The 72,089-nt window shown below is 41.6% G+C and overlaps 2 protein-coding genes across 2 annotated transcripts; both read left to right on the top strand.

Moving 5' to 3' along the window:
- The first annotated feature begins 21,870 nt into the window (after positions 1 to 21,870).
- On the top strand, positions 21,871 to 25,293 carry LOC115730717. Its single transcript, XM_030661319.2, has 4 exons — positions 21,871 to 22,253; positions 24,116 to 24,268; positions 24,382 to 24,490; positions 24,844 to 25,293. Exons 1-4 carry the CDS (start codon positions 21,915 to 21,917, stop codon positions 25,044 to 25,046), a joined length of 804 nt encoding a protein of 267 aa, XP_030517179.1. The 5' UTR covers positions 21,871 to 21,914; the 3' UTR covers positions 25,047 to 25,293.
- Positions 25,294 to 47,005: 21,712 nt separating this feature from the next.
- Positions 47,006 to 52,063, top strand: LOC115757092 (probable mitochondrial import inner membrane translocase subunit TIM21). Its single transcript, XM_030697187.2, has 8 exons — positions 47,006 to 47,386; positions 48,323 to 48,379; positions 48,458 to 48,476; positions 48,958 to 49,118; positions 50,048 to 50,226; positions 50,329 to 50,377; positions 51,093 to 51,212; positions 51,457 to 52,063. Exons 1-8 carry the CDS (start codon positions 47,207 to 47,209, stop codon positions 51,613 to 51,615), a joined length of 924 nt encoding a protein of 307 aa, XP_030553047.1. The 5' UTR covers positions 47,006 to 47,206; the 3' UTR covers positions 51,616 to 52,063.
- The last annotated feature ends 20,026 nt before the right edge of the window (positions 52,064 to 72,089 follow it).

Raw genomic sequence — 72,089 nt, 5'->3', positions numbered from 1 at the left:
ATTTGCGTACACGATCAAGGTGGCGGAGCGCCACGAGTGGGCATTAAGAGAAAAGAAGATACCTGAGGCGCCTTTCAAACGCCAATACCCTTTGAGAAGGGATAATAGGGAGCAAATTGGAGAAGTAGCTTTTGTCCCTAACCCGCCAAAGCCCAGAAATTTCTCGCCTTCAATCCCTAACCAAGGAACGTCCTCCTGGACCGCTTCCAAACCACCGGAATTCAGAAAAAAGAACCAAATTGTTTTCACCCCACTACCCCGACCCTTATCCAAATTGTTACCCATGCTGTTGGAGAATCGCTTAGTTGCAAAAGAGCCACCTAGAGCTCACTCGCCAAGATTTCCCGGGTATGATGAGACCCCGGACGTGCGTATACCATATGGGAGAAAGGGGGCATAACGCGGACAACTGTCTCGCTTTGAAGTTCAAGGTGCAAGCATTGATCGACGGAAAAGTTCTAGAGTTTGATAAAACCGAACCGAATGTGCAGCGAAACCCGCTACCCGAGCATCGCAAGGTGAACGCGATTTTTGGAGGTGAAGAGGAAGAGGTTCTGGAGTTCATAGTGGATACGGGTAAAATGCGGGATGTCTTGACATTGGCCTCGCAATACCCGGAAGGAGAAAGTATTTCCCGGGAGCAAAAGGAGGCTTGCTTAGAAAGGCTGATTAACTTGGGCGTCATAGGAAAAATGGAAGGTGTCGCTTTCAAGGGGACCTACGTGGCGGTGGACATGCTGTCCGAAGAATTTGCGATGAAACCTACGAGGGGAGCTGTTTTGAAAATACCCTCGGGATATTTGATGAGTATCAAAGATGGCCAAGAAATTGAAGAGATAGACGAATATGAGATTCGTCTGGATAAAGCACGCCGAGGCGATAAAAGATTTATGCGGAAAGCCCTAGAGAGGGGCGAAATAGTTGACAACCTAGGGGAAGATAGTGGCGGTTACAACTTTAAAGTGCTATATTCAGCGCCCCCGAGTTTCTTTGTTGATTCTGGAGATGTAGTCCCCGATGGGTGGGGTGGAATGGATGACCCCGCAAGTGATGAATTTGTAGGAATGGTCGATGAAGTTAAAGACCAAGCGGCTCCTCAGAATGAGTAGGTGAATCGGGAGTCCAACGTGCGACTTTCTAATTTGGAGACCTATATGCGTCATTTGACAAACATGGTAGCGGAATTATCCCAACCGATGGCTAAGAATGATGCCATGAGAGTAGAAGAGAACGTGCAGATTCTGGAGATGCGGCGGGCTATAGAGACATAAAATTGAAAGATCGCCCTACTGCAAGAGCAAGGGGATGATGTGTCAAGGAAAATAGATGAGTTGAAAGAGCTGATTACACCACTCACCCAAGCAAGAAATATTCCGCCTCAAGGCGCGAACCCGAGAGTGATCTTCCGCACGAAGTATAATGGCGCTGGATGTCCTACGGCGCATATCTCATACTATCTTCGCCAAATGGCTGGCCATCATGAGGATGATGAAACAACGATCCGGAATTTCGGATGTAGTCTGGCGGGCCCCGCATCGGTATGGTTCCAATCGATCGATCCGGATTGGGTCCCAAGTCGGGAGGAATTATCAGAACACTTCATACGACACTTTGAAGCTGGAATCAGAGGTTATTTCACTAAAACTAATCTGTTGAATATCGGGAAAGGTGAAGACGAGAGTTTTGAACTCTTCGCTAGGAGGTGGAAAAAACACGCTGTGATGGTGCAACCGCCGCTATCGGAGAGATAAATGCTGGAGTTCGTATCGAAGTCACTTCTGGCGAAATACTTTGACCGCATGTATGCATACACTTACTCGTCGTTCCAACATATGGTGGAGATTGGTATGAGAATTGAGGGGATTATTCTAAGAGTCGAAGGGAAAGGCGAGAGGGATCCGGATGAAGAAAATGCCACGTTGATGAGGCCGGGTCCAGAACATAACCCCGAAGATGTTCATGAGGATGAAATGATCGGGATGGTAGATACCCCGATTCGTTTCGTGATTGATTTGAACAAAGTAGATAGCTGGGAGTTGGAAGCTTCTAGTTCGGAACAGCCGTCATCACCGAAAAGATCATACCGGTGAGGATTAAGTTACCACCTGTGGAAGAGTACAACTCGAAGGCGGTGCATTGGGACTATGGAACGGGCGAGATCGACGCCATAATGAGATCGGGAAGATGTTATCCACCAAGAGAGGTGGATTCTCAAAAGAAAAACCCGACTGCGGAAGAAGTTGAGAAGTTGCAATCGGTCGTGAGGACCGGTGAATATGAGGTCGTTGACCAACGGCGGAAGATGCCCGCACATATTTCCTTACTGGATCTCTTCAAAAATTCTAAAAAGCACAAGGATGCCCTTTTGAAAGTGTTGGATGAGGTGCATGTTCCGGAAACAATTAACGAAGTTCAATTAGGGGACTTCGTAGGTACTATCCTTTTGAAAGACCAGATATCTTTCTTAGATGAGGACTTCCCAAAAGAAGGGCGTGTGCATAATAAGGCCCTTTACATCGCCGTGAGGTGTCATGGAAATGAGGTTCCTCATGTTCTGATTGATAATGGCTCTGCTTTTAACCTATGTCCTCTGAGCACTTTGAGAAGCTTGGGGATAAATGAAGATTTCGTGAAGACATTCAAGGCCACCATCCGGTCATTTGATGGAGTCTCTAAGAATGTGGTGGGAGAGATCGAATTGGACATTGACATTGGACCGGTAATTTTCTCTATACCGTTCCAAGTCTTGGACATCCCAAGCGCCTTCACCCCCGCTTCGGGAAGACCGTGGATCCATGTGTCCGGAGCGGTACCTTCCTTCCTACATCAAAAGTTAAAATTCGTGGTCAAGGGTCGGTTGATCACCGTCCATGGCGAGACGGGACATCGAGCCGCTTTAAAAGGGATGGTTCCATACGTCGAGCCTTCAAAGGAGGAGGAGCTGAGTTATCATACCTTCGACATTGTATCTGTCATGCATGTGTCACCGGATGCAAAGGTAGCTACACCAGAGCTTTCGAGGCCTGCGACTATGGCGGGAAAAGTGCTACTCTCGAATGGATTTATTCCAGTGCTTGGATTAGGGAAGTACGGTCAGGGAATCCTTAACCCTCTGAACTTGAGCTCAAATGACCACAAGGTTGGTCCGGGTTATAATGGAATAGTGAAGAATAACACGGGTCGAGGCCGAGGTCGAAACAATCGTTATGGAGACCAAGGAGGCCGTGGACACCAAGGTGGCCGTTTTATAGGCACTCACACATGGAAAGCTAGAGGAAAAATTTTCCTAAACCCCTTATTCAAGGTATTCTCTAAAGGAGGCAAATGGCTGGAAGATGAGGACATCTCTAAGGATGCAGAGCCGGACTTATTCAACCCGTTCCTGGATAATCGGGTGAACGTGATAATTGAGTGGGTGGACGATGATTTCCCCACCCCCGAGTAAAAGGCTCTTTCTGAACTTTATCTTTTAATGCATTTTGATTACTGCATTTGTTTTGAAGCTTTTCGCTTTTTTAGCACCCTTTGAGTCGCATGCTGTGATCCAAGAAGTGCGGTCTTGTATTACTCTTAGTTGCATTTATTAATGGAAATCATCACAAATTTGATTACGGACATGTGGAGCAACGGATTGGTCCGATGATGACAATTGATTCTACCATGAGACTTGAGGCCCGATCCGCCATATGATCTTGGGTTTTAAATAACTTTTGAGAACCGGGATGTCTGGAAGATCGTGGACTAGTTCTCCTTTCTTTGTCTAAAAATTGGAATTTGAAAAATGTTTTCATGATAAAAATCATGCATCCTTCAATTTTATCATCTTTGAATACTAACCTTTCATGGTGCGTTTCAGGCATGTCATCCCACCCATACATAATAGGTTAATATGTGACTCGGATCAGCTCGATGATTATGCATGCGAAGTTGATATAGACGAGGTTGATGTGAGCGATATCAAGAAAGAGTGGGATTGTTTTGAAGAATCTGAACCCCCTATCTCTGAAGAACCCATTACTATTAATTTGGGAGATTACGATTGCGTCAAGGAAGTGAAAATAGGAGGACACCCGTCGGCAGCAGATGTTTTAAGAATGACAACATTGCTCAAAGAATATCAAGATATCTTCGCCTGGTCATATGCTTGACATGCCGTCTAGATCGTGGAATTGTGGAGCATGTTTTGCCCACAAATCCTGCTTGCACACCAAGAAATCAATCACCCGGAAGAATGAATCCCGACTCAGGGATAAGATCAAGGAACAGGTGATGAAGCTCCTTAAGGTTGGATTTATCAAGGCTGTCCCATATGCTGATTGGGTCGCCAACATCGTACCAGTTAAGAAGAAGGACGGGAGAATTAGAATATGCGTGGATTATCGGGACTTGAACAAAGCTAGTCCCAAAGACGATTTTCCTCTACCGCACATTGATGTACTTGTCGACGATCATTGCGGGCTTCGAATTATTCTCCTTTATGGATGGATTCTCAAGATATAATCAGATCATGCTAAGGGAAGAAGATAAGATCAAGACCTCATTTACTACACAATGGGGAACCTTTTGTTATAAGGTAATGCCCTTTGGATTGAAAAATGCGGGAGCAACATATCAGAGGGCTATGGTGACCCTTTTTCATGACATGATACATAAGGAGATTGAGGTCTATGTAGACGATATGATTTGCCAAGTCCAAGCCTGGAGAAGACCATGTTAAGGTGTTGAAGAAATTATTTGATCGATTGAGAAAATACAAGCTCAAGCTGAATCCTGCGAAATGCGTATTCGGCGCAAGATCTGGAAAGCCGCTAGGATTTGTGGTGAGCAATCGTGGTATTGAAATTGACCCTTCCAAGATTAAAGCCATATGGGGGAAATAGGAACTCCCGCCACTATCAAAGAAGTAAGGGGCCTACTTGGAAGATTGAATTATATATTCCGATTCATATCCCAACTATCAGAAACCGCAAAACCATTCTTCAAGCTGTTAAAGAAAGGTGCAAAGGTGAAGTGGGACGCGGAATGCCAACAAGCATTTGAGAAGATCAAGGAATATCTAGTACAACCTCCAGTGTTGGTACCTCCTATTCCTAACGTTCCTTTAACTCTATATCGACGAGTTAACGATGAATCCTTGGGAGCTTTATTAGCCCAAACTAGCCCCAAGGATCGTAAAGAGCGGGCCATATATTATTTGAGCAAAAAGTTCACAACATCCGAAGCCAAGTACCCGGCGGTGGAAAGGACTTGCGTAGCATTGGTCCGGGTCCTCCACGCATTGAGGCGATATCTGTTGCATTATCACATAGAGCTGGTCACCGAAAATGACCCCATCAAATACCTTTTAGAGAAACCAACATTGCTAGGAAAGATGGCTAAATGGCAAATACTGCTTTCAGAGTTTGATATCAAAACCTCTCCCCAAAAGTCCGTCAAGGGAAGAGCAATTGCCGACATGTTGGTCGAGAATCCTCCTAAAGACGTTTTGGAGCAAAACAAGGGAGGTCAAATTCGAACATATCGAAGATAAATGGACGATGTATTTTGACGGCGCAGTGAACCTCATTGGATCGAGTGCAAGGCGCTTCGATATCCCCCGAAGATCAACATTATCCAGTTTCAGCTAAATTGGTGTTTCCATGCACCAATAACATTTCGAATATGAAGCCCGTATCTTTGGGATTACAATTGGCCATATCATTAAAGGTGAAAAAGCTACTGGTATATGGAGATTCCATGCTAATCATTTTACAAACTCAAGGGGAGTGGAAGACAAAGGATCCCAAGCTTATTCCTTATCATAAGTACCTCGAGGAGCCGATCCAACATTTTGAGGAGATCACTTTTGAATATCCGCCAAGAACTCGGAACCATTTCGTCGATGCTTTGGCCACATTATCGGCCATGTTACAAGTGCAAAATGGCCTTGAGATAGAGCCATTAAGGATTGACACTTTGGAGCAACCCGCATACTGCATGGTCATTGAAGAAGAACCCGATGAAGAACCGTGGTATCATGACATTAAGAATTATCTGTTTGAAGGGCGAATTCCCGCAGACGATCAACGAGAAGATAAAAAGTATATTAGCAAGATAGCACCTAATTTTTTCCTCAGCGGACGGAACCTATACAAGAGATCCTTTGACTCAGTCCTATTAAGGTGCGTGAACTCGAAAGAAGCAAATCTCATTATGAAAGAGATTCATGAAGGGGAATGCGGACCGCATATGAATGGTCACCTCCTCGCCAAGAAGATTATGAGACTCGGATACTATTGGATGACTATTGAGTCGGATTGCAACCAGCATGTTAGATCCTGTCATCAATGCCAAGTGTACGGCGACAAGATAAATGCGCTGCTAATCGAGCTACATCAAATGTCAGAACCCTGGCCATTCCGCATGTAGGGAATTGATATGATTGGCCCTATCAACCCAAAGGCCTCAAACGGGCATCGTTTTATTTTAGTGGCTATTGATTACTTCACCAAATGGATTGAAGCCAGCTCATATGCCAATGTCACTGCGAACAACGTGGCTAAATTCATCAAGCGAGATATCATCTCAAGATATGGGGTTCCAAGAGCCATCATCACGCACAACGGATCCAATCCGAACAACAAGGTAGTCGATCACCTATTAGAACAATTTAAGGTACGACACCTTAATTCTTCACCTTACCGCCCACAAATGAATGGAGGCGTGGAAGCGGCAAATAAGAACATTAAGAAGATATTGGCCAAAACAACTGAGAAATATCGAGACCGGCATGAAAGATTGCCATATGCTCTCATGGCCTACCGAACCTCAATTCGTACTTCAACCGGGGCAACTCCCTATTCTTTGGTATACGGTATGGAAGCAGTCCTACCGGTAGAGGTGGAAATCCCCTCTTTAAGGATCTTGTCTCGGGTAGAACTCACGGAAGATGAGTGGGACCGGCAGAGACACGAACAATTGAATTTGATTGATGAAAAGCGATTGAAGGCTATCTGTCATGGTCAAAGCTACCGGAAGAAAGTAGCCAAGGCTTTTAACAAGAAGGTCAAGCCCAGAAATTTTGAAGCGGGGACGCTAGTTGTGAAGAAAATGCTCCCGAATGCTCAACATCCAGGAGGCAAATTCATGCCAAATTATGAAGGCCCCTACGTGATTCAGAAGGTCTTATCCGGGGGAGCTCTTATACTTGTAAACATGGATGGAGAAGAATTGGCAAGTCCAAGAAATGCAGACGCCGTGAAGAGATATTATCCTTGAAATAAAATTGAGCTTCGGAGCGATTGATGAGCAGATCTGAGTCACATAAGATTTTGCATTCGCATGACATTTGCATACATGCATTTGCATATGTTTGTATTTTGTAGGTGGACTGGGAATCATGAAGAACTTTGCAGAGCAACCGATCAAAACAGGGAAGTTATCTGGTATTTTGGATTACAAATTTTGAATATCTTTAACCGATCGTTTCCTTTTGTTTTTTTTGTTTTTTTTACAGGAAACGGGAATCAACATCCGAAGGAGATGAGAAGGAGTTGCTTCGGGATTTGAAAATTTGAATGTCTTTGAAGTAATTGATTCCTTTTGTTTTTACGGGAAACGGGAGTCGACATCCGAAGGAGATGAGAAGAAGTCACTTCAGAACTTAAAAATTTTGAATATCTTTTAATTGATTCCTTTTATTTTTACGGGAGACGGGAATCGACATCCGAAAGAGACAAGAAGAAATCACTTCGGAATTTGAAAATTTGAATATCTTTGAACCGATTGTTTCCTTTTTGTTTTTTACAAGAGACGGGAATCGACAACCGAAGGGGACAAGAAGAAATCACTTCGGGATTTAAAATTTTGAATATTTTGAACTAATTGTTTCCTTTTGTTTTTTACAGGGGACAGAAGCCAATATTTGAAGAAGACAGGTTTGAGGTTCTCTTCCTTTACAAAGAATTTTCATACACCGTCGTGCTTGAAATTGAAAAACTTGGATTCATAGAGCCACAAGGCCCTTTCAAAGAGACATTCATTACAAGTTTCAGAAACATCTTCTGAACATATTTTTTGATGAGAACATTTTGCAAACGATGAATTTTGATGAAAACACCCTGAGTTTCTATAAAAAGGGCATGTTTTGAAAGCTTTTCAAGAGAATGATCCTTCGGATGAAAAGAGGCAAACATTGTCCTTAAACACGTCCTTGATACACTCGAGTGATGAGTGAGAGTGATAGAGCGAAAGAGCTTAATCTCGGGACGTAGGGATCATTCGCGGTGATTACATGGATTGAAATGATGAAAGGCATTTCCATTTCAAAATTATCCATACACATTTATATCCCTTGATAACCAATCCGAGCCAAAAGGGAGAATTTTATGAATATAACCATCACAAGAACCACCCCACACCGGGGCATATTTGGAGATTCATTGGATGATTCCTTAGAGAAAAGATCGGGTAAGACTTTATTGTGCTAACCTGCATCAATCTTTTTGTGATAGCTTCGGGTGATTTCTAGCAGAGACTTGGAACACCTCAAAGTGAAGAAAAGCATTTCATTTCTATATCCCAAACACTTACCCTTTGAAAAGCCAATTTGAGCCTTTGAATATTCATTTCTAAACCCTTGTTGGTGATCACCTCCCCACACTGGGGCAAACAAAGGAATTACCAGCAATGAGTCAAAAAGCATGATCGGAAGAATTTTGATATTGGTCTCCAAAAGAGCTAGTCAATGCAGAAAATGACAAGAAACGAAAGGGTTAGAAAAAGCAAGGTGCCTGGTAAAAGCAAGGCCAAAGCCCATGAAAAGAACACCCCGAAAAGGGGCAAATCCTGAAGAAAAATCATCAAGATGAAAAGAGGGAAATCCTCAAAATCAATTGAAGAAAGAATGATCATGAATCTTCTGCAAAAGGCAAATGAATGCTGGAAAAATGTCAAGGTGATCACCAAAAGTTCACCCCTCTTTTGAAAATATGGCCATTCTTAAGGAGCCCACCTTAAGCCAAGATACAACTTGTCACCAAAAATTTTCGGATCTAAGAGGTGTTTCAGGTTGACGCAAGAAATCATACAGGAAGCTACCGCTTAAAGAGGTAAGTACAATCATGTCTTATCATGACTTCAGGGTTCTTGACTTGTAGACCCGAAGAAGCTATTGTTGATCAAAATTCATTTCTAAACCTTAAATTGAATATCCTTTGATAAGCCTTTGACCTGGCTCGAATTACGGTTCCTTTTAAAATGCCTTCTACGATTAGTCAGAATGTATGCATCTCGAATGATCCCGAAACCCCAAGGTTAGGTTTCCTGTGAGCGGATTTGAATATTGAGAAAAGCCTTCCCAAATGGTGAGAAGCCCTCTTGGATGAAGGAAAACTCTTTTGAAAAACTTTTAAAACAACCTTTTTGTAGAACACTCGGGATGTGTCATTCAAAATCCATCCTCGGTAGAAATTTGAGTCTCGTGATTGGATACATTTCCTTCGCAAATACACTTTGAAAATTTGTCTAAGAATTCTTAAGCTTCTTCCCAGGACTTAGAATTGTCATTCTAATGATGTTTGATTGAACTTTCTGCAGGTTCCTTGGTGATCCCAAATCCTCGGAAAAGTTACATTGTAAAGATTTGATTAACTTGGATTCTCTGCGGGTCTTTTGGCATCCCCGGGTCCTCGGATCCTCAACTTTGAAAATTTGAAATAGGGTTTGAGCTTCGTAGGTACACTAGTCAACCTAGGTCCTCGAGATGGCACCCTCTCGGACGGTGAGTAGCTGCATGTAGACGAAAGCCGATCTGCTTTTTAGAAAATTTGAAATAGGGTTTGAGCTCTGTAGGTACACTAGTCAACCTAGGTCCTCAGATGGCACCCTCTCAAATGGTGAGTAGCTGGATAGACGAAAGCCGATCTGCTTTTTAGAAAATTTGAAATAGGGTTTGAGCTCCGTAGGTACACTAGTCAACCTAGGTCCTCGGATGGCACCCTCTCGGACGGTGAGTAGGCTTGGATAGACGAAAGCCGATCCGCTTTTTAGAAAATTTGAAATAGGGTTTGAGCTTACGTAGGTACACTAGTCAACCTAGGTCCTCGAGTGGCACCCTCTCGGACGGTGAGTAGCTGGATAGACGAAAGCCGATCTGCCTTTTTAGAAAATTTGAAATAGGGTTTGAGCTCCGTAGGTACACTAGTCAACCTAGGTCCTCAGATGGCACCCTTCCCGGCGGTGAGTAGCTGCATAGACGAAAGCCGATCTGCGTTTTAGATGGTGAGTCCCCGCATGGAGGATAGCTAATCTTTTTTTTAAATAGGTGAAACCCCTTTGTTACAAGGGTGAACCTCCCTCTCCGACGGTGAGTAGCTGCATAGACGAAAGCCGATCTGCATTTTAGATGGTGAGTCCCCGCATGGAGGATAGCCAATCTTTTTTAAATAGGTGAAACCCCTTTGTTACAAGGGTGAACCTCCCCTTCCAGACGGTGAGTAGCTGCATAGGCGAAAGCCGATCTGCGTTTTAGATGGTGAGTCCCCGCATGGAGGATAGCCAATCTCTTTTAAAATAGGTGAAACCCCTTTGTTACAAGGGTGAACCTCCTTTCCAGACGGTGAGTAGCTTCCTAGATGAAAGCCGATCTGCCCCTTTTAAGTGATGAGTCCCCAGTGGATAGTCAAACTCATTTCCGAATAGGTGAAACCCCTTTGTTACAAGGGTGAACCTCCCTTCTAAGTCTTCAAACCACTGCTCGACGCCGCACGGACGCCGACCATTGCAAATCTCGTCACGCCATTCACGAGTAATTCCATATACAGAATCTTTCAACCTCGGATCGACAAATCTCAAACCATAGACAGGTGAGCTACGGGTAAGTATCTCTCTCTTCTCATCTCTCTTTCACATGAAACGAGCATGAACCGAAATAATTCCCCACGGAGTCGGAGCTCTAACGACAAAGGTAAAGCAATTGAATGTTAAGACTAGTTTCCTTTAGAATTTTTTTTTCCCCAAAGAGAGTCGATTAAAGATCCAGGTGTCACCTTGTCTTTGAAAGCAACCTCTAACCGAGATTACTTTCAAAGAGGGGCATCTGTTGACACTCGAATTTTTAGTCGGTTTTCCTTTAGTTTTATTTTCCAAAATTCACTAAAAAATTCACAAAAATAAAAAAAAAATTTAAAAAAATCAACATTGGAAGCCTTGGCCAAGCTTAAGGAACCAATTTGGAACAAAAAATAATTTTTCATATTTTTTACATTTTTTAATATTTTCGAAAAATAGGAAAATACTTGAAAATTCATAAAAAATAGTTATAGAGGTCGCAAAAATATAGAAAAATGTCCGATTTTTTTCTTTTAATTCCATTTTCATATTGACCTCAAGAAAAATTGAAAATTGAGTTCAATTTCAGGTGTTCCTTCACAACACCTAAGGTTAGATTTTCATAAAAAATATCAATTGAGTCTTTTTATTTGCAATTTTTGCACATTTCGAGTCTAGACATTCAATTGCAGCCCCTTTGAACTTCAATTTGATCAATTGCACCCTAAATTGTGCGAATTGCACGGATTGCACAAAATCCCCAAATTATTTGCAATTAAGTCCCTCAACTTGCCAATTTTTAAAATTACTTTTAATTGAGGGACTTTCACGGTAAAATTGGACCGTCCCCCTATGTTTTCATACATTTCAAATCAATTGGCATAGGTTTCATAGTCCAATTTGGTCGAATTGACAGTCAATTGAACATTTCCCCAATTTGGGCAAATAGAAAAATTTGGGGTTTTTTATGCAAATTGATAAAAAATTTTGGGCAAAAACACATTTCTAGATAATATACAAGCCCCTAAGTCCAATTTTGAAGTTTAATTGCAAAATTCCCAGCCAATTCTGTTTAATTTTGAAATTTGTGCTAAATTCATTATGCGAACCAGGTTCGGACCGGTCGACTCGCCGGTCGGACCGGTCGAACCCGTCTGCAACGATTACTCCATCTTCTTCAGAACGTCCGCACACATGAACATTGCTTGGGCGAATTTTAACGAGCAAATTGATGGGGCAATCGGCGATAATTAGATCAATTGACTCAGGCGTTTTATTCCTCGGGTAATTCCCCGTCGATCGAGCCCGGCCTCGGAGCCAATGGTCGCCGGAGGAGCTCCGGCGAGCCGATCAAAGTCACGGCTGCGTGGGAAAGTCAACATATGCAAGCCAGAACTCAATTCGCGCGTATTTTGGTTCGACGGAAGGTCGGACGGACGTGGACGGAGTTCTAACCAACTCCGTCACCGTCCGGTGACCAAAAGGCACGTGCTAGCGCACGTGAACAGGCCCGGCGAAGCTCGCCCACTCGCGCGAAATTTCAAAAAACATGGGTATAAAAGGAGGAGAACATTCTAGATCGGAGGGGGGTTCATTGTGCTCACAAGATCCAACAGAATAGAGAGAGAGTGAGATAGATAGAGAGAGAAGCTCTCGAGTGACTTCCATCGCCGGAGCTTCGAGCAAGTCCGCAAGTACTTCGTCCGGCCGATCCAGAGCAAACCAAAGCGCACGATCAAGTTCAGAAGCTCGCTCGAGCTTGAGAGAGTCAATCGCACCAGTTGGATTGTCAAGAAATCCTCCAAATCGGTGAGTTCACTTCTCGAGCTTCGTGCTGTGCGACGATGGCATCATACGGTCTCGAGCATTTTCCTTGAAATTGTTGTGTGCGTTTTACTCTTTGAACTCCACTAACCATGATCGCATCTTGTTTGTGCATTGATTTTGCGTGAAAACCCCGAGTCAAACCTCCATTGCAACTCGGTGCGGCCGAACACCGGCTAGACCTTCCTAACCATCGCGAGTCCAATCGGGACTCGAGGTAAGTGTCCCGAACTCATCTTGAGTGTGCCTGAAGCTTTGATTCGATAGTTATGATCTGTGTTGCTTGATTGAGATCTGTGATGCCGCGATCGTATATGCTTTGATTCTCGCAATTGGTTCGGTGAAATTGCTTGGTCTTCGAGTATGTTAATCCGGACGTTGAGTTGAGTATTTTGGCGTTGGTTTGGGGTCGATCGGCCGAGGTTTCACCGTTGGATCTCGCCGGGAAACCTCGGCCGTCCGTTACGTGTCGTCGCCGCGAAGAAGACGACCGACGTGGCATAGTCAACGTGTCAACTGGCCTAGGTGTCGTCGTGTGATAGGGCCGGCTAGGATACGAGTCGGCTCGGCCGTTAGCGCGAGCGGGCGGCTCGAGATCCGATCCAACGGCTGAGATTAATCGATGAATTTGATTCTCAGCCGTTGGATCGTTTTATATATATTCGTTTATTAAAAAATTCATAAACGGTGTCATTTAGCTCGAGGATATGCGGCGTCGTTTTGTCTTTAGATAGGTTTGACGGCCCGGATTAAGTCTAGGATTGATCGTGGCCGTCCGTGCATTTAACTCGTGCGGCGTCGTTTTGGTTTAGATGAGATGGACGGTTCAGATTAGATTTAGGGGAAATCGTGACCGTCCGTGTCCATTGGGGATACGATGTCGTTTTATAGTTGAGCGGATCGACGGCCGCGATGAAGTCTCAGGATCTAATCGTGGCCGTCCGCTTAATTCGAGTGATGCGGCGTCGTTTTGAGAGTGATTGAGGCGACGTCGTTTTGTTTGCTGGTGTTCGGACGGCTGAGATTAATTCATAGATCGATCCTAGCCGTCCATTTCTTTTTACATATTTTCGAATATTAGGAATTAGTTTTAAAAAAAAAATCAAAAAAAATATATAGAAATTAACAGAAAATAGAGCACGGCGTCGTTTAAGTACCGAATGGGCGAGTTCGAGGCAATCGGACCGGGTTGACCGGTTGACCCGATCCGGTTCATTAATAAAAAATAATAAAAAATAAAAAAGAAATTTCCAAAAATTCAAAAAAATTGTAAAAATACTTAGAAAATTCAGAAAAATTCCCAGATTTTCACAAAAAATTTCTAAAAATTTCTAGATCGATTCGGGACTCATAAAGTCTGGATCAAAAATTTTGAGACTTCGAGGGTCGATCTATGTCGATCCGGAAAATTCCCGACATTTTTGAAAAATAGATAAAAAAATTCAAAAAAAATTAGAAAAATTAGAAAAATTCCATAAAATCACAAAAAAAGAGAAATGGCCACATTCAACTGGCCCGACCCCAATTTTGTGATTTTCGGGTCCCGAACTCCCAAAAATGACCATTCTACCCTTTTGGGCCTTCCGCCCCAAATTTTCACAAAATCATCCCTAAACCCGAATTTGATTTTTGTGTGGGCCGATAGGGCCATTTTAGACATACCGAGCCTTGATTGATTGATTTGATTGATTGCGATTATATTGATTGCGCATTTAATTTTCATGATTGTGATTGTTAGGAATAGTAAAATCCCATCTGCATGAATACTTAGAATTGTTAGAGCTTACCTCATCCGATATCGCATCTGCATGAATTCTTAGGTTAGAAAAACACTCAACATCGGTAACCGAAAGGGCGTCAATTTGAAATTTGGCGTAACCAAGTCCCCGGACCCAAAAATCTCTGGTTTTCGCGGAACCGAACGGTTTCTCCCGACCGCTCGGTAAGGTTTTCCGATCGTACCTTCCAATAAATCGATCGGTGGCGACTCCAAATTGCATGTACACCCCCGCACATGCCACTCGACCACACAAGGTCAATTTCGATATTTGATAAATTTTACCCGACATCGCGATTCGAGTAATGGGTCTTGGGAGGGACCCGTGATCCCATAAAAAATTATATAAAAGGGGATCGGCTCGTTAACCCTACTTGCCCCGCCGGGATTTTATCGACCGAATTTCCGGCGGGAGGGTCGCGACACATCCCAAGGAGGCTATCGACCTACGAAATTTACGGCGCATGCGGAACGTGTAGCACTACCAAACAAACAAGATCAGCGGGGATAGTACAGTAGGAAAAACACTACGATCATTTCACAAAAGACAATTTCATCAATAAAGCCAAAGCAAACGAATTTTTAACCCTATAGAGCTATAGTAAACAAATACAATCCCATGCTTCGGGGTGGCTTAGTAGGACCTCAAAAGACACACGGTCGAGTAAAGTTAAACCCTCATCTACTCCCAAAAATCCTACAACGACCCTCATCTTAAATGCTCCCGGGCTTCATCACTTGAGACCCGAAATGGTTGAACGACGAGGTGAGAAATAAATCTCAATGAGTCAACACCTAAGCCCGGCTAGGGCGTTGATTCGTTCGAACGTCCTAACAATCAATCACATCACCACAGAGCAGATATTCAACCACATGTAAGCTTACCCTCTAGGCCACACATAATGCGATGCTGATAACTCTATTTTATATAGAGTTTATTTATTATTTTAGACTTAATATTTGCTTAGTTTCAATTGAATTTGATGTCTACTTTATTTATTTTTAATTGATTTTGTAGGTAATCCGATCTTCAGCCATGCAAATTTGAAATCAAGGAGAATCAAGCTTTTCTTGGGGAGAAATTCAAAATCCAAGCTAAATTCGGAGTTTTATTATTGAGAGAAGTCTATTTTTGGGAAGAATCTTTGATTGCAATCCTATTCTGGTGTGATCAAGATTTTTTTTTTCAAAACAAGAAGATGGCCATATGCATAAAAAAGAACGTGATTTTTTTTTTAAGAAGAGAGGTAGAGGAGACGTTTTTTATCATATGACATTTAGGGTTTTGCTTCTATTCTTCCTTTCAATGCCGGATGCCAAGTGAAGAAGAAGAAGGCGAATTCAAAGTCAATCCTTGATTATTCTTGGTGAACTTGTTCTAGGTTTTCATCATGTTTAATTTATTCATCGTTTTTAATTTAAGCTTCATTATGTTCTAGACTACTTCTTGTTAGAGCTACGATATAGCTTAACTATGATTGATTAATTTTCTAGACTCGTTTATGCAATTTTAGAATTCATATGTGGGAGTTATATATCATGTTCTTAATGCTTTTAAGTGTTTGATCACCACTTGAATGATTGTTGTCGCATGTTTGAGACCGAAAGGAGATTCCATGCGGGTGCTTTATGATATATAGCCACGAATTCATTATAGATAGAGATATCTTAAGTTTTTTGTGTGGTTTTGGTAGTATGTAAATCGAGAGTGGTTTATTGAATCCGGGAACATTCATAGATCTTAATGCGTTTGGATTTACTTAAATTCACATGGAACAAGTGTGAGTTGCTAAATCCAAGTAGGGTCGCTATAACGGACCAAGGATAGTGATTTAAATTAAGAAGTTCTACCATCACACTATGAATTCAATTTGATTGCATGACGAGATTGGTTAATTAATCTTGATTGGTTAAGTGAAATCGGATGCTCTAACGTTTTTTTCATCCTTAATAGAAATACGTTGTTCTTTGCTTCTTTATATTCGAAATTTCTACGTTTAGTTTGTGCATTCTGCCTTGGTTAATTTATTTTTCTTTAGAATTTTGATTCCTTCATTAAATTTTTAATTGGTTAGATAAATTTGCGAATTGTTCACCTTTCGTAAGTAATTTGATTGATTTGTCTACAATCTCTATGGGAACGATACTTTTATTCATCACTTTATTACTTGTTCGATACGTACACTTGCGTTGCTAATCAAGAGAACAGATGCGGACTCAACTCAACAATCGGACCAACTAAACCAATTCAATCTATTGGCAAAACATCACAACACTTGTATGCACAGGATACCATACGTAGTCCATTTATTATCATCAATGACCCGTAGGTCCAAGACACTAATCAGTTGGTGCTCTTCTGGCGGGACCGGGCATCGTCTCTTACTTCCGGCGACGGCTTCTGATAGTCCATATGAATTCGCTCGACCAACCGTAAAACAATGATTGCCAGGATCAACCAACCGGAAGATAGTGATTGTCGAAATTATCCACTTATGTGACCACTCAAGCACTTCGACAACCAACCGGTTCATTTCTTTGAATTTAGTCGAATATTCATACCTGCATGTTCAAATACTTGGCCCAAGGCCATTTTCGTGCAAAATCATGCAATTTGATCTCACACGTAGTCACATGAATGAGCAATTTTATCGATCGACAAATCAAGCAATCTTGGGCGATTAACCTCTAATCGAACCCCCATGGCAATCAACAGAAAATTCTGGCATTCACATCCAATAATTCAAGAACCAATTAATCAATTGCAGCCAATCAATTTTTAATCACAATTCCAATTCCAATTGACAATCAATCGGGCGCTCGTCTCTAACCTATTGCTCACTCACGATCAATTAAACACAATCAATCAATTCAATCAGTTCTAATCACCAATTAGCCACGAACGACCTAGCTAATCGACTAATCTTAACTAATTATGGTCATTTAGCCTAAACCACGTTTCTATCTAGCCCGACCGTAATTAATATACCTAAATGCCCTAATTAGCTAATTAATCTAATTCCGAACGAAATTAGTGTCCTAACCGAGAGTTAGGGGCTAACTCACAAAAACCAACGGTCGAAGACGAGTCAGATACTAGACTTTCGGATCGAGTCGGATACTGTTCACGGATCTATACCGTTCACCTGCACTATTCACGATGCAGTTCATCAGAACTATTCACGAGCAATGTTCACAATCAATGTTTACTCGCACTGTTCACCGAACGAAAATTTTGACGGCATGCTCTCATGATGGTGGTTGGCGGAGGTTCACGGACTCGAGTTGGTGCGGGCTTGATGGCGTGGCATCACGAAGGAGGGCGAGCGGCTCCGGCTAGCTAACGGCCGGCGGCGACCAACGGCTCCTCGGGGCATGGGGTGGAGGAAACCGGGGCTAGGGATTTCGGGTCGGGGGTCGTCGCAATGGGTTTCGCGGGTGGTCTCGGGCCTGGTTGAGCTCATGACGATGGACGGCGGAAAGGCGGCTGCTCGTCGAAGGAAGGGGGAGGAGCATGGCGGCAACAAGTCGCGTTGGTTCGCGACTGCGTCGGTTGCAAGGTTCGGGATCTCGGGTCGAGCTCGGCCGGCGTGGGTCTCGTTCGCGGCGGGGTTTCGAGTCCACAGATTTGGAGGTCGCAGGGTCTCGCGACCGAGCTAGGTTCGGCGACGGAACGCGGTGGAGACCGGAGGTGACGAGGCAGCAAGGTGTGGGCCTCGGGCACCGGGGCTAAGGGTGGTCAACCGGGTCTTCGCAACTCGCGGACGACTACCGACGAGGCGAAGGTGAGGGCGCAACGATGGAGTGGTAGTGGGTGGTTATCCGGTGGAGGGGGCCTGCTTAACCAAAACAAAGAAGAACAAGAAGAAGAAGGGAAGAAGATGATGAACAAGAGGTGTGGGGTGGGGGTTCGCATGGTAAGAGGAAAAAGGGGGAAGAAAAGAGAGAGAGAGGGGGGGAGGAGAGAGAGTGAGTGGGTGAGTGTGATGGTGATGGGACAAGTGGTGTCCCGTCACCATTAAGTCTTTTGACTTTTTGTGCATAAATACCCGAAGAAAAATTCGAATATCAAGTAATATAGGACTAGTTGGACATTTGGCTCAACCGACATAAAATAATTTTAATCTTTTCACAAATCGGGCTCGGTCGGAATTAGGCTTAGGCGTGAGAATGAAAAATCCGAAATTGCGGCGACCGAGATTTCGAGACCTAATCGAAACCGAACCACAAATCGGGAACCGTCCAAAATTCGTCTCTTAATTCCTTATGATCCAAAATTTTATACCAACTGGAATTCAATAATAATCCTTTTTATTGAACTCGGTCTCTTTACAGAGGGTCTAATTTTCGGGACGTCACACTATTATTCCCCTCTTGCGCCGGTTGTCCTAATCCGGGGCTAATGATTGCCCCTCCACTCACCACTTATTTAATATCTTTTCCTTGCCCTTTCATCTACCTACTTTGCATGATTTATATACACGGCAAGAGAGACCAACGTGAGGTCTAATACACGTGACATGCTCTTGATTTCTCAGTTTGATGCATCACCATTTTAATTGAGTTCTAGTGAGGTTCGGCCATCATGGTCATGCAATATATATATCCAGCTTTGACCAAGACTCCCATTTGATTCCTTAAGCCCTTACCGAATTCCCTTCTTGCGAGATTGGCCATGCTAGACCCGAGTTATTTCACTATAATGGCTCCCTTCACGTAGGTTTGATTCCTTGTTCCTTTCCCCACGTTTCCAATCAGATGTGATACGTCTATATAACTCAACCTCCACTTTAATTAGTAAATGAGTAACACAAGTCTCCTCACTAATATTGTCTCAACTAGAGGTTGGCTTGATGGAGAGACTCTATAAGTACAACTTGAAGGAATCGATACATGTGAAAATGAAAGAAAATATACAAACGTAGACCAAACTAGAGTTTGACTCAATGGGAGGGTTTGGTAAGCACGATTTTTCTCAGAAGATAACGAACCAACTCACTTGTAACCGTGCCGGAGTTTGACTCAATGGTAAAGCCTTGAATACGCTTTGCTAATACACTAGAATTTGACTCGATGGTGCAGTATCTGGGATAAAGATAGACGTCGAAATTTGACTTAACGACGAGAATTTGAAAAATGCAGTTAAGAAAAGTAAAGTGCAACGCGATAAGTAAAAATAAACTAAATTTGTTGATTTGTTTAGGGGGGAACTTCCGTGGTTCTCCAGTGGTATTTATAATGGTTGAGAAGGTAACTACTCTTCATCAGTTGTGATTTTAGCGCCAAAAGCTACCATGTTTGCCATCTTTTACGGACCCTTTTGACCAAGTCTTCAAGTAGTTATTTAGCTTCAAATAACTGTCCACACTCCAGTCTTAGCCTTAATCTCTTTACCCGGGCCAGTCGCGTCCACATTCTTCCACTTCTCGAGCTTTTGAGTCAAAATCCCAGTAATTGTCGATAGGTGCGTGGGCTAATCTTCTTTCGCTCATGCGACCTTATGTTCACGTCCTCCATACTTTAGGAACTCTTGGGCCGTATTTTCAGGAACTTACTCCATTTTTACCTACCTAAAATTGCTCTCCAGCCAAGAAATTCAAGGAGATATTTTCGTCCTCTTTGACGCTCTTCAAAAAGTTATTTGAATCATTGGTGGAATTTCCTTGCATTGGCACCCATGTTAATAGCTCAAATTGTTTGCCTGTCTTTGATATGCTTGTACAATATGGCATTATCCTTGCTACTTAGACAAGTGGATGTTTCTCCTTGATAGTATCAATAGCTTGCTTGGCGCCTCCCATCAATCGAAACTCGTCAACATTCTCATGCATTATGCATGTACCTTTTTCATACTCTGTCGAAATGCCTACCCGTGACGTGTTTATTACGTTCGTCAATTTCTCACGTTGCAAGCACCTGTACTTATTTCTCATGTGCATGGCACATGTCTCGACGGGTGGATTATTTGAGTACCAACAGAGTTTAATTCTATCTTTGAAGTCCGCAGGTCACACCGGGTGGGAAAAGCGCGCTCTCATCTTTGAAGCTGAAGATCTCTCACTCTGCTTTTGTGATCCAAGAATAACACATTGTCATAGAGAGCAAAACAAGAGTAGTGGACTGAGCCATGAAAGCTCAACAATTCTTTTCCATGATATTAGGGAAAATTTATCAAAAAAGTCGTGACATATTGTAATTGCGCCAATTCAATCTTAAATCTCTTTTTTGTGCCAATTCAGTCTTAAAATTTTTACATTTATATTAATTCAGTCCATCTAACCAATTTTGAATGTTAATGTGGATGCGGGTCATCCTACGTGAGACAACCAACGTTGACATGAACAAATTTTAATAATTCTTTAGATTTTTTTGCTCTTTTGTTTTTCTTTTCTTTGCTTTTTGCCTTTTTCCTTGGACTTAGGGCCATGGAGGCCGCTCAGCTCCTACCCAAATTTGGTTAGGCAAATGCTATTTTAATCATAAACTTTTTAATCTTGTCAATTTAATTTTAAATCTTTGCACGAAATTCCAATAAGATCTTTACGGTCAATTTAATGCACCCTCGATATTAGAGGTGAGCAAGATGGATCGATCGGACCAAAGAGTTTGTCCAGTTCTAGAGATTATCGGTTTAATCTCCGGTTTTTCAAGTTTGAACTGGTGTCCCGACAATCCGATTCCCAATTTTAGGGAAAATCGGATCGATGGACCGCCCACCTGGACCGATTTTTTTTTTAAATTTTCTTTTATTTTTTGTATACAATTAGCATGTGTAGAAATGAAATTCTAGGCAAAGAAAGGGATTTGCACATGAGGAAAAATTTCCGGTTAAATATTTTCTCGTTAAATACATTATTGCACTTAGAAATGAGATCCACATAACTACATACAATTGAGGAGAATATCGAACAAATCCCGTATTTTAATTACATTTTCCTTTTATTTTTATTTTGCCCATTCTATTGGATTGTCCGAGAATCGGACTAACCGATTCTAGAGACCTCCGGTCCAAACCCCAATTTTGTAAAATGAGAATCGGGATCATCGGTCCTATCCTCGATTCTTGAGGGAACCGAATCAACACCAACCATGCTCATCTCTACTCAACATTTGCGACAGACTCTAATTTCCATCTTCTGTATTAGAAATGGAAAATAAAAAAAATAGCAATAGCGTGGAGTATGCCACAACTACAAGGGCAAAAAATAAAATAAGTAGGGGTTCACCTCACAAAGGACGAAAAAAATACAAGAGACAATTCGGTTTTCCATATCTCGATTGCTCATCGAATCAAAAACTGTTCGCCCATCGACCCTCCCAAAAAATGCTCCTTTTCCATGTCATGTTTCTTACCCCTCCACCCACTATAACAAGAAACCACCTCTTCCTCTCTCATCGTCTCTCACCTCCCCCACCTCTCTCTCTACATCCGAACGCTGCCTCAAAGCTCCTCTTCCTCCTCCTCCTCTCGCCACCGCCCATCGCCACCGCCGCCGCCACTCCGATGGCGTCCTCCGATCCCCAGGCCGACCCGCAGCGCCGCCAGCACGTCGTCGTAATGCGCCACGGCGACCGCATCGACAACTTCGAGCCGCTCTGGGTGTCCACGGCGGCCCAACCCTGGGACCCGCCCCTCGTCGAGGCGGGCCGGGTCCGGGCGTTCTGCACAGGCCGCAAGCTCCGGGATCAGCTCGGCTTCCCGATCCACCGCGTCTTCGTGTCCCCTTTCCTCCGCTGCGTCCAGACAGCCTCCGAGGCCGTCTCCGCCCTCTGCGCCGTCGACGACGAGGACCTCACCGCCACGACCTCCGAGGCCCTCTCCATCGATCCGTCGAGGCTCAAGGTCAGTCCTCCACGAGTCTGTGACTGTTTGAGTGTGCACGCAATGTGATGTGCGTTCATTGGAATGCGATGGCGATAGTTTTGATTGGAGTAGATCGCCGATTGATCTTTAGAGGCTGAGAGAGTAATGGACTTTAAGGTCAACGAGTGCGGGCGTCGATTATGCGTAGCTGGAATTCAGTGACGTGCGTGTCAAGCTAAAGAGCGGTGTTGCATACATACGGTTCAGGCGAGCTCGATGATAGATTCGATCAGATAGCAAACAATTCTCTGAAGCAAATGATTCTTGATGACTGTCTGCACTCTCTACGATTAGTAGAGTGGTCTTCATCCATGCAGGAGCCACTGTTATGTGAGAGGGGAACGAATTAAGGTGTGTAAATTAGCTTTGCCTATCGTTATCAAGAAGGTAATATGTGAAGTTAGAAACTTTTCTGATGTGTAGAAATCCTTCCTGGTGAGTTGCTGATGTTGACTTGTAATGTGTGGTGTGAGAGAGAGAGGTTTGTCTCATTAGCGTGATGCAAATTGAGCAACATTATTGTGGCGTCAGTTTAAGGTAGAGTGAATATATGACCTGTCTGTGCAAAATCAAGTGAAAAAGAAGAGTAGTATGGCCCCTTTGAGTCAAATGCTTGAGAACAGAATGTGGGCTGAAGTTTGTGAAGTTTGATTTTTCATGTGAGCACTGAAGAGAATGCATATTTCTTTTTCCCATTTTGGGAGCAGTTTGCATTTGAAGTTGTGTTTGGCAATAGGTACGTAGTTGTGATCTAATTAGCTTGGGAAGCATTCATTCCCGGCAATGGGCATATCCTTGAAGCACAGTTATCAGGATATTGTATCGTGTAACATTCATGCATCAATATGTGGCATCAGTAAGGCAACGGCGATATGCAATAGAAGGCGGAGTCAAGCAGGGCAGTGCAGTATCATAGTATCTTTGAATTAGCTAGATTTTATCGGCAATGTCCATTTCAATAAAAGAGTTACTAATATTGTTTATGCCATGTTCGTATAGAGGAAAGGTAGAAGAAATTTTTTTGAGGGAAACTTATCTCAGGGTGAAACATGTTGCTTTGCTACTTTTGAGATAATTAAATGGGGATTCCATGAGAATTCTGGAGAACATATTTCCTCTTTCAGTCAGGCTCTGTTTCATCCAAAGTTGGAAGGAGGCAGAGGAAATAATTTTCAAAGGCGCTTCCAAAGAGTACATAGTCTTTCGGTAACTTCACTTCTTGCTTTATATAAACATATCACTACCAAGAGACGAATTGTCTCAGTTTGGTTTTGTCTCTTCCTCTCTCTCATTGCAGCTATTTCTTCCAGTTTAGGTCATCCAGATCTTCCATTTGTATGAAAAGCTCATACATTCTTGCAAAGTCTTTTGTATTGGGTGAATCGTAATAGTAGTATATTTTAGTTAAGACCTGCGTGCATTTCTATTGCTTTGGTTGACAGATCTAAGGCGAGTGGGAACTAGGTTGAACACTGTTACCTGTATTGCTTGGTTGCAATTAATTGTTAAGGTAGAATCCTTATAACAAAGTAACCGGTATTTCCTTCTAACAATAGATTGTTCCTGGATTATATCATAAGCACAGAAAAGAATCGGGATTCTAGACATGCTGATTTACACCATTAAATTGTAAATAGTCATTCTGTAGAGGGGTTGTACAGACAGACGTCAGCATCTATAAATAAGTCAGTTGAGAATACTAAAACAGCGATCAAACCCACAGACTTAGTGGTCTACTTTTTCAATAAAAGATGCAACTGACATTTTTGTTTACTGCAGAGTTCCATTCATGAAATTATAACTGAACAATGAAGCTTTTAATCTTTAAACTCATTCTGCAGGTTTCAATTGAGTATGGATTGTGCGAGATGTTGAACCGGGAAGCCATCAGATATCCTCCTAAAGATGGGGATTGGGGATTTGACATTGCTGAGCTTGAAGCCATGCTACCGACTGGTACAGTGGATCATACAGTAGAAAGAGTGTATAAACAGGTGAAATGTTTTGGACAAACAGTATTCTTTTGCCTGGAAATTATATAACTGGATGCCGATACATTGGCAATATAATCACCACTTCACTTTGCATTGATGGAAATTGGCTGCAGATGCCACAATGGGAAGAGACAGTATTGGGCGCACGAGCTAGATATGAGCAAATTATTATTGCCCTAGCTGATAAATATCCCTCAGAAAACTTGCTGCTTGTCACACATGGTAAGATAATAATTTTCATATGATTATGAAGACATCTTCAGAACATCATGTCAAGCAAGCTCAGTTGAATTTTAAGTTCCTGTACTTTATTTCATCGGCTTCTTTTAGCAAATAGGCAGGCTTTTGAATTCAGCTTCATAGCACTAACTATTTCAAATGCTTCCAGTAGATGGTTGAGAGCCATTGATAGGTCCAACAGTGACAATGTCTAAGGGATAGACCGTATTGTTTTTGGGATGTATTCAAGAAGCACAAAAATTGACCATTGGTTAAGCACATCAATGTAGCCTGCAAGTTCCATGATATGCTTTTGCTCATTTGCCGAAGTTTCCAATAGTTGTGCTTCTGTGCAGGGGAAGGAGTTGGAGTGTCTGTCTCAGCATTGTTGAAGGATGCAACAGTTTACGAAGTAGAGTATTGTGCATATTCTAATCTCGAAAGACCAATCTTTCTGAAGGACGAGTCGTTTACCGCTGGAAACTTTGAGTTACTCACAAACCCCAGCCAAACTGGCATAAGTTACTTGCCCTCGAGCAGGCTGTCTGATGGCTTGTGACTGAAATAGTCAATTGCGGTCCTATGATTGAAGGTAAAGAGGATCCAAAACAATCCCTCTTTGGAACTTGTAGTTTCAGGATGTGAACTTTTAGTGGCGCGATTCTCGTTGGTCCCGTGATTGTATTGCTGAGACAAAACTTGTTAGAACGATGTCTTTGTTTATGATTGTTGTCGGTAATTATTATTTTACAACGACAAAAGAGCTGCTTTTTTACAACAAACCACTGCTGTTTTGCTGTGTGATGCTTGCTAGATGAATAAGCCTCCTCCTGCATTTTTCTTATTTACTTCCTTGTGAGTGAGTCTACTACATTAATGTCGACCAGATACTTTCTGAGCTCCACCTGCTGAAAATCCTCCTGCGGAAACATTTCAGCTTGAAAGGAGCAGAATTCGCTTGCTACAACTTCCAGAGAATCGATTAATCCTTTTACCACTTGAAATAGCTTGTTTGCAAATTATTAAACACTGGCCATCGCAAGCGAAAGTTATCTAGGCTGAAATATCGTTTCGAGAGTAGCATTATCGAAGAAAACGGATGTAGCAAGCAAAGAAATAAAAAAATAAATAACAATAGTAGCAAGCGAAATGTCTTGCTAATTGTTGAGAATAGTTTAGAATTTTGCATGTAGTAGATTGTATCATAGGATAACTCATAAGCTAAAGTTCATAGCCTCCACAATTCGCATTTCTTTTTTCTGCCTTATTTCAGGTGGTTTTCTGAGATTGATGTCGACTCTCCGAATTAGGAAGCAGCTGCAATGTGGATTGGCGCTGCACGGCATTTGTGTCGACGAAACTTAAAAGCAAGAAAAGATGATTTTTAAAACCTACAAAATCAAATTGAATAAGGTATAATTTATCTCATTGCAAATGCAGGCAAAGAAATTTGATCAACGCTATGGGCATAAATCTCGAATTATTCCTAAATGAAGGATATTATTCTTGCGTTTGTTACCCTATGTTCTTCATTCTAGTTTTATCATCCTTATGGGAATAAATCTCGAATTATTCCTAAACGACACAAATTATTCCCTCGTTTACTACGATATATTCTTCATTGTTGTTCCTTTTGCCTTTTCACCTATAAAACATAAAAAAAAGTACGCAGACTTAAAAAGAAAAAAACCCTCGGGTCCACAGCCACAGTTTTTCCATTTTTCCTATGACTGTTACCAAGTAAACAAGTTGCGGCGTCGTGGCCCGGGCAAATCCACGTAGTGAGCTCGAGCAAACAAATTGCATCTCGACGTCATTCTTTGCATTATTCCTAACTGAAGAGGAATTATTCTTGCCATTATTACACTACATTCTTCATTCTACTTTTATCATCTCAATGAGAATAAATCTTGAACCAATCCTAAATGAAAAAGAAAAATATGCCCGCGTAATTGTCACGCTTATTTCTTCATTCTAGAGTTCATTTTTCCTATTCACTTATATTACACAAGAAATTAAGATGGACACAAAATCCAGTCACGTCCACCGGCCACCGTTTAGCGTTATTTCCTATGATTTGTTACCTGGTATTTCAAAACAAAACAAAGAGATAAAGAAAAAGAAAAAGTGGTGGTTCAAAGGGTTCGGCCCATTGGGCCATGATGGACCCGAGCGGCACCGGCCCGTAATCCTTCCACTGCCGGGAGCGGGAGGTTATCGCTGCTCTGTGAAGCCAGCCTCACGCGGACCCCTCCACTCTAGGACCAACGCCGCCCAAGCCTTCGCCCGGCCAAGCATGAATCAACTCTCGGCTTGGAACGGGCGGCCCAGAAGAGAGCCGCAGGCAGGTCCGACCCGCAGGGACCAAACCCATGTCCCACCACGCTAATGCCCCCGCTTGGGTTACAAGCCCGCGCAACCGAGCTCAGCGAGCTGTTTGGATAATCGTACTTCTTATAAACTTGTTTTTCTCCTGACCTGTCGTCAATGTGGGACTTTCATTGCCCTGGATTGCTTGCTTTTTTTTTTTTCCCTTCATCACAGCTCATGTATCTCTGCGCACGATTCTGAAATCCAAATGGAAATCGAACTTTCTTCAATGTCCTCCTATTTCTTTAGATCGAGAAGTGGCCAATACATGGCAGAGAGCCAGATCCTGAGCAAAATCATGATCGAAAAAGAACCGCGAAAGCTTGGCTGAGCCTGTTCTTTTATGGGAGCCACTTGTCGTTCTCCGTTGTTTTATTGTCCAGTCTTTTTTGTTAAGTCTCTGGTCATGAAACGTTAAATCTGGGAGACGGTGTATTTTCCTTTTCCTTGCTGACCTCTTTCTTTTGTGTGAGAAACGGCGTACTAAAAGGGACGGAAAATTGGGCCTGACCACGTTGACTTGTGCAGCTTCTAAGCACAATGCTCAGGACTTCTGGAAGCACGAGCAGAACACAAGTTGTTGGTGGCGGTAGCAGCGGCCCGGTGCATCTACGAAATGAGCTCAGGCCAACAACCGCATCTCGGTGTGGTTCTTATCTTGTCTCCTGTAATTTGCATCGCTTGGATAGTTGAAAAACTATTGCAAGATGACGAGTCTTCAGTTGTGTCTATCGTTCAACTAATCATGCCTGAGGGGCCTGTGCTTAACCCTCTCCGCAAGAACTACGGAGCTGCCCTAAAATTGCTAGTGGACTACCTTCAAATTGCAGGATGAAAAGAGTTGAATGAGTAACTTCTCTGACCAAAGATGTATTCTGCTCATAAAAAGCATCTTGTTGTACTGAACGTGCAAATAGGCTAATCTATTCCAGAGAAGTATAAACTCAGATTTGGATTGGGGTCACGGTTATGCACAATTTGAGATCAATTCGAGGCCTCTTTTTAGCTTCTTAACACGGTAATCCGTGGCTAACTTAACTCTATCAGTAAGGAGGTCCGGCGGGGTTTTTGCTTTGTATCTACCTCAGGTGTAGTTTCTCCTCTACCTTGTGTGTAGCTATGGCTCCCTCTTGTCAATCCACAAGAAACCCAAACCCTAAAAACACCAAACGCCCAAATCACCCACCCTGATTCCCCTCCTCATCTACTGTTTCGTGATACTCTCATTGGATTCCTGTAGCTATAGCCTCCTCATCTCCTTCCACACAAAAACCCTAAATCAAAAAATAACAAAAGCACAAACCACACTGATCATCCTTTCAATCATTGTTCGATATTCCATCTTCCTTTGACCCCGACGTCCACAAACAATCCTGTTAACACTTAAACCCTAAACCCATGCTCGCATATTTCCATAGAGAACTGTCATCATTTGAAATTTTGATGACAGGTCACAATCGATCACTGGTCGAAGGTTTGGACCGATTGCAATTCATAACCATCTTGCCCGTTTCTAATTGATGACTGGCTATTATATAAGTGTTGACCTGCGCCCCTGTTCTGGGGTTGGCTCCCGAACTGTATGTGAGCTGCCTCATGTGGCTCTTCCTAAGAACTTGAAGCCTCCTCTCTCTAAATAGAAATTCGAAAGCGTTAGGAAAAGAAAAGCGGAAGATAGTAAAGACTTGCATATAAGAAAGACAATCAAGAATGGCATGAAAAGAAAAGATTGAATAGCACTTGCAAGAGGAGAAAAGTCGCCCAATGTATGGTCCTAATTTCAACACGCCACCTCCCTTAGTCTCCTTACTCTTTGCCTAGAATCTTCGGACCTCTTTCAGCAATGGTGATCAAGTTATCGGGCTACACCTGCTATGTGCTTGAAATGGAAGAGGAAAGTGGAGCTGTTGAACGCCTTGAGAGCCTATGCAATAAACTGGGTAAGTTGCTATACGAATAGGAAATTACAATTTATGGTGGGGAATTCTCGAAAGACAAAATTCTGGAATGTCATCGTTCTGTAGTGGGATAGTTACACAGAAACCCCAGTTACAATTTCCAAGCTCTCCAGACAGCAATGAAAAAAGCTTGGAGAAATGAAAATGTCATTGTAAAACCCCAGGGACAAGGCCTTATTTCCTTCGCTTTCAGCAAGGAGGAGGAGAAGAATAGAGTGCTGGAAGGGGGGGCTTTGGTCTTTCTCCAATTATCTCTTACTCCTGAAAAACTGAGAGCCTAACCTACCTCTTTACTACTATGAATTTGCAAATTGTGCTTTCTGGGTCAGAATATATGGTCTTCCACTTGAATGGAACTCAGTGGGAATTATAGAAAAAATTGCTGGCTTGTTGGGAAGGGTGCTGGAAGTGAAATTAGATTCTGGAGGCCCTGCAACACATAAAATTGCGAAAGCAAAGGTGGAATTAGATTTGTAAAATGAACTGAGAGCCAGATATTTGGCTCGACATATAAGAAAAAAGATATGGCTGGACTTTAAATACGAAAGATTACCCTTCTTTTGTTACTCGTGCGGGAAAATTGGGCATTGTGCAAACTTCTACTCTGACATTCCATATAATGAAGAAATTTTTTCAAACATGATGGGGAGTAGCTTTGGGAGCCGGCTGAAATCAAAGAACGGAGATCACAGTCTTTTTTGGGATGTGTTTTACAAGGAAGAGGATAATGATAACGAACTTGCAGAAGTTATTCCGAGACCCTAGAAATCCAGAGGCAAGGTATGCAAGTTGATGAGCACCAATCAAGTATCTCGGGGCCTTTAGGAAGCTCAAAGAAGAGGGCCTGAACCCTTATTTTCTGAACCTATTGACATTAACACAGAATCTAGTCAGCTCGAAAAAAGGAAAAGGTGTGCTGTTGCTCATGGGATCCATTCATGAAAAGAGAAATGGAATAATAATGGAACAAGCTAATACAGAAGGAAAGAACAGTAAAAAGGCTTCAAGAGCCCCTTTGATTAAAAAATAGAGGAGGTCTACCTCAGCTCAATCTCCAACTATAGCCCTAAGTTGGCTGGATGAATCACAATTACTTGATACCCCTGTTTGCATGACTGAAGACTCAGACTTACAGGCTTTGGTGGCTAGCCCTAATAAGCCACTAGGTTACAAATGAAACTCCTATATTGGAACTTTCAAGGGTTGGGCACCCCCGTGACATTCCAAGCAGCCATAGTGACTCAAGATAGGTCCGACATAGTTTTCTTAATGGAAACCAAGAATCCATAAGTGGTAATTCAAAGAAATAGCAGAAGGCTAAAAAGTTTAAAAACTACTTTGTTATAAATACTATAGGGATTGGAGGGGGTTTGGCACTGATGTGGAATGATGGCTTTACTTTAAATATGAAATCAGCTTCAAATGAGTATATTGATGTAACAATGGAGGACACTGAACAGAGGATATGTTCAGAGTGATCTTTATCCATGCACCAACTAATTTCCAGGAGAGATTTGAGAGTATGGGAACAGATAAAGCTTTTGAGTACCTTCAACACCTTACCATGGGTATGCATAGGGGATTTTAACGAGACTTTATATCATTTGGAGAAAGTGAGAAGGAAAATGGCAGAACAGTACAAGATGCAAGCATTTAGTGAGTTTCTTAATAACTGTGGACTAATGGACATGGAAAGTAAGGGATGTGTTTTTATATGGGCGAACAATTATGAAGGGCAGAATTTCGTGAAAAAGATGCTAGATAGAGTAGATTGCCGCACAAATTGGAGGGTTTGTTCCCTAAGGCTAAGGTCTTTGTGTTACCAGCCATTAGGTCAGACCATAGCCCTCTTTTATTATCACTATCAGCTTAAAAGGTAAGGAGGAAGAAAGCTTTTAAATTTGAAGCTTTTTGGCTGGAACGAGAGAAATGTCAAGAAATTATTAAGATATTCTGGTATCAACCCAGCTTGGAGGATGCAGATTTAACTCAGAAAATCAAAAAGATAACTGCTGAGTCAGCTAGATGGAACAAATAGAACTTTCAAAACAGCAGTAAAAAAAAATTCTGCAGTTAAAAGAGGAACTAAAGGCATAACAAACTCCTCCATCACACATTCTAACTTGAATGGAGAAAAAGAATTTTCTATAGAAATGGAGAGAATATGGCATCAAGAAGAAATGTATTGGAGATTAAGGAAAAGGATTAGCTGGACGAAATGGGGGGATAAGAACACTAGATTTTTTCATGCTACAACGATCCAAAGGAGGCAGAGGAACAAAATTTCAATGATTAAAAATTATGAACATTTTCTGGGTTAGAGATACCAAAAGCTTGAAAGAGATGACAGTGGAGTTCTTTAAAGACTTATGCACTTCTATTGGCCCTAGAAATTTTGAGCCAACACCGCAGAAATGCCCAAAAACTATCTCGGAGGAGATAAACCAGCTTGATATTATAATGGAAGAGGTCCAGAAAGCTATGTTTCAGAAGGGTTCCACAAAAGGACTGGGGCGGGATGGTTTGAATAGACAATTTTATCATCATCATTGGGAAGACATCAAACAAGGAATATTTGAAGAGAAACAAGCTTTTTTCAATTCTAGTGTTCTGAATTTTGAATGGGTAGAACTCATATCACCTTAACACCAAAACTTCAAAATCCAGAAAGGTTAGATCAATTCATACCCATTAGCCTATGTAACTTCTCTTATAAAATTATTTCCAAAGTCTTGGCAAACAGATTAAAACCTTGACTATCAAAAATTGTAGCTAGGGAGTAAAGCGCCTTTGTTGGGGGTAGGCAAATCCAAGGCAACATATTGATTGTACATGAAGTGTTGCATCAATTAAGAATTAGAAAGAGAAGGAAAAAGTTTCAGGCTATTTTAAAACTAGATATGAAAATGGCCAATGATAGAGTTGAGTGGGATTTTCTAGAAGCGTGTTTGCTAAAGATGGGGTTTAGCGAGTAGTGGATACGAAGAGCAATGGAATGTGTTACCTCTGTCTCCTTTGGTGTAAAGTTTAATGGTGAACCACTACCTTATTTTCAGCTTTTGAGAGGTATTCGACAAGGAGATCCATTATCTCCATATTTATTTATCCTGATGGCCAATACGCTCTCATCCTTGATGAAAGAGGCAGTCTAAGAAGGGACCTTAGTGGGAATCAAACTGAATAGATTTTGTCCAACCCTGTCCCATCTCTTGTTTGTCGACGTCTCAATATTCTTTTTAGATGGGAAAGTGAAGGAATGCCAGAACTTAGCAATGATACTAAATGAATACTGTTTGGCTTTGGGGCAAGAAATAAATCGTAACAAGTCCGACATCTCTTTTTGTTCAAGCTGTCCACAGTCATTGAGAAGAAATATGGCAGCAAAACTTCCAGTCCCTGAAATTGAAAAAATTGGGAAGTATTTAGGGACGCCTTCGGATTGGGGGCTTCGAAAAAGGAAATGTTTTCATGGATTTTGGCAAGAGTGAATAGAAAGCTAGAGAGATGGAAGGAAAACTTAATTTCGAAGGCGGGAAAAGCAGTACTAATCAAAGCCGTGGTACAAGCAATCCCTCAATACGCCATATCTATATTTAAAATCCCAAAGTCAATCTAACAATCCATAGAAAAGAAAACAGCAGCGTTTTGGTGGAAAAATGGAGAATCACACAAGGGATTACATTGGAAAAGATGGAGGTGCTTAAAACAATGAAAGATGATGGGGGCTAGGATTCAGAGATTTACTGACGTTTAACAAAGCTATGCTAGGAAAACAGGCATGGAGGCTATATCAAGATGAGTCATCCTTTTGCAGTCAAGTATTAAAAGGAATTTACTTTCCTTCATCCACATTCTGGAATGCAGGGAGGGGCTCTCGTTCCTCGTGGGGGTAGCAAAGCTTGATGATGGGAAGGGACAATATTGCAGAATCAGTTACATGGTGATTGGGTACAGGGGAAGATATTAATATCAGGGAAGATAGATGGCTGAAGAAAGGGATTATAGGGGGACCGACAAATTGGAATGACCCCAAAATATTGGCTGAGCTAATTGTCCCAGGAGACATGGGGCTGGGATGCTCAAAAACTCAGCAGACTTCTCGATGAACAAATAGCGAAGGAAATCGTAACTCTGCCACTTAATTCTTTGTCCAAACAGGACAAATTAAGATGGACAAAATCAACTTCATGAAAATATACGGTGAAAAGTGCTTATAATTTCATCCGAGAAAGGGACAAACCACAACATAATACACTAGCATCATCATCATTTCAACCATCCAAAAAACTCTGGCATCAGATTTGGATTATAAAAATGCCTCAGAATATCTGGAGCTTATGTCAAAATGCAATTCCCACTACGGAGAATCTCTACAGCAGGAAAATCTTATTGGGGCTTACAATACAACCTAGAGGGGGGTTGAATAGTTTGTTTTAGAACTTTGCAAAATATTTGCGGAATAACAAGTTCAACTTCAAACATCAAGTCAAATATCTGTAGAGATATTGTATAGATTATTTTATCGGATATTTGAAGTACTGTAAGAAGATTATGTGCTAAAGTGTATAAAGATCACGAGACATAAGAACACACAAAACAGTAGGTGATATAAAAAGATTGGATGAGCAGATGTTTTACAAACTAATATCTAACGTGTGCAAGATTGAGTAAAAGACAAAGTAAAGAGCAAGCACACAAAATATATAGTGGTTCAGCTTTGTCCCCAAGCTTATGTCCACTCTTAAGATTAACAGCCACAACTTGAGCTATATTCACTAGTAATATTCAAGACAAATTATAAACAGCCTTTCAAATAGATCACACTATTAGGACTCATGTACTACTCTTACTATTGTACACTTGATCTTTCACAAGATTACAGTATAGAAGGATTACCAAAGAAGATCTTTCGAAAGAACAAAAACACAGCAAGAGAAAAATAGCTCACAAAAAGTATGCATTTCACATTGTGCTATCTCTTTCTAACATTTTGGCATAGATGGTCTTCCATTATATAGACAATTTCATTATTCCCATTGGAGGGGCTTGAGAAGCCCAACCAGCCGTTAGAGATCCATTAGAGCTGCTGTTTCTAATACTATTTTGAAACATCTACTGTTCCGACACTATTCTGAAAAAGTTGACAGATGCCTATTGACACCCGATTTTTAATCAATTTTCCCTTTAGTTTTATTTTTTAAAATCCACCAAAAATTCAGAAAAATCAAAAAATTGAAAAATCAAGTTTGGTAGCCTTGGCCAAGCATAAGGAACCAATTTTGAACAATTTTTTTTTTTTTCATATTTTTCACATTTTTTAATATTTTCAAAAAATAGGAAAATACTTGAAAATTCATAAAAAATACTTTTCGAGGTCACAAAAATACAAAAAAATGTCCAATATTTTTATTTTAATTCCCTTTTCATATTGACCTCAAGAAAAATCAAAAATTGAATTCAATTTTGGGTGTTTCTTCACAACGCCTAGAGTTGATTTTGCATAAAAAAATTCAAATTGAGTCTTTTTATTTGCAATTTTTACACATTTAGAGTCTAGACATTCAATTGCAGTCCTTTCAAGCTTCAATTTGATCAATTGCACCCTCAATTACGCGGATTGCACGAATTGGGCAAGAATTCCCAAAAGTTTTGCAATTTAGTCCCTATACTCGCCAATTTTTGAAATTACTTTTAATTGAGGGACTTTTGTGGCAAAATTGGACCATCTCCCTAGGTTTTCTTATATTCTAAATCGATTGGCATGAGTTGCACGGTCCAATTTGATCGATTTCGCACTCAATTGGAGTTTTCCCCAATTTGGGAATTTAGAAAAATTTGGGGCTTTTGCATAAATTGATGAAAAATTTTGGGAAAAATCACATTTCTAGATGATATTTAGGTCCCTAAATGCAATTTTGAGGTTTAATTATGAAAATTCCCTACCAATTTTAATTAATTTTGAAAATACACTGTCTAAACCGATTCAGACCGGGTCGACTACCGATCGAACCGGTCCAAACAGTGTCGTCTTCCCCAAAGTGACTCGTGCATTTTGCAGATTTGGGAGCTAAGATTCAACAGGCCAAATTGGAGATCAATTCGTGCATAATCGAACCAATTATCCTAGGGCTTTTGTGCACGAGTTCAAGACGCGTCGATTGCTACCGGCGGCACGGCCAATGGCCGCTGGAGATGGTCGGAATCGGCGGTCAAAGCTTCGGCGCACACAAAAGTCAACATTATCAAAGTAGAGGGCAATTGACGCTCATTTAAGGTTCAACGGACATCAAGCGATCTTGGACGGAATTTTAACTAACTCCATCACCGTCCATCGACCTAAAATCAAGTGGGTGCACGTGAGGACAGCTCGGCAAGCTCTTCCCCGACACGCCATTTTTTTCAAAAACGAGTATAAAAGGGGCGAGAAGCTTCGTGAATCAAGGGAGGTTCATTCCGGCTCGTAACTAACTCAGAGAGCTAGGGAGAGAGAGAAAAAGCGAGAGAGAACTCGCCTTCTCGCCCGCGCGATCGAAGGCTTGAGTTCGGTCTATAAGTTCTTCGCGAGTGCAATCCCGAGTGAATCAAGGCGTCGGATCAAGTCCAGAAGTTTCCTTCGAGCTCCGGGAAGCGATCGCATAAGCTTGATTGGACAAAAACCTCCCGAACCGGTGAGTCGAACTTCCAACTCCTTTGCTGCACGATCATGGCATCTCATTGTTCCGAGCACGATTTCTTCAATTAATGTAGGCATTTTCATCCTCATACATCCCTAACCATGATCGCACTTCACTTTTGCATTGATTTTCCTTGAATCGGGCGAGTCGAACCTCCAATCCACCACGGTCTGGTCAAACTTCGGCCGTGCAAATCTAGCAACTCCGGGCTCAATCCGAGCCCGAGGTAAGTGTTCTAAACTTGATTTGAATGATTCTGAAGCTTGAATTCAATAGTTATGCTCCGTGTTGTGAGATCAAGTTCTGTGAAATTGAATCAGTGCAAGCTCGATTAGTGTTGATTCTGTGGATGAAATTGTTCAATTCCGAGATATGTTGATCTAGAGGTTCCTACGAGTCGATTGGCGTTGGTTTGAGGTCATTTCGGCGAGATCTCGCCGGAGGAACCTCAGCCGTTCATTCCGTGTCGTCGCGAGGTAGGAGACGAGCCGACGTGGCTCGGTTAAAAGGTCAAAAGTCTAGGTGTCGTGTGTGGATTGGTCCAGGTCACCGCCGACTTAGCTTAGTCATTGGTGTGAAAAGGCCGAGTCAGATCCGATCTAACGGTGGTGATAATTAGGTGAAATTGATTTAGAGCCGTCGGATTCAATTTTTGGTATTTTCTATTATTTTGAATATTAGCTAGAAAATAAAAATGATGAAAACGGTGCCGTTTTTCCTAGGTAATGCGTCGTCGTTTAGGCCGAACGAGGAATAGACGGTCCGGATTAGTTCTAGGATCAATCGCGACTGTTCAACGTTTTAATCCACACGGCGTCGTTTCATATAATAAGGGCCCGAAGCGGCGTCGTTTTGTAGTTTAGGAGATTCGACGGCCCATATTAGATTTTATTTTGAATCGTAGCCGTCCGTTGGTTTAGTTAGGCGACGTCGTTTAGTGTATAGGTCCGAAGCGTCGTCATTTTGTGTGCAGAAGGAGTGAACAACTCATATTGAGCCTTGTGATTTAATCATGGCCGTCCGTGTATTAGGCCGATGCGGCGCCGTTTTGTTTAGTAGAGGTCCGACGGCTGAGATTGATTTAAGGATTGATCTCAGCCGTCCATTATTTTTGTGTATATTCGGATATTATGATATTAATTCCGAAAATAAAAAAAAAAAGGTAATAAATGGATATGCGGTGTCGTTTAATGCCCAAGAGGTCTATGGGCGGTCTGGACGGTTGACCGGTCGTTGACCGGTTTGACCCCGTCCCGAAATATTAATAAAAAATAGACAAAAATAAAAAAAAATTTCCAAAAAAAATCCAAAAATTCATAGAAAATTCACAAAAATTCCCAGATTTTTTCAAAAAATTTCTAAAAAAATACTTAGGTCGATTCGGGACTTTTAGAATCTGGATTGAGAATTTTTTAGGCTTCTAGGGTCGATTCGTATAGTCCAAAAAATTTCCCAACTCTTTTGGAAAATAAATAAAAAAATCCAAAAAAAAAGAGAAAAATAGAAAAATTTTGAAAAGTCACAAAAAATGGGAAATTGCCACATTTAACTGGCCCGACCCCGATTTTGTGATTTTTGGGTCCGAACCCCCAAAAATGACCATTTTACCATTCCGGGCCTTCCATCCCAAATTTTCCCAACCACCCCGGAACCCAAATTTAACATTTACGTGGGGCGATAGGGCTATATTAGATACGTCTACTTGACTGATTGGTTGAATTGATTGAGATTATCTTGATTGCGCATTCAATTTCTGATTGTGACTACTAGGGTAAAAAACTTCCGTCTACATAATATCCTAAGATCGTTAGAGCCTACCTCACTCAAAATTTCATCCGCATGAATTCTTAGGTTAGCAAATCACTCAACATCGGTAACCGAAAGGGCGTCGATGAAAATCTCGGCGTAACCAAGTCCTCGGACCTAAATCTCTGGTTCTCGTAGAACCGAACGGTTTCTCCCGACCGATCGGTAGGGTTTTCCGATCATACCCTCCAATAAATTGATCGGTAGCGACTCCATATGCATGTACACTATACACATGCCACCCGAACCATACCAAGGTCGACCTCGATAAAAATTTTCCTCACATCGCGATTCGAGTAATGGATCTTGGGAGAGGCCCGCGATTCCAAAGATCCGCTTCCAACCGGATCCGAAGGATCGGCTCGTTAACTCTCTTGTCCACGTCCGGAAGAGAGGGTCACGACGGACCGGCGACTCCATATGCATGTACACTATACACATGCCACCCGACCACACCAAAGTCGACCTCGATAAAATTTTTCCTCACATCGCGATTCGAGTAATGGGTCTTGGGAGAGGCCCGCGATTCCAAAGATCCGCTTCCAACCGGATCCGAAGGATCGGCTCGTTAACTCTCTTGTCCACGTCCGGAAGAGAGGGTCGCGACAATGCTAACGGTTATAATCTACCCAATAGATTTCCCAATCTTTCTCTACGGTTCTTTCACCCGCCAATGGCTATATTTTCTTCTAACGAAACATTTGCACATGTCAGTTGTACAAACATTACCAAATCCGATATCGACATAAACATTGTTACACCCGATCTTTTGGTCCGTTGGTGTATTTATAGAAAAATTGTGGAAACGACTTGTGATTAATTATCTAATGATTCTCTTGAGTATCTCAGCTTCCAAAGACATTACCTTGATGATAAATCAACCATGGTACCTCATTATGAACACTCCGTCATCTTTGACTTGTTCTCCTCCTTGTCAAGATCTTCATACTTATACCTAGTCTTTGTTGAACTCGGGTCATTGATATCATCACAATCTTTATAGTGGCTACATTCTTCTTAATCAAAGATCCGTTAGTTGATTAAGTTACCATCACCGTCCAAGAGTAAACATTTGCATTGTCCCCGTCGTGAATCACGACGAGAAGAAGATATAGAAATCGAGATAAACCTTAGTGTGGTCGGGTGGCATGTGTATGGTGTACATGTATATGGAGTCGCCACCAATCAATTTTTGGAAGGTATGATCGGGAACCCTATCAAGCGGTCGGGAGAAACCGTAAGATTCCACGAAAACCGGAGAAGTGGGTCCGAGGACTTGGTTACGCCGAAATTTACATCGACGCCCTTTCGGTTACCGAAGTTGAGTGATTTTCTAACCTAGGAATTCATGCAGATGAAATTCAAGGTGGGGTAGGCTCTAGCGATCTATGTTTGTCATGCAAATGAGAATTTCTAACCTATCAATCACAATCGGGGAATTTAAAGCGCGCAATCATGGATAATCATAATCAAATCAAACAAAAAATCAAGCATGGCATGTCTAATATGGCCCTATCGACCCAGAGAAAGATCCAAACAAGTCTCAGAGTGGTTCGGGAAATCTTTGGGGGCTAAAGGCCCATAAGGGTAAAATGGTCATTTTTGGAGGTTCGGGACTCAAAAATCACAAAATAGGGTCGGGCCAGTTGAATGTGACCATTTCTCATTTTTTTGTGATTTTTCAGAATTTTTTGGAATTTTTTGGTTTTTTTTTGGAATTTTTTATTGATTTTCTAAAAAATTATTAATTTTTTGGATCGGTGTAAATCGACCCTCAGAACTTCAAAAATTTTCAATCCAGACTATAGGAGTCCCGAATCGACCTAAACATTTTTGGAAAGTTTTTGGGAAAATCCGGAAATTTTTTTGAAATTTTTTTAAATTTTATTGATTTTTTTGGATTTTTAGAAAATTTTTATGAATTTTTTATGAATTTTCCAGGATCGGGTCGACCCAGTCAATGCCTAGTCAACCCGACCCCGACCCGGACTCGGACTCGCTCGACCAAAACGTCGCCGGATCCTTTTTTTTTTTTTTTTTTGGTATTTTTTGATTTTTTAAATCATTTCTGAATATCCGAAAATAAAAACTAAAACCAATGACCGAGATTAAAATTGAGACTCGATCCTGGCCGTCCGTTCCTTCTAAAGCCTAAACGATGCCGGATTTGACTATGCCCTAAACGACGTTGCCCGCTCATTAACCTAAACAACGTCGTTACGATTTTTTTATTTTCTTTCTAATAATAAAAAATTTGAAAACTTAATCGAACGATCTACGATTAAACCTCTTGAATTTCCCTAGCCGTTTGATCCGCCTAATCATTTAAACCGATCTAACGGCCATGCCGACAGGACGATGACTTGGACCACTCACGGCTCACCACCTCAGACTTTGACTCGTTGACCGCCACCTCGGCTTCGTTTTCTTCCTCACGACGACGATGCAACGAACAGCCGACAAAGCTCCGACGCGATCTAATGGTGAGATCTAATCTAAAACTCGCCAAATCACCTCCGATCGACTCGTTTCTACGCCTAGATTAACATACACGAAGATCAAGGCATTTCATCAACGGAATCGAGAGCTACGAACTATGAACAGAGCAACAATGCAGAGTTCGAACATCTACAATCAAGGCATATCAAAGCAATTATTCCGCACAAAAGCATCACGAGAGAGTCCAAAAGCTTACCTCGAGCTCCGATTGAGCTCGCGTGGCCTAGAATGACCTAGGCGGGCTTCGACGGTGGCCGGCATCGGAGGTTGGGGTTCGCGGACTCGATTGGAGGTTTTTATGCAAAATCGAAGCCAAACGGAGATGCGAATATGGTCAGCGATGTTCCGGAATCAAAACACACACATTGATTCAACCGATTATGCCCGTGATAGTGCAACGCCATGAACACGCAGAGTGAAGCTCGAGAGGTCGACTCATCGATTTAGACAGTGTAGGTCTTTGAAACCGGCACCGATCGCCTTCCGGAAGTATGGGTGAGCTTCCGGAAGCGACGGTGAGGCTCGAAACGGCCTGGATTGATCGGCCGAGCAGCTCACGATCCGAGCTCCGGCGAACGTCGAAGATGATTATCAGACTCTCTCTCTCTCTACCTTTTCTCTTTTTCTCTCTCTATTTTGTTTCTCTCCAAGCACGAATGAGCCTCTCCTTGCTTTGTGAAGCCTCTCAAGCTTTTATATGAACTTTCAAATTTTTGCGCATCGAGGAGGGCTTCATCGACTCAACTCGCACGTGCCCACACGTGCGGAGTGAGCCAAACGGCATTGGAGACGGAATAGCAATCCGTCCAAACCTTCAGTGAGCCTAGTGAGCATGGATTGGACGTCGTTTAGTCCATTCTGTGAGAATGTTGACTTTTTGGACCGCCGGATCTGACAACTACTTGCCGATACTCCTCCGGGAACCATTGACCTTGAGGTCGGCCTCAATCGACACGTATTAATTTGAGGAACAAAACGCCTCCTTGATCTTGTTCGATTATAGTCGATTGGTTTCCCAATTTGATTGCTGAATTTCGATCATCAAACCCGCAAAATGGCGCGAGAGTTCTAGGGAAGACAACACTGTTTTGGACCGGTCTGACCGGTTCGACCGGCGGTCAGACCGGTCTGAACCCGTCCCGACTTGCAATTTTTGAAATTAATCAAAATCTGTGGGGAATTTTCACAATTAAACCTCAAAATTGAATTCGGGGGCTCAAATTTCATCTAGAAATGTGATTTTGCCCAAAATTTTCATCAATTTCTATAAAAACCCCAAATTCTTCTAAAATTGAAAATAGGGGAAGAGTTCAATTGAGCGTCCAAATGGTCAAATTGGATCAAATTACCCCTGCCAATCGATTTAGAATATATGAAAACCTTGGGAGGTAGTTCAATTTTGTTATGAAGGTCCCTAGATTAAAAGTAATTTCAAAAATTAGAAATTCCAAGGACTAAATTGCAAAGAATTTAGGAATTTTTGTCCAATCCGTGCAATTCGTGCAATTGAGGGGGAAGTTGATCAAATTTAAAGTGCAGAGGACTGAAATTGAATGTCTTGACTCAAAATATGCAAAATTTGCAAATAAAAAGACTCAAATCGGATTTTTTAGAGAAATTCAATTCTCGATGTTGTGAAGAAACACAAAAAATTGAATTTGATTTTTGATCTTTCTTGAGGTCAATATGAAAAGGGAATTAAAATAAAAATATAAAATATTTTTCTATATTTTTGTGACCTCGGGAAGTATTTTTTGCGAATTTTCTTCTATTTTCTTATTTTTTGAAAATATAAAAAATATGAAAAATTAATTTTTTGTTCAAGAGTGGTTCCTTATGCTTGGCCAAGGCTTCCAAACTTGATTTTTCAACTTTTTTGACTTTTTATGAATTTTTTATGAATTTTTTATAAATAAAATTAATAAACACTTGATCAAAAATCGAGTGTCAACAATCCCTTACCCATAATCGGGACGTTTAGATCTTTACTAGTATGTTGTGTTATTCATTCGATCTTCCACCTGATCTATATAAGGTAGCTATTGTTTGCCAAAGATCCGCTACTTAGATAATAATTCGGTGCGCTCAATCTTTCTTACGGTTTTTCCTAGCATATTGGCAATTTTGACTCCACCAACCCGTTTATCTTCATAATCCTTCCAAGCTTTACCGAACATCCTCCTTCTAAGCTCGTTTACCATCACCAAGGTCAATCCATTGTTTACGTAATTTTTATACCTCCAAGCCATCACGAACATCCACATTCTTCTCGGCTTGTTCACCTTGATCAAGGTTCTTATATATGTTCATCTTTTCTAAAGATCCTTCTAGCTCCCGGACATCTTCTCTCGCCCAATATCTTGTTCACCTCAGAAATCGGCTACCAACCCCAAGGATCGATAGAGCACTCTAAATATTAGCGGAGCGGATCTTTGTCTCAAGAACATCCGGTGTATCATTTGCATATCGGCTTGTGCATATATAACTTGGTGTAACTCAACAAGTGCATACATTAGTAGCCTTTGATTGTCTTAGTTATCATCAAAACAAGATTGGAGATTTTTGAATAATCACCACATTGGTAATATTCCCAACAAATCTTACCATCGCTAGCCTACCCGTTCTGTAAGCAAAAAGTAGAAACAATTGAGCATCTATTCTTACTCTATGCATGGACAGAAGTTGTTTGGAAAGAAGCTAAAGTCAGCATACAGATCTCTCGTTAGAATGTAACACGATTTGATCCAATGCTATAGAATAAGAACTCACCTACCTTCGCGGATATTACGTCCCTGTTGTGGCTTGTGGCTTATGTGGAAAGCAAGGAACGAATTTGTGTTCAGAAGGAAATCCCCAAATTCGAAAATTCTAATTGACACAACAAAGGCAATAACAAAAAATTATAGTAAGTGGAACTCACAAAGCTCGAAACTTTTATACTAAAATAGCTCAATCAACTACGGTTTGGGTCTCACCGAAGCCACGAACCTTATCAATATTGATGGAGCTTTCTATGAAGATGAAACTGAAGGAGTGATCTCGGGGATCCTTTGAGACGAAACGGGTACGCTACTAGATGATTTTCCATAAAAATCCCTTCTTTATCGGCAATCCAAACGGAGACGATGGCTCTGATTGAAGTGCTGAAGAGGTTCGACTTGAGGAGAGAGAGTGTTATTGAGATTGAGTCAGATTGTGTTGAAGTGGTAGATGGAGTACTGAAGAAGACACACGTGAGTTGGATGATAGAATCGCTGGTTGCTGAAGCACAAGAATGAATGGCCCATTACAAATTCTTATCTTTGGCCCATTGTTATAGATCTACAAACAAAGTAGCAGATTGGGTGGCAAAAGCCCATCTCTCGAATAGTATTCCTTTCTTGTGGATAGCTATGCCTCCCCAACCTTTATGGGACCTATTATGTTTGGATGCCCCTTTGACGGGTTTTATATTTACCAACTCTTTGGGTATTCAATAAAAAGCAAGAGACGTTTTTGACAACAAAAAAAAAACTCGGTAATCATTTTGCAAAATTGGTTAGCACGTCCCTGCAATTTTAATGAAATTTACTTTGTTTTGAAGCCTCTTTTGTGGCCTCTGATGTTCCAACTTGGAAAAATGAGTAAAACTCTTCTTCCACCGCCCAAAAAAAAAAAAAACCTCGATTTGGATCAATGTTCACATTTTATGAACAAATTGAGAACAATTCGAGGCCTTTCTTAGTTTCTTAACTCATAGCTCTTTCACAAAATTAGTTAAGCCCATCCTCACAAAGCCCTTTGCGATTTACTTTGTTATGAAGTCTCTTTTGTGAGCTCTGATATTCCACCGAGAAAAACCAACAAAGTGGTTCTTCGACCAAAAACAGAAAAGACAAGAAACTAAACTCCATACATGATTTCAGCCTTGTTGGATATATGATTTCAATGGGCAAAATATGTTTGTGAATGGTACTTTATACCAAAGTAATGCTTCTACTTTCATCTTCGTTGCATTTTATGCTTAAAACCTCATGCTCAAGCTGGAACATAGCCTAAGTTTGGTTTGACAGATCAAGTACATTGAGTATTTTGCAATGTCAAGCTCACATGTCGAAATGCACAGCTTGATATCTCATAGCATGTACTGAATTAGCGGATTCTTAATATTGGCTTTGCTATAGTCTGCGAACGTGAAAATATAATGCTGGAATTTAATCAACACTACATATTTGAAAATACAGCTAAGAAACATGTCAAAATGTAATCGACGACTCGAGTATGAAAACTACAATTATTGTGCCAGAAAGTAAAGATAATTAAAAAGATAACATGTTTACTCTCACGATGCCGTGATCTTGTCTTCAAGCAGTCTTTGAAAATCGCGTCCTCGTCCTTCGTGTCTATCTATTGCCTCGATTATTCTTACTCCACAGCTTCCTAGACTTTACTGCTCCATTCACCAATTTGAAATTTGAAATTCCATAATTGCATCCTTTGTGTCCTCCACATATCCAACCTTCTCCCGGCATTTCAATCAGAATTCATGGACCTTTTAAGCCAACATCATTGTCAACTTTCGCTAACCACACGTTGTCGTATCCCGGTAATTGACTACTGGTCATCAATGTACATCACTATCATTAACAATAACTTGCACTCTAGTTACGTTCCCATCCGTATCGACTACCCGATCAAATTTTGATGCAAACACGGTTGCTAGCACTTTCGGAGAATTGATTTATCCCTTTTTTCACAGGAAACAACTTATTTGCAAATTATTAAATGCGAGCCGTCGTAATGGAAAGTAACCTAAGCCTGAAACAGCATTTCCAGAGTAGGATTATCGACCAAATCCGATGTAGCAAGCCAACGTGAAAACCGACTTGTAACAACAAAATGTGTTGCTATTTATTTTGTCCAGTTTAGTGCCCTGGTTAAAAAAAACAAAATTCCGTTATTGCAGCTTATTTTGACACATTTCCTACAAAAATGGCCTCGTTACGTTCGGTTTTCGGACCGCCGATTTTGACGACAACGAAAATATTTTCTAAATGAAAAAAACGACAGAAAAATGTAAAAAACAAAAAAAAGGTGGTGGTTCAGAGGGTCCAGCCCATTGGGCCATGATGGACCCGAGCGGCACCGGCCCGTAATCCTTCCACTGTCGGGAGCGGGAGGTTATCGCTGCTCTGTGAAGCCAGCCTCACGCGGACCCCTCCACTCTAGGACCAACGCCGCCCAAGCCTTCGCCCGGCCAGCATGGATCAACTCTCGGCTTGGAACGGGCGGGCCAGAAGAGAGCCGCAGGCAGACCCGACCCGCAGGGTCCAAACCCATGTCCCACCACACTGATGCCCCCACATAGGTTGCAAGCCCGCGCAACTGAGCTCGGCGAGCTGTTTGGATAATCGTGCTTATTATAAACTTGCTTTTCTCCTGACCTGTCGTCGATGTGGGACTTTCATTGCCCTGGATTGCTTGTTTTTTTTTTTTTTTCCCTTTCATCACAGCTCATGTTTCTCTGCGCACGATTCTGAAAATCCAAATGGATATCGAACTTTCTTCAATGTCCTCCTATTTCTTTAGATCGAGAAGTGGCCAGTACATGGCAAAGAGCCAGATCATGAGCAAAATCATAATCGAAAAAGAACCGCGAAAGCTTAGCTGAGCCTGTTCTTTTATGGGAGCCACTTTATTGTCCAGTCTTTTTTGTTAAGTCTCTGGTTTTGAAACGTTAAATCTGGGAGATGGGGTTTTTCTCCTTTTCCTTGGAAGGGAAGACCAAGAGCAGCTCATCTCTTTCTTCTCCGCGAGAAGCGTCCTAAAAGAAGACGGGAAATTGGGCCCGAGCACGTCGACTTGGGCAGAGCTTCTAAGCGCAATGTTTAAGGACTTGTGGAAACACTGACGAAACCAGCGGTGTCCAACTGAATCCACGTAACGAGCTAAGGGTCAACAATCGCATCTCGATGTAAGTTCATCTTGTCTCCTGTAGCTTGCATCACTTGCTTATTTGAAGAACCTTAGCAATATGATAGAGTCTACCTACGGTTCCACCCGTGCAATTTTCATCGTGCCTATTATAAGGGGACTGAGCTCGAGTCTCCCTGCAAGAACTACGGACCCCTCCGCGAAACTGGCTGTGGAATACCTGCAAATTGAAGGATTAAAGTCCCCCACACCCGAACTGCCACGGGTCGCCCCACCCGAAGTCAGACATGCCGGAGGCCAGCCGAGTCCACGACCTGATCACCAACATGCTCACAGACGAGAGCTGTGGCCTGTACGTGTCCACGAAATCCATCCTCGACTGGACGTACTCCTCGTCCAGCAGCTCCACCCCCTCCACGGCGAACGAGATGGGCCTCTTGGCAGTTGGTGAGGCTTCATCCTCAGCGCCTCTCGCTCCTCGCGTGCCACACCAGAGCCGTGACGGCCACGAAGCTCGAGCGACTCTTCGCCTTTCCCCCGGACAGCGCCGCTTTCTTGGTGGCCTCGATCTTGTCGGCCTCGAAGAGGAAGCTTGTGCACCAGAGGGTCTCGCTGGCACAGCGACCTCGTGTCCGACGGGTCGGCGACCTGAACGAGGTCGTGGAAGGGGTACTCTGCCGCCTTTCAAGCAGCCTCTACCCACGTTGAAGAGCGTTGCCCTCGGCCAGTGCAGTGAAGTGGATGGTCAGGGCCGACATGCACAGGGAGGTGGGCCCGTTCTCGGGCCCGTGGTGGCAAGCGGCGGCGCCGGAGGGAAAGGGATGCGGGACTTGCAGGTGCAGTGGAGATGGCAGTGGCGACTGGCGAGGGAGATGGGGTGGGGAGGGAAGAAGAAAAAGAAAAAAAATCAAAAGAAAAGAAAAATAAAAAATAATAAAAAAAGTAAAAAACGAAAATACTTTTCGATCGGGTCTGTTTTTTAAAACGACTTAAGCACTTTAGGCTTTTGTTTGAAGCATAATCTACTTCAAGTATTTATTTGAAAAAATAAAGACGCTTTAGGTTTTTATTTGAAATTTTTTTTGTGAAATTATATGTACGTGCTCTAATTTACGTAAAGAAAATTAAAGGATGTCATCGACTCTTTATGTTTAAGTGGATAGATAAATTCTACTCGAGGGTATTTTGGGAAATATAATGTGCAAAATGTTTGACGAAAAAAACAAAAGATTAATTTCTTTAATGAAGGTAGATTTTTTAAAAGAAAAAAGAAGAAAAAGGACCATATTAGCACAAAACCTTAACTCCTGGGGATCGAGTGGGTTTTACAATCTCCTTCTTCCTCCTCGTCGATTGCTGCAAAATTTTTTTTTTCCTGGGATTTCGAACCTCTTGAGTCCCAGTCGACCCTTTGTTCTTGTTCTTCTGAAAAACCCTAATTCGATTGAGAAGAAGGTCGTAGCGGAAGAAAGTGACGGAGTGAGCGATTGGTATCTGGGATGCAGCATATAAAGAGATCTGCCGCGTCTGGCAACGTTCGATGGACTAGTTTGATGAGACTACGGAATGGATTCTCTCCCCTCTCGGAGCCCAAGCGTTCGAGTTCAGTCTCCGAGGTCGGCCTGCCTTCCTTCTCGTCGGCAGTCGCCACGGGCAATCGCAGCTATCTTGTGGAATCTGTGAGAACCTGCGCTTTTTATGTTCATCGCGTGTAATTCTCACTGTGATGAGAAATGCGTGTGCTTGAGAATGTATATCTATTGGCCTGCATGCAAATTTCTCTTTTTCTTCTTCTGGGGCGAGGTATTCAGTTCGTGTTTCTGATTGTTTAATCATGTTTGTTGTGAATGTTGCATGCTGCTCCATCACTTCTTGTTGATGATTTGACCTGAGGATGTAAAGTTTCAGTTTTGGTTTTCTGTTAGCTGTGGAAGAGGATCTCTGTTTTCATTCAGTTTTGAGTCACAAGCCCGTTAAAGCGGATAAGTTGTATGTTCTGGGAGATTCTCGTGATATTGGAATTGAAAACATCGCTTATCCTTTCTGTAAATTGCTCGGTCTGCTTGAAAGTACATGTTGATTTGGAAAGTTGCTAGTACGATAACGTATGGTTTGGTAGTGACAGTATCAATTTTTTGACATTCCAGGTAAAATTCATGCTCTTCCTCATTGATCCTTCGAATATGCTAGCTTGCTTTTTTGTGGATCTAACTCCAATGGTTAATTTCCCTTACTCTTGAATATCCCAACATTGAGATAAGGGCTACTCATCTCTTCTTTGGAGTACTAAATAAATTATTAGCTTGTAGATGAAAACCATGCTGAGGCTTTGTCCCTGATGCAATTTTTCGCTGGACATAGTCTTCAGTACAATTGTTGAGTACGGTCATTCATGGTGTTTTTTTTTTTTTTCATGTATTAATTGTGGGCGAACACAAAGATGGTACTTATGTCCAGTTCTTCCAACGAGAGGAAGCCTTCCTTATGATTAATGACTGGCTAGATTTCCTTGTACGCATGTTGCTTGCCTTATTTCCTTTATGTGTGGTATGAATTACCTGATGGGATGTAAGTTTAGATGTGTGACTGGAATTTGCTCTACTGATCACCTTCAGGTTGTTTTTAAGTCAGGTTATGTGAGAAGTCCACCTAAGGCCGAACCTATGACTAAGGTGATGTATTGGTCTTCTCACTGTGGTAGCATTGGTTCAGAATTGAAAACTGAAGTTCCTTTCTTTTAAATGATGCAGGAGCTACATGGGGCCAAAGGTTAGCTGCTGACATATGAATCATAATATCATAATAATGCTTCAGCTTAAAATATGTGTTACTTGGTGCTAGTGGAACTAGATGAGCCTTAATATACTTTACTATTGGATTTATGTTTGTTCAATTATTATGACATGTTGGCGTTAACAGTTGTGCTTCCAGGCTCGAAATCCTTGCATGTGCAGCTGCGAATCGCTATAAATTGAAAGTTTTAAATGTGAATTTTTAGCTGTATGCTGATAAATTTGAATAATTAACAGTTTGGAGTGTCAACATGAAACTTGATCTAGAAATGAACAATGCTTATGTTTCTCAATTGAGAGGAAAGAGACCATCCTTATGCTCCACAATTCAGTGAACAATAATTAATTTTTGAGTTCAGAACCTAACAACTTTGGTTTTTCTAGATAGTTGTGAGTGTCCATCAGGTGTGCTTATTTATCCAGCAATAAGAATTGCTTTTTCTAAATGCTGCTTTCAGGGATCAATGTGCCCGTAAGAGTTTTATACAATGGGGAATGTATGAGGCTATCCACATCACAGCTTCTATACACAGGAGCCAATAAAGATTGTAGAATCCCTTCCTTATCCAGATCCTTTGCTTCTAGATCTTCAGAGAAAAAGGGAAAGACTGCATCAGAGGTTTGAAACTCTAGAGCTGTTTCTTAATTAAAAGTTTGCTGCTTAGCATATATAGTAGCCCAAGCTGTTGTTTTTTGGAGAACGTGCTCTATTTCCTGGCTGTTTTGTTATTTGCACCTGCATACTTATGCTCTCATTATAATAGTTTGCATTTTATATATTTTCAATTCAGTGAAAGCGAGGAAATTTGACTTTGAATAATGGTTGAGACATCAAAAGCTTCTACTAAAATTTGTTTGCTGAGGGATGTGACAAAATCTTGTTGGTGATTGAACATGGCCACCTGTTTAGAGCAATTTAAAGTGATATACCAATTTGTTCTCATCAGAAGAAGGAACTGTTTCCTTTTTTTTTTTTTGGTCGGAAACTGTTTCCTAGTCACCTTTTCAGTTTTTGAGCTCTTTGAGTTTGTGCAACTCATTCCGGTTAGATATCATTTTTTCCCTCATTTTGTCTGTTTAGTGTTTGACCTAAATTCAACTGCAATATGTTGGGATGTTATCAACTAGTTGATCGCGTTGGTGATCGACAAGCTTAGGATTATGTATGAGAATTTGGAGATGTTGCTTGCTATTATATTTGTGACATAATTCTAGATTAGAGAAGTATAGGATGAGATCATCGAGGTGATTGTATTGGTGATTGACAAGCTTAGCATTATGTTTGAGAATTTGGAGGTTTTGCTTAATTTTAGACTAGAGAAGAAGTATGGGTTATTTGTGTCTTTTGTAAATATTTTTGGTAATGGTTTGCTGTGTTGTAATATCGCCGGATATATTCCTCAGAGGTCAGTTGTAGTTGTAAACAACCATTACACGTTTCCCTATTTTTCCATCTCGAAACTTTTGCTGAAGGCATATTCAATTCCTTTCTTATATATGATGACTGAATCAGTAGACTTGTGAACAAATTCTTCGTTGTTCTTACAGACTAAGAAGGATGTGTCAACAATTGAAGATCCCTTTGATGCTCCTACGTATAACATACCTGAAAAACCAGTCACGTTTACAGAGGGGGCTTCATACAGTCTCATCATTCTTGCGGGGCTTGGCATTGCAGCTGCTGCAGCATATGCTGTTTTCAATGAGCTCATATTCCAACCAAAAGAGTAGGAAATATTTTGTCTTTCTGAATGTTGTTGTTTCGTTTGAATTTTAGATAACATAGTTCTTACTGTGCTTTTCGTGACAATGTTGCTCTCCTCTGGCAGGTACAAGATATTCAACATGGCTCTGAAAAGGATTCAAGATGACAGTCAGGTTTGTACGTTTACAATTGAGAATGAAAACCCTTCGTGCCTTCTTATTGATACAATGTTGTGGCAGGCTCCAAAGACGATTTATTTGGGCTTTGGGGGCATTAGTCTAATTGGTTAGTTGTGGCTATGCTGCCCAGCAATCAAATATTGATCACTCAATGAGCTTAGATAGATCCTTTGATCAGACTAATTGGAACAAGAGCAATTCAGGAAGATTCCTTTTCCGAGTGTTTTGCCTAAGATGTTATCTGTGCCTATGTGGACCTTTGAGAATATAGGAAGCACAAAATGATGGCATATAGCTTATCAAAATATCAGCGCTCCTAGTAGCGTTTACTTACATTTGAAAAAGCAACTAACCTGCTTATGCATGGCTGTGGAAAAGAAGTTCTGAGAAAATAAATGAACCCTTCCACTATATATTAAGAGCCTAAACTGCTGGCACAGTCTAGTTCATGTTTGCTTGTCCAATGAATTAAGGAAAACCACCCATGTGCTTTTGAAAGTTCACTTTTCATGACAGCATTGTGGCTTTAGTCACCTGAGCAAACTTATGATCATGGTTCCTGCCTAAATTTCTTTCGCTCAGATCATTAGTTTGGAGATAATAGTTGTGGTTCAAGGAGGTACTAACGATTCAGATTCTTTCTATTTGGGATTTTTGGTAGAAAATACTTCTTCCTGGTGGCTGAATATGATGTATAATCTTTAATCAGGTTAGGATAAGGATTGGTTCTCCAATTACTGGATATGGTCAAGAGAGTAGAAATCGAGCTGCACGCCAACGTATTCCCCACAGGGTCTGGACTGATGAAGATGGTGTAGAGCATATTGAGGTGACTCAGAATTCTGAGAACATATTTTATTTTCCAGTTATATCTTGACCTTCTTATTTATGAAATTAATATCATGAGTTCAAATCATGAAGTGTACTGGTCGCTATTAGCAGCCCATTTTGTCTATTGTTTGTCTTGTCTATTTTTCTTTGAGGAATAGAAAAAAGATACCATGCTTTTTGTTTTGACGTACAACTCATCTAGAAACTCTACCTGTGTTTTCACTCCAACTATTCTCACATAGGTCAATTTCTATATCCGTGGGCCACATGGAGCTGGAAAAGTTTTTTGTCGGATGTTTAAAGACAAAGTGGAGAAGCAGTGGAAGTTCACGAGTTTGATTGTCCAAATCATGTCACCTTCCCCTGCCCAATTGTTATTGGAGTCCTATGTGCCAGCTTAAATACTGAAGGAATCATTTGACTGAGATGAAATGGTCTTCTGCCTTATTTATTGTGGAGTAGATGTCTGACCAAGTCATGTTAAAACTATTTTTCAGAATAGTAAAATTGCTGTTCTTTTTTCCTCTTCTCATTTTCATATTTTGATATCATGAGCAAGAGGCCCGAGGGGAGTTTTGTAGCATCTCCACATTTTTTTAGCCTGGAGCGGTTTTTGGTTCTCTGTTATAATTTTCTTTTTCCAATTTCGACCTGACCAGGAAACTCTTTTCAATTTCTTCGTAATGAATGTGGTTCTTCTGCTGATTCAATGAGCATAGTGTAGATGCTTCTACAATGCGGTCATGGAGGTTTTATTTACTATTTCATGCAAATCAACTAATATAAGTCCTTGAGTTTTTTGGCATATTTGTCTCGGTTCTGGTTCATCAAGATACGGCATACAATCCTCCTATTTGTCGTTGGCTTGTTGTGAACTGCTATTTGATAATCATTTTCAGTGGTGTACCAGTGTTCAGGGCACACTGGACATCTTGCTAGCTTCTTTGGCGTTCACTATTTGTTATCTATGTGTACCATTGTTTAGAGTCTGATTTGACCATCATTCTTTTGCTTTATGTTTTGTCAATTTGTTAAGCTGGTAGAGTGTCACATATCTAGTGTAATAATCTACAATCACCAGACAATACTTTTTACTCCAATACTCCGAATTCGAGTAGGTCCGAAAATATCCATTTGTAAGAGTTGCATAACATGGTTAGTGGAAACTCATTTATTGATTTGTAAGAATTTCTTACTTGTTTCCCAAGTGTGCATGCTTCACAGAGCTTTGTTTGTTCAAACTTAGCATTTGGAAGTCCTCTCACAAGCTTCTTCGAAGAGAGCTTTGAAATTTGTTCGAGGCTTATATGTCATAGCTTCTTGTGCCAAAGTTCTAAGTCATCTTTGATAGATAATAGACATTTTACATCCTCGGATGATGTATCCGGAAGATACATGTTGCCATGTCTTTGTCTAGTTAATGAGCACTTGTTATCTCGGTTTGTACACGAACATTTATCTTCTGCGAAAGATACTTTATATCCAATATCACATATCCGGCTTATGCTTATGAGATTGAAATTCAAATCCTTGACCAATGAGATATCATTGATAAGAAGATTGCTAATTGTCACGGTTCCTTTTCTTGTAATTGTTTCTTTATTGTTGCCGCCAATGGAAATGCTTCCTCCATCAAATTTATCAAGGTTGATGAATATCTTAGAGTCTCCAGTCATGTATCTAGAACAACCACTATCAAGATACCACTTATTTCTTCTTTTCATTGGTACCTGCAAGCATCAAGGAAATTCGAGCTTTCTTTGGTACCCAAATCTATTTGGGTCCTTTTGGGTTAGAGGAGTTTGTCAATCTAAGAATATCTCGAGTGGGTCTCCAAATTTTAGGACTGCGACTCCTAGGGTGCTTTATGTCACCACGGTTTGAGCATGTAGAAGAATTTTGTCCTTCGGATCTTATGAACTGTTTACGAAAGTGATTCTTGTATGAAAGTTTAGAAGGTCTTTTCTTTGACTTTAGGAAAATAATTTTTCAAATCACTTTTCTTTTGAAAACCAAGTCCCGATTTATTGTGGTAAGGAACTTGTATAGAAAGAGTATGTTGCAATGTTTTTGAGCCGAATGAAAATCTTTTATTGATATCCAAAATTTCCTTTTTCAAAGAAACATTTTCTTTTTTCAAAGAATCTCTTTCCTTTTTCAAAGAAACGTTTTCTTTTTCCAAAGAATATCTTCCTTTTTTGAAGAAACGTTTTCGTTCTTTAAGGATTCATTCCTAAATTTCAACTACGTATCTTCTTTAGAAAATTCACTTTCAAGAAAACTTATTTTATTCTTTTGAGAAACATTTTTTTGTTTCAAACTGATTATTTCCTTTTTTAATTCAAAAAGCCTTTTAAGAGCAGTTTTATAATTTGAACACAATTCATTTATATAATCAGATACCTCGGGAGGAATTTTCGGATGTGTTACCTTAGACTCATCTTCCGAGTTGGCCATAAGACAAATGTTGGCATATTCCTCATCACTTTCATATTCTGTGTCGCTTCAAGTTTTTGCCTTTAAGGCTTTCTTGGATTTCTTATCCCTTCCTTTCTTCTTTAATAGAGGATAGTTTGGTTTGATGTGTCCTCTCTTTTTACATTCATAGCAAGTGACATCTTGGCTAACATCTTTGCGTCCGGATGATCTTCTTTGATCATATTGTTTGAAATATTTTTTGTCTTTGAAATTCCTTCCTTTCTTAGCCATTCTTTTGAATCTCTTGACCATGAGTGCTAGTTCCTCATCGTCTTCATCTTCGGAGCTGAAGCATCAGAATTAACATTAGATTTCAAAGCAATTGATTTCTTATTTTTTGATGTTGTTTCCTCATTGATTCTTTCATCCTCGTAGGATTGAAGAGTTCCAATGAGTTCTTCCATAGATAGAGGTGATATCCTCCGAGTTTCGTGAATAGAAGTCTTGACATTGTCCTATTCCTTCGTGAGTGCCCTTAGGAGTTTGTTTACTTGCATCGGTCCAAAAACAGGTTGCCCATGATAGGTGAGGTCATTCCCTATCTCGGTGCATCTATCAAACATTTCCTTCACGGTTTCATTGGGCTTCATTTTGAAAGCTTCGTATCGGCCGAGAAGGATGTTAACTTTAGTCTCCTTGACTCCGTCTATTCCTTCATAAGTAACGTACAGTTTGTCCCAAATCGCTTTTGACGAGGAGCAATCTGCAATAGGCTTGTATTCAGTGGGAGATTTATTTATTTATTTTTTGGGTAAGGTAAGTATATATTGAACTTTCCAAAGCGCTAATTACAAGGATGAAGTCGAACACAAAAGCCTCGAACCCAATACGATACTTGAGCATGTCCTAGGGGGTACAAAGGTGTAACAGTAACACAAAATACAAGGTATAGGTGAAGCGCAAACAACAAAAAGGACATTACCAAAGTCCAAATCGGAGCTAAAATGAAAAATAGCCAAATAATGGCCAACTAGTAAGAACAACACTAAACAGCAAGGAGAAAACATAAGCAAAGCAGAAAAACTAGATCCTAAGGAGCGTCGGAGCGGTCTTCAAAAATAGCATCAGAGATGCCCCAATTACGTTGCACCCGCCTGTTGCGAAGATTATCTTCAATGCGATGTAAGGAGAGTGCTTTGTTCCCGACCACTTTAAGAAGTTGTTTGATGAGAGCCGGCACAAAAAGAGTCTTATTTCTAAAGAGGATGTCATTCCTCATCATCCAAATCAAGTGGTATAAAGCACCTAGAGAGAAGAACCTAGCTACACGGTGAGGAAAAGAGCGCCCACCCGTAAATTGCATAGCCCAAGGAATGAAGTATCGCCAAGGTCTATTTTACCACGGTAAATTACACTTAGTAGCCCAAAATAATGCTAGAGAAGCCATAGTGGGCCAAGCTAAAGAAAAAATGGTCAATAGAGTCCGGTCTAAGGCGACAAAAGGAACAAATACCTTATGTGATTCTTCGGTAATTTAGGAGCATAACCTGTGTAGGGAGCCGGTTGAGTGTAATAATCCAGAGGAGGAAACCATGTCTAGGGGAGATAGAATGATCCCGGACAAACCGGTGCGAAGGAGCTTGCCGTCCCTTAGGTCCGAAAAACTCCAAAGCTAAGGAAACTAAGAAAGTTCTTGATGAATGCCCTTACCAAATAAACTGATCTTCCCTTGCATTTGAGAGAGTAGGAGGAGATCCCGACCAAGTTGCGAATGAGGATAACATGGCGGAATGGCTCCATTCCGAAGAGAAGAAAGCCAGGACCGAAGTGTCACGTAGTATGCGGGAGATGTAGATATCCCAATTCGAAAATAGCTTGTAAAGCGATCCTCTAGGATACCACAAATCAAACCACAATGAAATGGACCAACCGTTCCCAATCCTCTAGAGGAAGTTCGACCGAACCTCCAAGCGGAGGTCCAAGATCTTCTTCCAAGACCAGGAGCAAAAGGTGGGCTTCGTGACAACCCAAAAATTTTTGCGCTTGAGGAATGTAGAGTGGATCCACTTACACCACAACGATTCCTTGGCAGTGAATAAGAGCCATATGTACTTGAACGTCGTCGCCTTATTGTAATCCACTAATTTTCGAATACCTAGTCCCCCCTTCTCCTTAGGAAGATAAACCTTAGCCCAAGGGACCTTAGTCTCACCCATTCCAAGGTCCGGTCCCTTCCAAAAGAATTGTCTCAAAATAAGCTCGATCCGAGATAAAACCGACAAAGGCATGGTAAAAATAGCAGCCCAATAGCTATGGATCGCATGTAAGACCGATTTTATGAGTTGTAAACGACCGGCAAATGATAGAAACCTCCGAGACCAAGAGCGAGCTCTAGCCGTGATGGACATGACCAGAACGTTACAATTAGTCTTGCTAAGTCTGGATGCAATGACAGGAACTCCAAGATATCGGAAAGGAATAGTGCCTACTTGAAACTTGAGAATCAGTAGAATGTGAGTATGAACCTCCCGTGAACCCCCCGAAAGGAAAACTTAACTTTTATTGGCATTCGGTCCGAGTCCCAACCATGCGGAAAACCAGTCAAGGCCTTCCTTGAGCAAAGCAATGGAGGGTACAATTGCCTTTGCAAATAGGAGGACGTCATTGGCGAAGAAAAGGTGGGAAATGCAAGTAGACTTACACCTCTAGAAGAACTTGAAGCCCGAAATATGAGTCTTGGAGTAGAGAACACTTGAAAATACTTCCATCACCGGAGTAAATAAGTACGGAGAGATAGGATCCCCTTGTCTAATGCCTCTAGAGCTTGGAAAGAATCCATGGAGCTCACCATTTATCAACTTTGATAGCACACTTAGGGAGGTAGGGCTCATATGAAATTCAGCAAAAAGCTCTTGGGCTATCATTATGTTGTCACTAATCCTCCTACCCTTAACAAAAGCCGTTTGTGGGGCGCTTATTATAGACGACAAAACCATGGCAATCCGGTTGGCTAGTATCTTAGTAATGCACTTATAAATAGTGTTGCAACAAGCTATTACCGAAAGTCTGTCATGGCCGAAGCATTAGGAATTTTTGGAACCAAAGTGAGAATGGTTGTATTGATCTCCTTTAGTAATGAGTTGATTTCAAAAAAGTTCCTAATAGCCAACATGACCGAGGGACCAACAAACTCCCAAGTAGCTCTAAAGAAATCAACATTGAAGCCATCGGGTCCGGGGGCCTTACCTTGTGCGAGAGAAAATAAGGTATTAGAGATCTCCAAGTCCATGACTTGCCGAGAAAAAAGTTGGGTTTGATCGTCATCCAAAGGCCGAGCTATATATTCCTGAATCGTGACAGCATCAAGCTGGGTAGAGATAAAACTCCCATTAAGCAAATTAGTGAAATGAGCTACAATGTGCTCCCTAACAAGGTTCGGTTCAGCGATAGCAATCCCAACTGAATCCGTAACCGAAAGAATCCGGCTGCAGATGTGTCTTTTGTCGACAAAGTGATGGAAGTATTTAGTGTTCTAGTCCCTCTCTTGAAGCCAATGAGTTCTCGATTTCTGTTTATAAAAGGATTCCTCTTGGAGCCTTAGTTTTGAGAATACCCGAAGTTGCAGCTTCTCCCAGTCCATGAGCATGATGTTGCTAGGATCCAAAACAAGGGTATCCTCGGTGAGTGTAAGGGCCGACCTAGCCCGAGCAATACGGCTAAAGATGTCAGAGAAGCATTGACGGTTCAATTGCCCGAGGCGTAGGTTAATGAGCCTTAGTTTGCTATAGAAAAGAAACATAGGAGATCCCATAACCATAGTTTCCCACATTTGGCCAACAATGTCCTTAAAGGATGGGTGCGTTATCTAGTAGTTAAAGAACTTAAATGGCTTCCTTGAAGAAGAAGGCGCCACAATTTTAATTACCATAGGTGAGTGATCAGAGATCCCTGGTGCTAAAAAAGAAGCTTCGGAGAAGGAGAAAGCCATGCTCCAATGGTCATTAACAAGCACCCGGTCTATATTTCTTTGTTTGCGAGACATACCGGAGGAGGTGGACCAAGTGTAACGGTGGCTGACATATCTCAAGTCATCAAGTCCTACATATGAAAGACACTCACCAAATTCATCAAAGGCGGGGATCCAAGCATTAGAGCTGCCAATTCTATCTGACCGGTCCCGAATGGCATTAAAATCACCCGCCACCACCCACAGCATTTCCAAAAATTCAGTACTAAAAAGAACAAGCTCATCCTAAAGAGAATGCCAAGCAACAAAAGTGTACTCTCCATACACGACTGAAAATAAGCAAGACTTGTTCAAGGCAAGCATACGTAGTCGGTAATGAATAATTTGAGCTGACATAGATAAAACTTCGAGGCCAATCTCCATGGGGTGCCAACCAACCCAAATTCGGCCACGAGGAGAATAGGCGTAATTAGAATACCACTGCCAACCCGGAAGTATAACAGAGGTAATATCCATAAAAAGGTCCTGCGACACTTTGGTCTCCAAGATACCAATGTAGGAAAGATGATTAGATCTAAGAAAGAACGGACTTACGCTTGTTTAAGGGGGCCGATTGGGCCCCTAATATTCCAAACACCGAAAAGAATATATACTAGGGGTGATCGGTTCCCGATCCGGTCCGGTTCCTCTCAAGAACCAAGAACCGAACCGATGGTCTCGGTTCTCAATTTTCCCGAATTGAAAATTAGACTACCAGTTTGGTTCTGTTCTCGAGCGGTTCCATTGGACTTGGACACATGCCAAAAAAAAAAAATATATATGCACCATTCCTAATATGGAGCACATGAACTTGGTTACTTTCAAAAAATAAAACAGAGTGTAACTAAAAAAACTTATACATAGGAGAATAAAAAATAGAGAGTGCTAATAGCTTCTCAATTTGGTAAAATTTTTTGGACACCCTTAACATGTAAAGAGAGGGAAACTTTTATAATAATAAAAAAAAAATTCGATCGGTCCAGTTCGGGTTGTCCGATCCTAGGATCCTAGAACCGGGAGCCGGACCAACTGTCCCGGTCCATATGGTCCGATTTGCTTACCCCTAATATATACAAATAGGATAGGGAAGGAAGACTACCACTTTTTCTTACCCCGTGTGACATCCTCAAATTCGATCCTATTCTGGATGTAATGAAGTGACGATTTTAATCGATGCAATATTAGTAACTCTCGCTTTGAATTGATCACTTATGAGAGGCTAACCAAAAGGGAAAGGCTGTTAAGAATTTTAATACGCTCGACACGAGAACTCAACTATGAACCGACGGTTCGACCATAAGGATTGACGAGGGACAGTTTTGTGCCATTAAGGACCGATCAAGGAACGGCTATAGAACGTTTCGACAATAGTATACAATCGAATCACTGGTGGTTCCGCCCGACCATTGTATGGATTGCAAACGATCCTAAACCGATTCTTAATGATCGAGTAAATTGAAATTAGTGATTGACCCCTCGCAGTTACATGACAACCGAGGTCATTCATGGCTTGAGAAAGCTTAAATGTAGATTGATATCGAATCAACTACGGGTTGAGTGCGCGTAACTCCTAGAAGCCGCCTGTTAGCTCGAGATGCACTATAGTCGCGATCGATCGATCTTGATCATGGATTAGAATCTAAATATGGGTATCGAATCTTCAAGAATCTTATGACTAAACTATTGGACGTCGCCTTATTAAGCTACGTATTTATCAATTTTCTCAAAACTCTCGGTTTAAGGATCGACGAGCCGAGATTTGGGCCAGACTAGAAAGTCAACATATTTGAAACCACGAGCAATTCGCGCTCGTTTGTGCTCGCCTGAGTGCCAAACGGACGTTGACGGAATCATAACCGATTCCGTCACCGTCCGGTAACCAAAAATCATGTGCCAAAGCACGAGGGAAGCTCGGCCAGCTCACACCCGTGCGCGCCAAGATTCAAAGTTGGGTATAAAAGGGTGAGAAGATTCCAGAGCAAGAAGAGGCTCATTCGTGTTCGTTCACTACCAGAATAGAGAGAGAAAGAGAGAGAGAGAAGAGCGAGAAGGCTTAGGGATCGTCGTCGTCGCTCGTCGGAGCTCGAGCTGTTCATCGCTCGTCCGAGCAATCCAGGCCGTCTCGAGCTACCAAACCACTTCCAGAAGCTCCTTGGTGCCTTGGAAAAGCGATCACATCATCCGGATCAGCTTGCAACATCCAAAACCGGTGAGTTGAACTTCGATTCTCCTCACTGTGCGATCATGGTACATCAACTTCACGAGCATGATTCTTTCAATTAGTGTGTGCCTTTTGTTCCTAGAGTACTTTGACTACAATCGCGTCTATTCCTTGCATTGATCCTGCTCGAAAACCTTGAGTCGAGCCTTTGATCCACGCCGGTCTAGTCGAATGTCGGCCGGGCCATTTTAGGCCTCGCGAGCTCGATTTGAGCTCGAGGTAAGTTTTCTTACCTCCTCTTCTAGCTTCTGTGTAATAGAATTGAATTATTGTGCTTTGTACTTCGAGTTTGAACTTCGCAATATTGCTCTGTGTGTGACTTGATACTTGCAAATTTGTGGATGAAATCGAGTGATTTTAGGATATGTTGATCTAGGAAGCGAGACAATCGATTAGCGTTAGTTTCATGAGGTTTTATCAAGGTTTCACCGTTAGATCATCGCCGGAGACTCTCGGCCGTCTGTTTGGTGTCGTCGCAACGAAGAAGATGAAGTTGACGTGGCAGTCAATAAGTAAAAAATGCTTAGGTGGCGAGAGAGGATTGGTCCAGCTCACGTCCGAGTCGGCTCGGCCGTTGGCACGAGCGAGCCGACTCGGTCTTGATCCGATGCTCCGGATAATTAGGCAAGTTTAATTTTGGGCCGTTGGATCATCTTTTTGTATTTTCAGAAATTAGTTTATTAGTGAGAAAATACAAAAAGTCAAAAACGGTGGCATTTCATATAAGTAGTGTGCGGCGTCGTTTTAGTCTTAGAAGGAACGGATGGCTCGGATCAAGTCTAGAATAGATCGTGGCCGTCCAAAGTCTTAATCAATGCGGCGTCGTTTTAGCATAGGTGAATCAACGGCTCGGATTAGATTTAAGCTTCAATCGTGGCCGTTCGTGTATTAAATGATACGTCGCCGTTTTGTTCCGAACGAGTCAACGGCTAAGATTGATTCCAGGATTGATCTCAGCCGTCCATTCCTTTTGTATATATTTCGGATATTAGAAAATAGTTTAGAAAATAAAAAAAATTAGGATAAATAGACACGGTGCCGTTTTTGTGTCGAGCGGTTTGCAAGTGGGTTCAGACCGAGTTGACCAGTTTGACCCGGTCCGGAATATTAATAAAAAATTAATAAAAATTTCCAAAAAAAATCCAAAAAATTGCAAAATACTTAGAAAATTCATAAAAATTCACAGATTTTGCCAAAAATTTTCTAAAAATACTTAGATCGATTCGGGACTCTTATAGTCTGGATCAAGAAATTTTGAAGCTTCAAGGGTCGATCCGTGTCGATCCGGAAAATTCCCAATTCTTTTTGAAAATAAATAAAAAATTCCAAAAAATAGAAAAAATTAGAAAAATTCTAGAAAATCACAAAAAAAAGGGAAATGGCCGCATCCAACCGGCGCGACCCCAATTTTGTGATTTTCGGGTCTTGAACCCCAGAAATGACCATTCTACCCTTTTGGTCCTTTCCCCCCAAACTTTCCCGAATCACCCCGGAACCCAAAATTGATCTTTACGTGGGCCAATATGGCCATATTAGACGTGTCATACCTTGATTGATTGACTGAATTGATTGTGATTGTTTTGATTGCGCATTATAGTTCTGATTGTGATTATTAGGGTAGAAAATCCCTATCTGCATGATATCTTAGATTGTTAGAGCCTACCTCACCCGAAATTTCGTCTGCATGAATTCTTAGATTAGAAAATCACTCAACATCGAAAATCGAAAGGGCGTCAATGTAAATCTTGGCGTAATCAAGTTCCCGAACCCAAATCTCTAGTTCTCGTAGAACCGAACGATTTCTCCCGACCGCTCGGTAGGGTTCCCGATCATACCCTCCAATAATTGATCGGTGGCGACTCCTTACGCATGTACACCATGCACATATCACACGATCACACTAAGGTCAACCCCGATATTTGATAAAAGTTTTCTCCATATCGCGATTCGAGTAATGGGTCTTGGGAGAGACTCGCGATCCTAAGGGATCCCGCTATCAACCGGGGTCCGAAGGATCAGCTCGTTAACCTTTCTCCCCCTCGCGCCGGAAAATTCCGGAGTGTCGTGATAGACCGGCGACTCCACTAGGGACCGCGAACTTGCGAAATCATAAGAGGACTTAAGCCGATAAAAATGTTGAGTGTTTTCTAACCCCGTTTTCTCGAGATGCTCTTGAGGGTGAGGTACGTCCACTAACAAAAGTGTTAAATGTTCATGCAGATGGGAGTTATAAGGGGTGGTGTCTTTGCTAACCTTTTTGATGCAGATATGGTGTTTTGGGTTATGTGTTTATTTATGCCCATATTGAAGTGCTGTTTTGAATATAAATTGTTGTGCATGTCTTGCATATTTTGAGGATCACGATACTGCACACACAAGCGCCTAAACCCGAGCCGCGAATCACCCTTATAGGTCGCCATAGATAGGGATTGGTATGCGAAGCTCCTGTGTTTGATTGCACTTGGGTTGACCATATTTAATCCCGTTCGCTATGCGAGATTGATGATCCTACCCACTTGTTGTTTGATTGCACTTGTGGGCGGCTCATCGATTCGTATAGCGGGAACCTTTTTAGGTCCCTACTCGAGCCTTCTTGATTTTTTAGAGTTGAACCTCACTTGTCTCATGCGCATGTGGAATGGACGGTTGGTATACCTAAACCAAAAATAAAAAAAAGAGTAACATCGGTTTGTAAGGCTTTCTTTTTACCCTCTTCAATTTTGTAAACTTGATTCATGCATAACATGCATTTTCATGAGCATATCATTGCAATTTGTAAGATCGTTTAAGTGATCGGGGTTGAAAGCTAATTTTCCTTTCTAGGATAGATGACGCCCCAAAGTTAGGTTGAGATCCCTAACACATTCGCATGGGAGCGGAGGACTATTCGACGCAAGGACCGAGTGCCCGTTACTTTCCGAGTTTTTGGATTTGTTCATGGAAGGGAGCTTAATGGACACAATCGCACCCGTGGTGAAAATTGCGATTATACGCGTTGTGCGCGCCATTTGGAGCACAAGTGAAGAAAAGAGAGAATTCAAGAGCTATACGCAAAATTGATGAAGAAGCCTCGCGCAACCAAGACATCCCCGAAGCGTTCTCCAATCAAGAAGAAAGAAATTGTTATCATATCTTCCGATGATGAAGAAGATGTCGGGCTTCCCGAGATAGTGGAGATATCATCGGATGAAGACACCATTTCGACTATCTAGTTTTAGTGAGACTTTGGGGCATTTTTAGGGTTCATTACATTTCAAGTTGATTATGTACTTTCATTTACATGTATTGTCCGAACGTCTTTAGATGCTTTCATGTCCTATCTCTTTGGACTCTATTGTACTAGACTTGTGAATTTCGTGGGTTGTCAAAATTTAAAGTTGTAATAGTGACTTTCTACCCCGATTACACTTAAACGATCATAATCAATTACATGCCATCTTTGGGTGATATTTGGTCCATAACTACCCCGTTTCATTCATTTGGGTCAAATGGGAGTAGTTGACCCTCATGTTACCAAAATATGACATGGAATTTGGTTAGTGCATTTGCATCACATTTCATGTATATACATCATGGTCCGTGGTAATTGACATTAGAATCATCATTTTATACATGCTAGATCATGGGGAATGGAGATATCAAGGTCATTCCGGTGCCGTTCAAGGAACTCTCTCTATGGTGGGATCGCCTCAACCCGATCAATCGAGCATATGTTGAAGGACGCCTAGGTCGACTAGTGGATTTAATCAAAGTCGAGTATCAATCGGCTCTCATTCAAGCTTTGGCCAAGACGTGGGATATCCACACAATGACATTCAACTTCCAAGGTCTCAAGTTGACTCATACACTCGAAGAATATTCCACTATAATTGGGGCTAATTTTGATGATCATATAGCTCAGCCTCCTTTGGACATGGATTCTACCCGATCTCTATCGAGCTTCCTTCGCCTCAAAACTTCTGAAATAGAGAAAATCTACAAATCCAATTCCGGTAAATTCACTTTCTCATTCCTTTTTGACAATTATTCTTCCCTACCCGCCGAAACCGGTCATAAATCGGGAAAAGTGTTCATTCTAGCCTTCTTTGCATTTGTTCTATTTCCCACTTCCGGATCCACTTTTGATCCATCTATAGCTCATATAGCTAGACAAGCATTTTGTCGCTGGAATTATTCCTATATGATTCTAGTTGAAACCTTCCTCTCTTTAAATCGTTTCAAAACTTCCAAAAAGACCATTTTCCAAGCACCCAACGGACTACTTCATATGTGGTTTGCTTCTCACATAAAAACTTTCCAACTCCGAGTAGGGTGCTATGAAATCAACGAGTATGTTCATCCCCTTAAATCCTTCCTTAAATGCCAATCCCTTGTCCCTAAACATTCTTTCAAGAAGTGGGTTGAGCTATTGAGTGATTTGAAGCCCGAGCATATCCGATAGCATTTGACCTGGCCAAAGATTTTGGAGGCTCATATTATTGGTGTCGAAGATAGCCCTATTCCTCTATTGGGATGTACTGGTGCCGTGGCTTATTATCCCATTCGTGTGATGAGGCAATTTGGCATTTTGCAACAAGTGCCACCAGATGTTTGCCTCGGGATCTTTTCATTCAATATGGCACAAGGGAAGCTCACCAAAGAAGCGAAAAAGCTTTATCGAGCTCGGATCAAGCTCATTCTCCATGCTTTGAAGAATTCCCCACTGCAACAAGTTGAATGGTCGGATTATTTGGATAATGAGATGAACGTTCATAGGGCTTCCAAGGAGTATATTCAGAAATTTAAGGAGTACCGCCAATCATTAGTTGAGCCATATGTACTCGAGTGCGTATCTCCTCGCATTGAAGAGGTGGAGTCCTATGAACCCGAGTACATAGTACCGTATGTCCGGGGGGTGGAGTCATACATTCCCGAAGATCCGGAGCAAAGGATGTCCGAAGAAGGAGAAGACCCGTACTTGTGGGATTCCGATGGATCAGAAGAGCAAGAAGAATGGAAGCGTCATCGGCTTGGATATATCTATTCCCCATTTAGATTTGGCATATTTGTTATCTTTTTATACACTTTTAAACAATTTGGTCCGTAATAAATGCATATTATTCCTTTTATGAGCATTTCATGCATATATATAGAAAATACAATTACCACGGATCGATCCTCTCAAATTTTTGAATACTCTTGATACTGATTTGATGTTATGAAAAACAGGTGATTGATAAACACGATGACTCGTAGCAAGACACGCCAATTAAGAATGGAACAAGAAGAGCTCGCACCTCGTGTGGGAAATCTGGAGAACCAAATGAACCTGATAGCCACAATGGTGGCAAAGATGAAGGCCATGCTGATCACTAGTCAGGGGAGGTATCCCGCCGATCCAAACTCCCAAGCCCTTTCGGGCTCGTCGGATGGTACAAATGCTAATCCGGCTCCTACCGCGAATCCCACTCCGAATCCGGAGCGACCACCTAAGGATCCTCCAATTGTAATTGACCTGGAAAAGAAAGAAAAACAAGTCCCGAAAATAGAGGAGGAGATTAAAAGGCTTGCCAAGATCGAAGAATGTTTGGCTAGCCAAGGATATGAACTCTCGAGGTTTGACAAGGTTATGCCATTTGAAAAGATTGAGGTTCCCGCTGATTACAAGAAACCGGACTTTGTGAGGAAGTATAATGGGACCGGGTGTCCCAAGGCGCATCTGAAGTATTATCTACGCCGCATGTCTCAATTCTCGAGCAACATCCCACTCTTGGTCAACACTTTCCAAGAAAGCCTATCCGGGGCAGCCTTGGCATGGTTCATTAAGCTTGAGCCGGAGAGGCTCGCCGATTGGGACAAGGCGGCCGACGAGTTCCTTCGGCAATACAAGTTTAATACTTTGACGACCCTCACTAGGGAGGATCTCCCGAGGACCGTAAAGGGAAAGAATGAGGTCGTTCGCGCCTACGCCTAAAAATAGAGAGCATTGGCTGTGCGGGTAAAACCGCCCGTCCTTGAAGAGGAATTGATAGACCTCTTTCTCAAGGCACTACCTTTTGAGTATTTCGACAAGCTGAACACCTCTGGGTGTCGGACGTTCGCGCACTTGATTAAGGTGGCGGAATGCCATGAATGGGCATTACGAGAGAAGAAGATACCCGAAACACCTTTCAAACGCCAATACCCTCCGAGAAGGGATAATAGAGAGCAACCTGGCGATGTGGCGTTTGTTCCTAACCCGCCTAAACCCAAAAATTTCCCACCTTCTACCCCTACCCAAGGAGCTTCTTCTTGGATTGCCTCTAAACCGCCGAAACTAAGAAGAAGGAACCAACCTGTCTTTACCCCATTACCCCGACCGTTGTCCAAATTACTACCCATGCTGCTGGAGAACAGATTGGTTGCAAAAGAGCCATCCCTAGTGTACCTACAGAAGCTCAAACCCTATTTTCAAAATTTTCAAATGAGAGGGTGCCATCCGAGGACCTAGGTTTACTATTGTACCTACTGAAGCTCAAACCATATTTTCAAATTTTAAAGTTGAGGATCCGAGGAGCCGAGGATGCTAGAAAACTTGCAGAAAATCCAAGTTAATCAAATCTTTAAAATGTAACTTTTCTAAGGATTTGGGGTCACTAGGGAACCTGCAGAAAGTTCAATCAAACATCATTAGAATGATAATTTTAAGTCTAGGGAGAAACTCAAGAATTCCAGACAAATTTTCAAAGTATAATTGTGAAGGAAATGCGTCCAATCACAAGTTCGAATTTTCATTGGGGATGGATTTTGAATGACACATCCCGAGTATTCTTCAAAAGAGTTGTTTTAAAAGTTTTTCAAAAGGATTTTCCTTCATCCAAGAGGGCTTCTCACCATTTTAGGAAGGCTTTTTCTTGAGATTCAAATCCGCTCATAGAAAACCTAACCTTGAGGTTTCGGGATCATTCGAGATGCATACAATCTGACTAATCAGAAAAGGCATTTTAAAAGGGATCGTAATTTAGGCCGGGTCAATGGTTTATTAAAGGATATTCATTTTGAGGCTTAGAAATGAACCTTGATAAAAAATAGCTTCTTCGGGTCTACAAGTCAAGAACCACGAAGACATGCTAAGACAAGATTGTACTTACCTCTTTAAGCGGTAGCTTCTCGTGTGATCTCTTGCATTAACCCGAAACACCTCTTAGATCAGAAAAGTTTTGGTGACGGGTTGTATCTTGGCTAAAGGTGGGCTTTTAAGAAATGCCATATCTTCAAAAGAGGGGTGCACATAGGTGATTACCTCAATATTCTAACCAGCAATCATTTGCTTTTGAGGAATTTTTATGATCAACTTTCTTCAGCTTTCTTCGAGGATTTTCATCATTTCATCTTGATTTTTCAAACCGTGCCCTTTTCGGGACGCTTTTCATGGGCTTTGGCCTTACTTTTACCAGACACTTTGCTCTTTTTAGCCCTTTTGTTTCTTGCCATTTTTTTTTGCATTGACTGGCACTTTTCGAGACCATGGTGGAAAATTCTTCCAATCACGCATTTTGACTTATTGCTGGTAATTCCTTTTGTTTTGCCCCAGTATAGGGAGGTGATCACCAACAAGGGTTTAGAAATGAAGATTAAAGGTTCAAATTGGCTTAACAAAGGATAAGGTGTTTAGGGATATAGAAATGAAGTGCTTTTCTTCACTTTGAGGTGGTCTAAGCCTCTGCCGCAAATCACCTGAAGCTATCATAAAAAGATTGATGCAGGTTAGCACAATAAAGTCTTACCTGATCTTTTCTCCAAGGAATCATCCAATGAACCTCCAAATATGCCCCAGTGTGGGGTTGTTCTTGACAGGGTTTTATCCAGAAAATTCTCCCTTTTTGGTTTAGAGTGGTTGTCAAGGGATATAAATGTGTATGGATAATTTTGAAATGGAAATGCCTTTCGTCATTTCAATCCATGTAATCACCGCGAATGATCCCTATATCCCGAGATTAAGCTTTTTTCGCTCTATCACTCTTACTCATTGCTCGGGTGTATTAAGGACGTGTTTGAGGATAAGGCTTGCCTCTTTTCATTCGAAGGACCATCCTCTTGAAAAGTTTTCAAAACATACCCTTTTATAGAATCTCGGGGCGTTTTCATCAAAATTCATCATTTGTAAGAGTTTTCATTAAAAGGTGTATTCAAAAGATGTTTTTGTAACTTGAAAGAAATGTTTCTTTGAAAGGGCCTTGTGGCTTTATAAATCCAAGTTTTTCAATTTCAAGCATGATAGTGTATGAAGATACTTCATAAAAGAGAAGAACCTCAAACCTGTCTTCTTCAAATGTTGACTTCATGTCTCTGCGTAAATAAAAGGAAACAATCGGTTCAAAGATGTTCAAAGTTTTAAATCCCGAAGCGACTTCTTCCTATCTCCTTCGGATGTTGATTCCTGTTTCTCGCATAAACAAAAGGAATCGATCGATTAAAGATATCCAAAAATTTAAATCCCGAAGCGACTTCCTCCTATCTCCTTCGCATGTTGATTCCTGTTTCCTACATAAACAAAAGGAACGATTAGTTAAAGATATCCAAAATTTTAAATCCCGAAGCGACTTCCTCCTATCTCCTTCGGATGTTGACTCCTGTTTCCTACATAAACAAAAGGAATCAGTCAATTAAAGATGTTTAAAATTTTAAATCCCAAAAGTGACTTCCTTGTTTGATCCATTGCTCTACAGGATTCTTTGTGACTCCCGGTTCACCTGCAAAATACTAACGTATGCAAATGCATGTATGCAAATGTTATGCGAATGCAAAACTTTATGTGACTCAGATCTGCTCATCAATCGCTTTGAAGCTTGATTTTATTTCAAGGATAATATCTCTTCACGACGTACGCATTTACTGAACTTGCCAAATCTTCTCCATCCATGTTTACAAGTATAAGAGCTCCCCGGATAAGACTTTCTCGAATCACGTAGGGGCTTCATAATTTGGCATTAATTTGCCTCCCGGGTGTTGATCATTTGGGAGCATTTGGGAGCATTTTCTTCACAACTAGCATCCCCGCTTCAAAATTTCTGGGCTTGACCTTCTTGTTAAAAGCTCTGGCTACTTTCTTTTGGTAGCTTTGACCATGGCAGATAACCTTCAATCGCTTTTCATCAATCGATTTAACTTGTTCATGTCTCTGTCGGTTCCACTTATCCTCCGTGAGCTCTACCCGAGATCGGACTCTTAAAGAGGGGATTTCCACCTCTACTAGTAGGATTGCTTCCATACCGTATACCAAAGAGTAGGGAGTTGCCCCGGTTGAAGTACGAATCGAAGTTCGATAGGCCATCAAAGCATATGGCAACCTTTCGTGCTAGTCTCGATATTTCTCAGCGATTTTGGCCAATATTTTCTTGATATTCTTGTTTGCCGCTTCTACGGCTCCATTCATTTGTGGGTGGTAAGGTGAAAAATTAAGGTGTCATATCTTAAATTGATCCAATAAGTGATCGACTACCTTGTTGTTCGGATTGGAGCCATTATCGTTAATGATGGCTCTTGGAACTCCGTATCTTGATATGATATCTCGCTTGATGAATTTAGCCACGTTGTTTGCGATAACGTTGGCATATGAGCTAGCTTCAATCCATTTGGTGAAATAGTCAATAGCCACCAGAATAAAACGATGTCCGTTGGAGGCCTTCGGGTTGATAGGGCCAATCATATCAATTCCCTAGATAGAAAATGGCCATGGTTCTGACATCCGATATAGCTCGGTTGGCGGCGCATTTATCTTGTCGCCGTACACTTGACATTCATGATAGGATCTCACATGTTGGTTGCAATCTGACTCGATAGTCATCCAAGAATATTCGAGTCTCATAATCTTCTTGGCGAGGAGGTGTCCATTCATATGCGGCCCACATTCCCCTTCATGAATCTCTTTCATAATGAGATTTGCTTCTTTGGCATTTACGCACCTTAGTAGGATCGAATCAAAAGATCTCTTATATAAGACCTGCCCACTAAGGAAGAATTTAGAAGCCATTTTGCTAATGTACTTCTTATCTTCCGGTTGACTACCTTGCGGGAATTCACCCTTCAGCAAATAATTTTTGATATCATGATACTATGGTTCCTCATCGGGTTCTTCTTCAATGACCATGCAGTATGCGGGTTGATCAAGGATGTCAATCCTTAAGGGCTCTATTTCAAGGCCATCTTATACTTGTAACATGGCTGATAATGTGGCCAAAACATCAGCAAAGTGATTTTGAGTCCTTGGTAGATACTCGAAAGTGATCTCCTCAAAGTGTTGTATCGGCTCTTCGAGGTATTTATGATAAGGGATAAGCTTGAGATCCTTTGTCTTCCACTCTCCTTGCGTTTGTAAGATGATTAGCATGGAATCTCCATATACCAATAGCTTCTTTACCTTTAATGAAATGGCCAATTGCAATCCCAGTATGCGGGCCTCATATTCGGAGATATTGTTGGTGCATGGGAATACCAACTTGGCTGAAATTGGATAATGTTGATTTTCGGGGGATATCGAATGCGCTCGATGCACTGTTCCAGTGAGATTCACCGCACCGTCAAAGTACATCGTCCATTTGTCTTCAGATATGTTCAAGATTTGATATCCATTGTTTTGTTCTCAAACATCTTTAGGAGGATTCTCGGCTAGCATGTCAGCAATGGCTCTTCCCTTGACAGATTTTGGGGAGAGGTTCTGATGTCAAATTCCGAAAGCAATACCTGCCATTTGGCCATCTTTCGAGTTATACTCTTCCACAGGCGGCAATTTAATCTTTACCGGTCTGATCTCCTCTTGTGGTGATTCGGACGTTGACGGTTTTTTCGAGGCGGATGTTTCCCAATTATCCACCTTATTCGGATCAATGACAAAGCGAATCGGAGCATTTACCATTCCGATCATCTCATCTTCATGGACATTATCGGGGTTATGTTACGGACATGGCCTTATCGGCGTAGCGTTTTCTTCATCCGCACGCCTTTGCCTTTCCCTTTTAACTCTCAAGATTATTCCCTCCATCTTCATGCCGATTTCCACCGGATGTTGGAATGAAGAATACGTGTATGCGTACATGCGATCAAAATATTCTGCCGGAAGCGACTTGAGCACGAACTCCAGCATATCCCTTTCTGACGGTGGCGGTTGCACCATCTCAGCATGTTTCTTCCATCTCCTAGCGAAGAGTTCAAAACTCTCATCTTCCCATTTCCTAATATTCAACAAATTAGCTTTAGTGAAGTACCCTCTAATTCCAGCTTCGAAGTGCCGTATAAAGTGCTCTGATAATTCTTCCCAGCTTGGGACCTAGTCCAAATCGATTGATTGGAACCACACTAATGCGGGGCCCGTCAAACTATGTCCGAAATTCCGGATTAGCATTTCGTCATCTTCATGATGGCCAACCATTTGGCGGAGATAATATGAGATATGCGCCAGAGGACATCCAGCGTCATTATACTTCGTGCAGAAGGTCACTCTCGGGTTCACGCCTTGGGGCGGAACATTTCTTGCTTGAATGAGTGGAGCAATCAGCTCTTTCAACTCATCCATCTTCCTTGACACATCATCCCTTTGCTCTTGCAATAGAGCGATCCTTCGATTTTGCGTCTCCATGGCCCGCCGTATCTCCAGAATCTGCATATTCTCCTCCACTGCCACGGTGTTATTCTTAGTCACTAATTGAGATAACTCTGCCACCATCGTTGTCAAATGACGTATGTGAGTTTCCAGATTAGAAAGTCGCACGTTGGACTCCCGATTCACCTGTTCATTCCGAGGAGCCTCTTGATTCTTAGCTTCATCAGCCATTCCTACAAATTCTTCACTTTCGGGATCATCCATGCCGCCCCACCCATCGGGAACTATATCTCCGGAATCAACGAAAAAGCTCGGGGGCGCCGAATAGAACACTTTGAAATTGTAACCGCCACTATCCTCTCCAAGGTTGTCAACTATTTCTCCTCTTTCTAGGGCCTTTTGTAAAAACCTTCTATCGCCTCTGCGGACCTTGTCCCGGCGGATTTCATATTCGTCTATCTCTTTAATTTCCTGGCCATCTCGGATATTCATCAAGTACCCCGATGGAACTCTCCAGGTTTTTCCTCTTGTAGCCTTCATTGTGAACTCTTCCACCAGCATATCTATAATGACGTAGGTTCCTTTGAAAGAGGAATCTTCCATTCTTCCGATGATGCCTAGGTTAATTAGCTTCTCCAAGCATGCCTCCTTTTATTCCCGGGAAATACTCTCT

Source organism: Rhodamnia argentea, chromosome 9 (assembly GCF_020921035.1).
Source record: "Rhodamnia argentea isolate NSW1041297 chromosome 9, ASM2092103v1, whole genome shotgun sequence".
Taxonomy (NCBI): Eukaryota; Viridiplantae; Streptophyta; class Magnoliopsida; order Myrtales; family Myrtaceae; genus Rhodamnia; species Rhodamnia argentea.
The sequence above is the reverse complement of the archived record's forward strand: the minus strand, read 5'-3'. Positions and strand labels throughout refer to the sequence as shown.

What these genes read in the sequence shown, in the direction of transcription:
- LOC115730717 (XM_030661319.2), top strand. Translation starts at nt 21,915, where the DNA reads ATGGCGTCCTCCGATCCCCAGGCCGACCCGCAGCGCCGCCAGCACGTC. An exon ending in TCGATCCGTCGAGGCTCAAG is followed by an intron (nt 22,254 to 24,115) that starts GTCAGTCCTCCA and finishes CTCATTCTGCAG; the next exon opens with GTTTCAATTGAGTATGGATT. An exon ending in TAGAAAGAGTGTATAAACAG is followed by an intron (nt 24,269 to 24,381) that starts GTGAAATGTTTT and finishes AATTGGCTGCAG; the next exon opens with ATGCCACAATGGGAAGAGAC.
- LOC115757092 (XM_030697187.2), top strand. Translation starts at nt 47,207, where the DNA reads ATGCAGCATATAAAGAGATCTGCCGCGTCTGGCAACGTTCGATGGACT. An exon ending in CTCATATTCCAACCAAAAGA is followed by an intron (nt 50,227 to 50,328) that starts GTAGGAAATATT and finishes CTCCTCTGGCAG; the next exon opens with GTACAAGATATTCAACATGG. An exon ending in ATGGTGTAGAGCATATTGAG is followed by an intron (nt 51,213 to 51,456) that starts GTGACTCAGAAT and finishes ATTCTCACATAG; the next exon opens with GTCAATTTCTATATCCGTGG.